The sequence below is a fragment of the Meles meles genome, chromosome 3 (assembly GCF_922984935.1).
Source record: "Meles meles chromosome 3, mMelMel3.1 paternal haplotype, whole genome shotgun sequence".
In the NCBI taxonomy this organism is placed as follows: Eukaryota; Metazoa; Chordata; class Mammalia; order Carnivora; family Mustelidae; genus Meles; species Meles meles.
In genome coordinates this window covers 140,514,498-140,585,128 of record NC_060068.1, presented here as the reverse complement: position 1 = coordinate 140,585,128, position 70,631 = coordinate 140,514,498, and the positions used below count along the sequence as shown (strand labels likewise).

At 43.4% G+C, this 70,631-nt stretch overlaps 2 protein-coding genes and 1 long non-coding RNA gene across 5 annotated transcripts; 1 reads left to right on the top strand and 2 right to left on the bottom strand.

Annotated features, from left to right (window-relative positions):
- Positions 1-13,970: 13,970 nt before the first annotated feature.
- Positions 13,971-24,868, bottom strand: ATOX1 (antioxidant 1 copper chaperone). Its single transcript, XM_045998876.1, has 4 exons — positions 24,721-24,868; positions 19,345-19,420; positions 16,675-16,843; positions 13,971-14,105 (listed from the first exon to the last, which is right to left on the bottom strand). Exons 1-3 carry the CDS (start codon positions 24,808-24,810, stop codon positions 16,719-16,721), a joined length of 291 nt encoding a protein of 96 aa, XP_045854832.1. The 5' UTR covers positions 24,811-24,868; the 3' UTR covers positions 13,971-14,105; positions 16,675-16,718.
- A 4,612-nt stretch (positions 24,869-29,480) lies between these two features.
- On the bottom strand, positions 29,481-37,582 carry LOC123938638. Of its 2 annotated transcripts, XR_006817753.1 has the most exons (4): positions 37,147-37,582; positions 31,863-31,921; positions 31,066-31,426; positions 29,481-29,689 (listed from the first exon to the last, which is right to left on the bottom strand). It is a non-coding gene; the product is annotated as an uncharacterized LOC123938638 (long non-coding RNA). The 2 variants fall into 2 exon arrangements; XR_006817752.1 differs by lacking the exon at positions 29,481-29,689 and having other exon boundaries at positions 30,873-31,426.
- Positions 37,583-38,100: 518 nt separating this feature from the next.
- On the top strand, positions 38,101-70,254 carry G3BP1 (G3BP stress granule assembly factor 1). Of its 2 annotated transcripts, none has more exons than XM_045999147.1 (12): positions 38,101-38,233; positions 50,847-50,959; positions 55,635-55,716; positions 56,196-56,369; positions 58,603-58,693; positions 60,477-60,570; positions 61,766-61,967; positions 63,411-63,512; positions 63,949-64,060; positions 64,263-64,391; positions 65,143-65,252; positions 68,770-70,254. In XM_045999147.1, the coding sequence occupies exons 2-12, from the start codon at positions 50,865-50,867 to the stop codon at positions 68,974-68,976; spliced, it is 1,398 nt and encodes a 465-aa protein (XP_045855103.1). In that variant the 5' UTR covers positions 38,101-38,233; positions 50,847-50,864; the 3' UTR covers positions 68,977-70,254. The 2 variants fall into 2 exon arrangements, with proteins under 2 accessions (XP_045855103.1, XP_045855104.1); XM_045999148.1 differs by lacking the exon at positions 38,101-38,233 and adding an exon at positions 38,288-38,957.
- The last annotated feature ends 377 nt before the right edge of the window (positions 70,255-70,631 follow it).

Genomic DNA, 70,631 nt, shown 5'->3' with positions numbered 1-70,631 from the left:
TGGTGGCGAGAGCATCAGGCAAAGTGGGCGTGGGGCCCTGCCCTGATAGAAATTGCTGGTGACCTTGGATAATCTTCTCAACCTCTCTGGATCTGTGCCTCTTCCTCTGAAAAAATGAGAGTTGAACCAAAGCTAGGTCCTTCTACTATAAGGATCTCTGAAAACCTTAAAGGGAAGTCTGAGCCACTAAGACACAGTCCCTGTTTTGAAATGCTGAGTTTTCAATGCCTCAGGAAAGGACACCTCCTCTGGGGAAGCCCCAGCCCGAGAGGGAAGGCAGCTGAATGACAGAACGCTTTTCAAGACCTTTGGCCAGGGTGTGCTGACTCAGAAGAAACAGTGAACACAATTCTCCGTCCTGAGGTTAACAAGAAGTTCCCTGCCAGTCCCCAGAGAGAAGGTGTAAGCTCATGGAAGGGGGCAGGGCTTTCGTAGAATTCTAGAATGTCAAAGCTGGAGAAGCTCTTAAGGAGTTTCTAGTTCAGGGGGGTTTAAGCTGCGTTCTGTGAGTGCTTCTGCGGGGCCATAAACTATTAATATTCATCTCATTTTGTATACCTCAAGCTGTATTTACAGCTGTGACTGAAAAATAGCAAAGACACCCACATTAGTCACCCATTAATTTCAACACACTGGAAACCATAATCCATTAATATATTGTGACAGATTCTGCTGGTTATCCCCTAAATCTAGTATTTCTTTTTTACCTTTGTTGTGGAAACTGCGGTTGGGTGGGTCCATGGCCACTCAGATTAAAGACTACATTCCCCAGCCTCCCTTGAGGCTGGGTAAGGCTTTGGGATTAAGGTTTGGTCAATGAGATGTAAGCAGAGGCTGTGAGTAATACTTCTAGGGGTTATATTGAGAGAGTATGCCCTTCTTCTCATCCCTCTTCTTGCTGGATCTAATGTGGACATGATGGTGGAGGTCAGTCATACATCTTGGACTCTGGATTGGAAGTTTTGGGTTGAAGATGGTGGACGAAAGAGAGAAGCCTTGGGTCCTCGATGACCCTCTTCACACCAAATGCCTTGAATGGCTCGCCCTAGTCTTCATCTATATGAAGGAAACATAAACTTCTATCTTGTTAAGACACTTCTATTTTTGGAGTTTTTGCCTTTTGCAGCTAAACCTAATTGACACAGTTGTGTTCTCAGTGACTGACTTTATAACATATTAGTAACATTTTTTGACTTTAATTTTTTATTTATTTCTGATTTTTTTATAAATTAGTAACATTTTTATAGTTTACTGAAAGATTCTAAAGAAACACCACTTGTAACTCCCACTCGGGTCAAGAAATTTGCAGATGCCCTCTGTGTGCCTTGACCCAATCAATGGTCAACAAACTAATTAATTGCTCCTAAAAGAACCTCTCTCCTGACTTTTATAGTCAATAGTTCCACAATATAATGATGTAATTTTACCTTAAAAACACTTTGATTGAGGGGTGCCTGTGTGGCTCAGTGGGTTGAGCCTCTGGTCGTGGTCTCAGGGTCCTGGGATCAAGCCCCGCATGGGGAGCCTGCTTCCCTCTCTCTCTCTGCCTGCCTCTCTGCTTACTTGTGATCTCTCTGTCAAATAAATAAATAAAATCTTTAAAAACAAAACAAAACAAAAAAACACTTTGATTGAGAGCAGTTTTATCCATTTTAGATGGGATGACTCTTTTTTTTTTTAAGATTTTATTTATGTATGTGAGAGAGAGAGAATAAGAGAGAGAGAGAGAGCACAAGAGGGGGGAGAGTCAGAGGGAGATGCAGACTCCCCACAGAGCAGGGAGGCCAATGCAGGACTCGATCCCGGGACTCCAGGGTCATGACCTGAGCCAAAGGCCGTTGCCCAACCGACTGAGCCACCCAGGCACCCTAGATGGGATGACGCTTAAGACTTTGTTTGACAGAAATCTTCCTCTGATCAGAAAGTTAGAAAATGACTGAAATGGCCTGACCACCTCATTTTACAGAGGAAAAATATAAAGCTCAGGGAGAGGAAAAACTTTCTAGTATCAATCAACAAATTAGTGGCAGAGTGAACTAAGACTCAAGTTCTCTCTGACTCCTTAGCATCTCATTTTCTAGTTCTTTCTGGGAGAAAAGACCCTAGACACAAGGTACCAGCCTTATCCAGTGACTCAAAGATGGAGAATTGCCAACACACCCTCTATTATGGGTTCCATCTTCCAACACCAAATCTGGCTCTTCCCACATAGATCTCAGGGCAGAGAGGCTGCTTAGGGACCTTGGCAGTGGTTCTTCCCATATGGCTTTGCCCTTTAACCTAAAAAAATGCACCCACAAAAGTCACAGAGGAGTCACAGATGGAGGCCACACAATGGAGATGATCATTGGATGAGGTGGGGCCTCTCTCCCATGGTGCTGTACTTGCTGCCCCTGACACACACGGGCCTGGGAGATCACTGCGGTCAAGTATGATGCTGAATCTCTGGGACCAGCAGAAGTGAGAGGCAGAGACGCAGGCTGGAGCAGGCCTGAGTTCTTCCATCATATCCACTCAACCGTTCTCACCAGTGTGGGGCGACTCCTAACTCAGTTCCAGAGGAATCGCCCATGCTCATGGAAGTCAGTTATTTTCTGCTGTGAAAGATGCCCATCACGCCCATCACACTTCGTTGTAGGACACAGCAGAACCTGATAGCTCACAGAACCCGATCTCACTGGCCAGATTCCATAGGTCCCTCTGTCCCAGACTTTTGAATGGTTTACAGGGGGGACCTGTTGGCTTCTGCCTTCTCCTATGGACTAGAGTTAGCAAACACCATTTAGTAAAGATGTTATTATGTGTTCCCTGAGGGGGCAAGAGATATTCCAAAGACACATGTTTAGGAAACATTGTATACTTTATCTCCTTTTTGAACGGTCAGGAAGTACAGTGTTAGCATAGTGAACCCTCTGAGAATTCACGAAGTGAGGAATTTTGCTTGATTTTGCCTGACTTGCCCTTTCCAGAACTTTTTTTGACTTTTGGATCTGGTGTTTCCCTAATAGCATCCTGCATAGAACTCTTTGGTGACCGATGCTACAGCCCCTTTGAAGGATAAAGGATGCATTGATACACATGCATCACACATACCCCATGCCTAGAAAATCACCTTTCTGGCCCAGGTAGCCCATCTCTCTGGAAAAGTACTGAATTTTCCCCTACTCTGTAAAACTCCACTCCTTATATCCCCAAGAAGCAATTGCAGAACTGACCTAACTCTGCCCAGTCTGGGGTGGGATCCCGGGGGACGGCTGGCTGGGCCTCACCGCCTGGCACCGGCCTTGTACCCAGAGCCCTGGCCAGCCGGCAGCCACCCAGTGTGTGTCTGGGCTTGTTTTTCCTTCCTCTCCCTGCTCTTTTTGGAACACAGCTGAATGGCTCCAGTCTCTCAGGCCTACTCCTGGCCAACATTGGACCCCTCGAAGTCTGGCCAACTCCTCTCCCACTGGCCTTGACAAACAGCCCCTCCACACTGGGAAGCACAGCACTGGGCTGTTTTTCTTCCTCGTGCACCCCAGGAAACCTCTCCTATGCCTGGGCTCCTTTCCCAGACCTTGGCTGCCAACGCATTTTAAACTCATCCTCAGCCTAGTCAGTCACCTGAAGAAAAGAGACTCACAGAAGAGCCCAAGATGAAAGCGTCTTTAATCTGTGGCTTTTTGAGTTTTGTTTTTAGCAGGAAAGCCTTATTTTCAAAACAAATCATCATGTGGAATTTACCAGTTTATAGAACAAATAAGCAAGGACATTTATGGCAGACTTGTTTGCTCCAGCAAAACTCTAGAAAGAAACAAAATGTCCATTAGTAGCAAGCAGGCATAATAAATCATGGTAAACTCATACCCAGGAATACTATGCAGCCGCCTAATAGCATGGGCAACCCCCAACACTGCCAAAAGTCCTAGGAAAGTCCCTATTCTAGATGGACAATATTTGGTTAATGATTTCATTTTAGGACAAAAGTAAAGAGGGGTTTCTAGGACACAGGACTTTACTTGGTAAAACTGAGCAAAATCCCAGGCAAAAAGACGAGTTGCTCGCCCTACAGTTAACAAAAATTAAGACGTTATTTTAGAAAGAAAAGGTACAAGTATATTTGTATATTCACATATGAAATCAAACCAGTATTAATTCTTCAAATACAAAGGCAAAAATGTGTGGACTGATAGGAAACACAAAACGATCTCATGATATAGTGATAAGTAAGAAAAACAAGGCAAGGTATGAAAGTCAAGTGTGCTCTCATTTCCTAATTTTTTTTTTCTCTCTCGCTCTCTTTCTCTCTCTCTTTTCCCCTTAAAGGTCAAAGCAGGGGAGCAGTAGGAGATTTATTCATGTAATAAAGTGAAGTTTGTGACTTCTTTTCTACTTGTGTACCATATCGTAAGAAAATGGATGGACTGATTTTCACCAAATTCTAAGGACATGTTTGGGATGATCTGACTTAAAATATGGGTTTTTTTGGCACATGAAAACTTCATTCTTTTTTAAAAAGATTTTATTTATTTATTTGACACAGAGAGAGAAAACAAGAGAGGGAACACATAAGCATGGGGCGTGGGAAAGGGAGAAGCAGGCTTTCTGCTGAGCAGGGAGCCCGATGGGGGGCTCGATCCCAGGACCTTGGATCATGACCTGAGCCGAAGGCACTTAAGAACTGAGCTACCCAGGCACCCCTGGAAACTTCATCCTAAGGAGTCTGAGAAGGATGCTTCAAAGAGATAAGCAGCCATTCTTTAGAGAAGCTGACCCTGGTTAAATAAGAGAGGTCCATATAATCACCAATTGGGAAAGACTACAATATGGATTCAGGTTCACGGACAGAGAAAACAAAGAGTGGTTTATAGCGAGTGTCCAAAATAAAGGTCACAAGGTAGACTTTCCAAATGGAAGGCCTCAGTGTGCAGGCCTGCTTCCCACATGAGTGAGTAGAATCAGACATCAAGATGTGTAAGGATGTAGGTATGTGTGTATGTATGCTTCCCAGTGGATCAGTGGTTCCGGATATTAAAGCTTGTGTTTGCCTACCCCTGAAACTAACAATACACTGTATGTTAACTAACTTGAATTTAAATTAAAAAAAAAAAAAAAAAAGCTTGCATTTGCAGACTGCCCCTGAAAGATGCATGTGAAATTGGTGATAATCAGTGCCTCTAAGGGGGAGCATCACAGATCTAGAATAAACATTGTCCTTATTTTCCATTTGTATGGCCTTTTGAACTGTTGGCAATACTTTCCATTTTTATAGATCAAGTGCTTTTTCTTTTAATTTATGAAACATTTCAAGCGTACAAAAAAGATATAAATAATAATAAAGTTAGTATTTTTGTACTGGGGCACTTAGGTGGTTCAGTCCAACTCTTGATCTCACCTCAGGTCTCAGGGTTGTGAGTTCAAGCCCTATGTTGGTCTCCATGGAGCCTGCTTAAAAAAAAAAACAAAAAGACAGTGGTGCCTGGGTGGCTCAGTTGGTTAAGTATCTGCCTTCAGCTCAGGTCATGATCTCTGGGTCCTGGAATTGAGCCCTGCGTTGGGCTCCCTGCTTGCTGGGGAGCCTGCTTCTCCCTCTCCCTCTGCTGCTCCCTCTACTCTATCTCACTCTGTCAAACAAATAAATAAAATCTTAAAAAATAAAAATAAATAAAAACCAAAACACAACAAACAAAAACCTTTGTATCTACCTGCAGGTTTGGCAAATTGTAATATTTTGCCATATGTGGTTGTACAAGAAAACCCTGAAGCTCCCTTCGTATGTCTTTCTTCTCTACTCTCACACAGAACACTTTGGACACTTCTTGTCATCAAATGTGTGGGGTGTTGTATTTTGGGGGGTTTTTTGCCCCCCACAGCAAGCAATTTTGTGACACCAGCTGAGTGTCCTTCAGTGTAACTCAATTCTGACATTATCTATCCAGAGATAGTGTCAGATCCCACAGATGAAAGCCTCAGTCCTGTTAAGACTCCCCCTACTCAAATGCCAGTCTCACCTACTAGATCTGTGATAGCCCCCCCCGGCTACCTACAACTTCTATCTGACTTGGCTACAAACTGAAGGTTCTCATTACTCCCTCCCCTTCAGATCTGATTATTTACTACAACAGAGAACTCAGTGAAAAACTTACGTTTAGCGGTTTATTAAGGGAAATGATAAAGGATGCATTTGAACAGCCAGATGAAGAGATACATAGGGCAAGGGCTGGGAGAGCCCCAACCGCAGGTGCTCCTGTCTCTGTGAAGTTGAGGTGCACCACCTTCCAGTACATGGATGTGTCACCAACCTGGAAGCTCTCTGAACCCCAACTCTTTTGGGTTTTCTACATGGATGATCACTCATCTGCAAATAAAGACAGTTATATTTCTTCCTTCCCAATCTGTGTGCCTTTTATTTCCTTTTCTTGCCCTATAGCCTTATGAAGAACTTCCTGTACAATGTTGAAAAGCAGTGGTGAGAAGGGATATCCTTATCGTGGACCTGATCTTAGTGGGAAAGTTTCAAGTTTCTCACTCTTAAGTAGGATGTTTGCTATAGGTTTTTGTCGATATTATTTATCAAATGGGGGTGTTCTCCTCTGTTCTAGTTTACTGACAGTTTTTATCATGAATGGGTGTTGGGTTTTGTCCAATGCTTTTCCTGCATCTACTGATAAGATCAGGTGATTTTTCTTTTTCAGCTTACCGATATGTTGAATTACATTAAGTGATTTTTCAAATGTTGAAGCAGGCTTTCATACCTAGAATAAATCCCACTTGGTTATGTTGTGTAATTCTTTTTATACATCACTGAATTTGATTTGCTAGTATTTTGTGGAGGATTTTTCCATCTGTGTTCATAAGAGATATTGGTCTATAGTTTTCTTGTAGTATCTGTCTGGTCTTGGCGTTAGGGTATTGCTGGCCTTATAGTATGAATTAGCATTTCTTCTGCTTTCATCTTCTAAGACAGATTGTAGAGAACTGGTATGATTTCTTCCTTATAAGTGTTTGGTAGAACAACTAGGTAAATTTAATAAATAAGGGGAATAGTCTTGATAGAAAGGTGCCCCACCATCTACTACTCTCTTTTTCCTGAGGTACCAGCATGGAACCTCAGGTTTCCATAGAACGTAGCTCGAAATCACTGATGTAGACCATGAATCAACAAATTTTTCTATAGAGGGCAAGACGGTAAACATTTTAGGCTTTGCAGGTCAAATGGTGTCTGTTGCAACTCTTCAACTCGGTCAGGGCAGTGCAGATGGAGCCCCAGACAACAGACATTAGAGATGAAGGTGTGGCCACACACAAATTAGTGAAAGAAGCAGGTTACACAAATACTAACAAAATGGTTAATGCTCGGTTGAATGCCTACTACACACCAGCCACTGTAGTAAATGATTTACCTGGATTATCTTGTTCGATTATCAGAACTGCCCTGTGACATAAATGCAACCATCTCTAATTTAGGGATGGGGAAACCATTTCTGTTTCCCTGGATATACTGTTGACTGTGAACAGTGTGGGGATTAGGACACTGACCCCCTGTGTGCCCTGACCCCCTACATAGTTGAAAAATCTTCATATTAACTTTTTATTTTAAGATTTATTTATTTTAGAGAGAGTGCACGGTGGGGAGGGGCAGAGAGAAATTCAAGGAGACTGTGCTAAGTGTGGAGCCTGACACAGGGCTTGATCCCATGACCCTGAGATCAGAGCCGAGCTGAAACAAAGAGTCTGACGCTCAACCGACTGTGCCACCCAGGCACCCTGAAAATCTTCGTTTAACTTTTGACTCTCCAAAAACGTTAACTATTAATAGCCGGCTGTTGACCGGAAGGCTTCACCGCTCCCTCTAGCCCTTCCTACCATCTCAGTGGCTTTTCTGGCCTTTCTAATTACCAGGAACATAGAGGGAACCATAGCTTCTGTTTAGAGCATAAAAGGAGTTAGATACCCACAAACGACTGCCTGGGTGAGGGTGATTTCCAAATTGGATCCTGGGAGGGGCAGTGACTGAGCACAGTCAGGGACAGGGCTGCTGGTGGGTGTGGCCTGAGTGAGCAGGCCGGTCCTCTTACAGAGGGCTCTGATTCAGGGACGTGTCCTCAGAAATGTGAATTTTGAGATGCCCTGATTAAACGTCTACTACACACTGGGCCCTCTGTGCCCATTACCTGTAGGTTAGGTGCCACACCGAGTCGCATCTCCCAGATGAAGAGAGATGGAGTAACTTGCCCAGGTTCCCTCTGCTTGAGAGACTCGTCCAGCTCTTTCCATGCTGAGCCAAGAACCGTGTGGGCTGGCATAGGACTGGGGTGGGGGGCAGGGGGTTGTCCAAAACTGCTTGGACTTTTCCGTGTTTCTCAGGTCCCACTGTCAGGAAGGCATCAACAAGGAGGCTAGTGATCAGGAGGTCCGTTAACTCCAGCTCTGCCCCTGAAAGGCTGAGGAAAGAATTTGGGAAACCCTCATGAGGTAGGCCAAGGAGGGGTGGTAGAGATAGGGAAAGGCAAAGCCTGTTCTTTTTTTTTTTTTTTTTAATGTTATTTATTTATTTATTTATTTGACAGAGAGTGAGAGAGAGAGATCACAGGTAGGCAGAGTGGCAGGCAGAGGGAAAGGGAGAAGGAGGCTCCTGCTGAGTAGAGAGCCCGATGTGGGGCTTGATCCCAGGATCCTGAGATTATGACCTGAGCCAAAGGCAGCCGCTTAACCAACTGAGCATCCCAGGTGCCCTGGAAGAGCGTATTCTGCCTCTGAGGAGCCACCACAGGGAAGGGCTAGACTGATGCCTCACATGCCAGGACTAACCCAGCCCAGTCATCAGAAGTGCCAGGGACATAAAGATGGCTTCAACACCAGATCCTTCCCGCACAGAGCTGTCCAAGGCAGAGCAAGCTGCGAGTGGTGGTCTCTCTTAGGGGTGGTATGCAGCTCAAAGCTTGGGGCCACCCATTGGAGGGAGGCGACGTGGACATTGGGTGGGATGACCACCTAGGTCTTCTTCCCTAGGATCCTGCGATGATAACGACAGCCAAGCGGAGCACCCTTTGTGTGTGTGCATTACTCACTTCACTCTAAGAAAAAGGTATTGTTATTATTCCTATTTCATAGATGAGAAAAGTGAGATCTTGGGCAGCTAAGCAGGTTGCCCAAGTTCACACAGCTGGTGAACAGCCAGGCTGGGACTGAACCCGGTTGTCTGCAGAGCCTGCGTTCTTATCCAAGATACAGCCTGCTTCTAGCTGTCTGGGATCAATCATTCTAAAAGGGTCAGGATGCTAGGAACCCATGATAAGCAGACCAAGAGGACACAGAACCTTATTTCCAGAGACTTCGATACTTGATTTCAAGGCAGTCATGAGATTTACAGGCCTCCCCCATCTTAGGTAGCAGATTAGGAAACTCATCTTGTCCACTTACACTGAGTAGCCACAGCGCCTAAGGACATGGAAATCTAAAATCAGCTCTGACAGACACTCCCTAGAAATTGCAGACTTGAGGTTTCTAGGTGACTGGCACTAATTAAAGGAGAACACAAGAGAGGACCGCGACCCAAACCAACTGCTCACACCCACACAGAGCAATGCTGACATTTCATTTGTACTTTTTGTAGTCTGCCCTGCCCAAAACGATGGAGATCAGATGGTTTTCCAAATATCAGTTTTTGAACTTCAAAATTTTTATTTATTTATTTATTTGACAGAGAGAAGAAGGATCACAAGTAGGCAGAGAGGCAGGCAGAGAGAGAGGGGGAAGCAGACTTCCTGCTGAGCAGAGAGCCCGATGCAGGGCTTGATCCCAGGACCGCGAGATCATGACCTAAGCTGAAGGCAGAGGCTTTAACCCACTGAGCCACCCAGGCACCCCTTGGTTTTCGAACTTCAAATTTATGATGGTGAAACTTCTTGTTCAAACAAAAAGCTTCATCTGTGGAATACCATCAACAAATATTTGGCATGTGATGATTTTTTTTATCTTTTTAAAGATTTATTTATTTATTTGAGAGTGAGCAAGAGAGAGAGAGAGAGTATGAGTGGGGAGGAGGGGCAGAGGGAGAGGGAGAAGCATGTGGTACTTGATCCCAGGACCCTGGGATCATGACCGGAACTTAACTGACTGAGCCACCCAGGCGCCCTGGCATGTGAGGATCTTAAGGCTCACAATAGCCCTATGGGGTATGTACATGTATGACCCCCAACTTCCAGAAGAAAACCGAGCTGCACTAAAGAATCAAGTTTTCCCGAGTCACCGCGGTTATTAGGTGGTGAAGGAAGAATTTGAATCCAGAGCTGCTGAAGTCTAGAGGATGTAGGACTGGGCTGAAGGAGAAAGCCAATTTGATAGAACTATCAGCTGAGCTGCCTTGGTTTGGGTCTGAGTGGGTTGGGTTGGAAGAGTCTAGCCCACTGAGACTCTCCCTTGTGCAGGGCAGAGCCCTTGGGGAACCTGGCCAGTCCCAGAGAACAGCATAAAACCCTGGAAATAACTCAAATGTCCATCAACAGGTGAATGAATAACCATTCATGGCGTGTGGTAGAGCCATACCATGGAACACTTAATACTCGATCCTAACGAGACACGAGTTGTTGCTACCCATAATAACAGATGAATTTCAAAATAATCATGTTGAGTGGGAAAAAACAGACAAAAAATGAGTATATACTGTATGATTGCACTTATATAAAAGTCTAGAACATTTAAACTAATTATGACAGCAGAATGGTAGTTGCTTGGGATGTAAGGAGGGGTGGAAAGGATTACCAAGGGACCTGAGGAAAGTTTCTGAGGTGATCTAGTCACTGTCTTGATGGTGGTGATTGTTTCATGAGTATGTTTGTTTGTCTTTAAAAATCATACATTAAAGTGAGTGCAATTTACTGAATGGAAGGAATCATACTTCAGTAAAGCTGTTTAAAAAAAAGAACTCAAAAATAAAAATATTGGATTTAACAGGTCCAGAGAGAAGGTGACTAGCTTCAGCTCACTCAGCACATGGAGGGGCTCCCTCTGGGGCCCACACGACTACGGGGCCAGGACGGGTGGTGCAGCCTCACTCGCGTCCAGCCCCCCAGGCACTACCTCCAGCCCCTTGAGGGGCAGACAGCTTCTCTCTAGCTGTGGGTTCAGTCAGCACTGAGCAAACCAAGGCTCTGGTCACAGGATGGATGGTTGACAGAGGCCAAGTGGCTGGGAGCTTTACCCCATCGGTCCCAGAAACAGTGACAATGAGAGTTATTGGGAACACCCTAGAGGTCACTCTAGGCTGTTGTACTCACCACCAGGGAACTCTGACAAAAATATAAGCCTCCAGAAAGGATTAGACCAGGCAATCTCTTCCTCTTAAAAGATTCTCACAACAAATATCTACTTTGCACCTACCATGCTCCAGGGTCTGTCCTCGTCCACTGTCATGGGGACCGGATAGGATGGAACGACAGACATCAGTGTAAGGGCATGACGGACGATAAATACCCTCTGAATGGTACCTACTAACACGCCCATCAGATATTCCCTCGGTGCCTGTTCTGTGCTTGGCCTGATGCTGGAGGACAGGAAAGACACGTGGACAAAGAGCTTTGTCCTACCCCTGAGGCTGGTGGGATCAGGGCTGTGAGGGCCAGGAGAAGAAATAAATTACTTCCAGTTGTGGAGAGGCTTCATGGAAGCTGTGGTATGCAAGGGAGGGAAAGGAATTTGTGCGTGGAGACAGGCTGGTGGTGGGGAGGCAGGCGGAGAACATTCCAGTTACAGCGGGCAGCACGGCCAAAAGCACAATACCTGGGAGACACGGGAGCAGCCTGGCTGCAGCTGCGTGAGTCAAGCGCTTAGGGAGGCCCTGAGCAGTGCGTGGACACATCGGCTCCCCACTCCCACCCCCGCAGAAGCTTGCTGGGTGAACTCACTTGCTCTGTGGGCAGCTAGTTGCGCTGCTGGTAGGCGTGGTAGCTTCCGCGGCCCCTCTGGAGCCTCAAAGAACAGAACCCAGGGCCTCAGCTGGAAACTTGGATGGGGGGCTGGGTGGGGCGGGGGACTCCTCCCGGGCCCAATCGTCCCAAGCGGCACCAGTCCCTCAATCCTGGGGCGTTCTCAGTGGGCCAACCAGCCTGAACCAGGCCTCCTGGGAGGCTCTGAAAATGGGAAAACCCTCAGGTTCATCCTCCCAGAACTCACTGAACTGGTCTTAAACGGTCTCCTCATGGCCAAACCCAAAGGACACCGCCATCTGGTGGCCAAGAAAGTCAGATGAGGGTTGGGAGCATCTCTGTGCTGAGGGCCACAAAGGCAGAAATGGTTGAGAGTTAATATTTTCATAAGGGGACTGAAATTATGCTAGCATGCAGCTTAGAGTTGGAACAAAGTCTTGTTTCTGGCTCCCAAGCTCCCAGAGGTGCAGGCCTTATCCATGTGCAGTGGAGGAAGCTGCCTCTGGGGAGATGAGGTGAGGACTCTAAGGTCACAGCTGGGTCACAGCTGCAGAGCTGGGTGGCATCCGAGCCCAGCAGCGCTGGTCCCCCATCAGTGCTCCACAAGTGGATTGATTCTCAACGTGGGGCACCCAAAATCCTTTCAGAAGGCAAAGGGGGGAAAAACTATTTTCATAAGATGCCTTTTCCTTTCACTTCCGATCATACAGTGAAATTTTCCAGAATCTAAATGATGCGCGATGACTTCATCTGGTCCCGGTGGCTAATGGAATGTGTGCTCGTATATTCTTGCATTTCGAAAATTTAATTTCTAATAAGGCATAACCTAATGATCAAAAGCTTTTTGAGATACACAATGATGAGTATGAAAGTGTCCTAAGACAATAAAAGTTTGAGTATAAAACTTTATATGAGTATGAAAGTGTCCTAAGACAATAAAAGTTTGAGAACTTCTGGTTTAAAGAAATATGTATTTTTCTTTTTTTTTTTTATATTTTATTTATTTATTTGACAGAGAGAGAGGTCACAAGCAGGCAGAGAGGCAGGCAGAGAGAGAGAAACAGGCTCCCCACTGAGCAGAGAGCCCGATGCGGGGCTCGATCCCAGGACCCTGAGATCATGACCTGAGCCGAAGGCAGAGGCTTAAACCACTGAGCCACCCAGGCGCCCCAGAAATATGTATTTTTCAATAAAATAAAGCTACACAGTAAAACATACCCTTTGTTTTGACATAATTGAATGAACTCTGTGAGACACTAATTTTTAGGCTGACTGGAATTCTAACTGCCATTTTCTGTAGTCCTATGATTAATGAAAAACACACAAATGAGTGAAAAAAGAGTGTTTACTGTCTAACTGGTAAGCACAACTTGAAGTGCTTTACACGTCACCGCGTTTACTCCACACGGCCACCATTTATAGGAGATGCTCTTATTACGTTTTATGCCTGTGCACACCGAGAAATTAAGTGGCCCACCTGGGAGGTACTGGAGCTTGGACTCTGTCTCAGGCAGTCTGTCCTCAGGGCTCCACGCACTATTCTAACTGCTGTAAGATTTACCATCCCTTCAGGGCGCCTGGGTGGCTCAGTGGTGTAAGCCGCTGCCTTCGGCTCAGGTCATGATCTCAGGGTCCTGGGATCGAGTCCCGCATCAGGCTCACTGCTTGGCAGGGAGCCTGCTTTCCCCCTCCCTCTGTCTGCCTCTCTGCCTACTTGTGACCTCTCTCTCTGTGTCAAATAAATAAATAAAATCTTAAAAAAAAAAAAAAAAGATTTAATATCCCTTCAATGCAATGCACCTGATGATAGACAGAAGTCTTTCAAAATATTGAAAACAAAGGGGATCACCCATCTGGCCCAGCATCTTCACTTAGTAGATGGGAAAGGTGATGTGAAGAGAGAGGAAAGTGACTTGCCCAAGATCCCAGAGCAAAGAATCACCACCGGTCAGGCCTGGTGCTCCCACTGAGGAGCCCTGAGAACTCCCACCCAAGTAAATGCTGTAATTAACTCCTTCATAGCATGTAAGCAAGTAACATCCAGACATTGCAAGAGACAACGCCTCCAACAAAAGTGGCTCAACTTTATTGGAGGGAAGCTAGAGAGGAGCAGGGCAAGTGAGGGTCTCTGCAAGAACTGCCATCGCTGAGGAGGACTGCCAGGCCCCGGGTCTGTCTGGAAGGCAGGAGATCAGCAGCCTGGAAGAGACGAGAAGTTAAGTGGAACGAAAGCGCCATCTGCTGTGCATGTGCAGGTATTGCAAAAGCAGCAGAGTTTCACTAAGGGGCGCTTGTGGGAGGTGACGTGGGAAACCGGATGCTGGAGCAGAACTGGCACCCAGTATTCCACCTGCACTCTACTCCCACCACAGCTGTCATACGCCTGTAGGTTGGAACCCATTAATCTCACTAAAGCTGATCTCTGCCAACACCTTCTTCTGGGGGACTTCTAGGGCACCAGGGACAGTACTCCCTGTCCCGTTTCAGTTTACACTAGGAAGTCAGTGAACAAAATCACAAGCAAACCAATCTGCCGATGAACAGATAGTCAAGGTGACTTAATGACCCAGAAACTCTCTCTGATTCCCACACCTGGCTTCAAACCCATCACTGGGGAGCGTCTTAAACCAGACAGAGACGAGATGCTGCAGGGATGTGTGGGGGAAAGCTCCACTGGTGAGTCTCACCAAGTACTGTGCCTCTGAGTCTGCGGGAGCATTTACATGCTTGCTGACATGCTTGCCCAGATACAATTAGCTGGTATCTAGAGTATGCTTCAAAATAATGGGCAGAGATGAAACAGAGCAGATTTATCAGTGGATCTGGATAATGGGTACACGGGGATTCATTTTACTACTCATATGTTTAAAACTTCCATAATAAAAAAGCAAAGATAAATAAATTAATTAAAAACTATGAGAATTATTCAGCCATAGAAAGGAATAAAGTGCTGATCCATGGTACAGCTTGGATGAATCCTGAAAACATTATGCTAAGTGAAATCGTGTGCTTCTCTTGAAATGAACCATCCAGAAGAGGCAAGTCAAGAGGCCAGATGCAGCTTAGCGGCTCCCAGGTGCTGGGAGAAAGGGCAGTGGACAGTGGCTCAGGGTATCTTTCTGGGGTGATAAAGCTTTGAAGCCAGAGTTGCACAACATTATGAATGCAGTGAATCCACTAAATAATGTTATGTGACTTTCACCTCAATAAATTGAAAAACTACTATGAGAAGGGGCGCCTGGGTGGCTCAGTCATTAAGTATCTGCCTTTGGCTCAGGTCATAATCCCGGGATCCCGGGATGGAGCCGCGCAGAGCCCCGCGCAGAGCCCCGCATCGTCTCCCTGCTCAGCGGGGAGACTGCTTCTCCCTCTGCCACTCCCCCTGCTTGTGTTCCCTCTCTCACCATCTGTCAAATAAATAAATAAGATCTTAAAAAAAAAAAAAACTACTATGAGAAGAAGACCCATCAAGTTACCCATGGTTTACAACTGGCAGGCATTACTGTTTTCGCTGAACAAGATTCACATGCTCAGGCCAGGAGTCTCCAATGCAAGGGGTCTATGTTGGGGCTCTCCCGTGTGGTTCGCCTATTCAGGAAGTTCTGGCTCTTCCTTCCCTCCATCCTGTCTCTTCAGAGCACTTTTATCAACCGCAATCTTATAACCTGACACGGAGGCCCCGTATAAAACAGGGCGGATGACCAGGGATAGGCAGAGAGGCCAGAGCGCCACCCACACTCTCCTACAGAACCCCTCGGGATGCAGGAACCATTGACCAGCCCTGATCCGCAGCATGATGGAAACATTATCTTCTCCTTGAGGGTCGGCCTTCACGTTCAGAAGGATTTCCCAGTAACCCCCACGTGACAGGAAAATAGGATAGAGGTTGTGGCCCCGTTCTACAGCTGAAGAGTCTCCAGAATGTAAGAAGAATTCAAAGTCACAGCGTGAAATGAGGACATCATTAGTCATCCTGGGCTCATCCCTGACCATGGGCTGTGTCCACGGACAGAAAGAACATGAGGAACACAGACGCATCTGACATGATCTACATGTGACGTCACCCCATACACAGGACACAGCCATAACCTATCAGTCCCTTGCAGCTGGCTTCTGCCTGGGGGGTTCTTGTGGGTCCATGCACAGGGACAAGGCCACTGGCCACGACAGAACTCTGATTCAGGACCCTCTCATCCTGCCTCTGCCACTCGACTATGTGGGGCTTGGGTCAAGTCCCCTCCCCTCTCCAGGCCTCATGTTTCTCAATGGCACTGAGCGCCGAACCACAGGAGGGACGTGGCAGTCACTGTGATTTGGGCAGTGACGGACAGGGGCGAACAGTCCGGCACAGCGCCACACTTGCATGACTCTCTGCGCTGTGGACAATTAAAGGGGACGTGTCCTCCAGCTTGGACATGGAGGATTGCTTCTGTACCATCGGGGCTGTGGCCATGCTCAGGAAGCTGACGGCGGTTCCGAGCAGGGAGAGAGGCCAAGGTGAATTAACTTACCTGGTCATTGCACAGGAGCATGAGGTCCAGGGCACAGGTGTCCTCTTGGATGGGACAGTTTATCAGAGCAATGCTTAGGCTCATATAGTCTACACTTAAACCCTGATGATCATGAGATGCACTCCCCAAGTCAGGAAAGGGACCCTGGGAGACATAACACAGTGCTTCGCATACTCAGGGGGCTGTAAGGACTCCCTGAATGTGAGATTTGCATCAGATAATGAAATATGTTGTATGAGGGCTGGGGCCTCACCCACCTGCTCCCTTTGGTCCACCTTGGGCCCAGGGATCCGGGCCCTCGCTACTTGGGGCCAAGGTAGGAAACAGCCTTTCCTGTTTTCTCCAGGGTCTCCTGCAGAATGTCCACGCTGTGGTCAGAGCTGATGCAAACCTTCTTGTTGGGCAGGTCAATGTCAAACTCAACTCCTGCAGGAAAAGGGAAGTGGGGGATGTGGGGAGGAAGCAGAGATCCTCCCAGTCAGAGCAGAGAGTTTAGGCTCCAGAGTTCGGACTCACAACCACCTTCCCCTTTTCTCCATGCCAGGGATCAGCAAACTCTTCCCATAAAGAACCAGAGTCATGTTTTAGGCATCTGGGGCCACATGGACTCAGCTGCATGGTCTTCTCTCTCTGTGTATTGCTTTTATGCCCCTTTAAAAATGTAAAAACTATTCTCAGCTGTACAAAAACAGACTGTGGGCTAGATTTGACCTACAGACTATAGTTTGCCAATCCCTGCTCAACACTGGGGCTTCTTTTAAGTTTTCTTCTCTTTTTATTTCAAAAATAATTAATACAGACTCACCATTAAAAAAAAAAAAAAAAGAAAATTTTTCTGAACAAAACCAGAAAGTAGAAGGCGTCCAGAAGTCACTAAAACAGCATGGCATCTACCCAGTTCTTCTTCCAGACAGACAAGTGAAAAGTAATTCCCCCAAACGGCATCGTACTGCAGACACAGGTCTTGCTATATTTCACTTTCCAGTGTCCAGGGGATCTTGCCATCTCCGTATATACAGACTTACATCATTCTCTCTTTAACGCTACACTACATTCCACAGTGTGGACGCCCCGAACATCCACTTGGTCCCTGCTGCAACAGTACAGTAAACATACTAGAACATATAAAACTTGTGAAAATATTTCTATACCATGAATTTACAGAATGGAAATTGGGGAGCAACGGACTGCCACCTTTTAAATGCTGATATTGTAAAACCACCCTCCTAAAGGGGTGTGCCAATTTCAAGGCACCCTCCCTTCCCCGCAGAGCACTCCATGGAAATGCCTAGAATGTGTCTTGCTGAGACAATGGAATGCAGAGGGAAAGCCCTTACAGGTTCTAGGCCTGGCTTCGCCACTGACTTGGATGACTATAGGCGGGTCCTGCCCATTCTAGGCCTCGGTTTCCCCATCTGTACATGATGGAATTGGGGGTGGCCAGCCCCTATGGTCTCTCCAGTTCACATATGTCATTAGCTGGGATTCCTCAGGCCCAGCACTGCTCATCTAAGTCTCCAACTAATCCTTCTGACCCACCTTAAGAGGCCACCCAAGTGGGGACAATTGTGAAAGATAGGGAGAAACCATCCAAGTTCAAAGGGAGATCCCCAAACATCAAAGAGCCTTCAAAAGCCCATGGCACAGATTTAGTCATAATGTCTGAATTTGTATTTGACAGAAGCTGAGGGAGAAAAAAAACGTATCGTGTCCTCGCTGCACACTGGATTTTTGTCTTTTGGTTCGAAGTATCTCCTTCCTCTTTGGGATATATATTTTGGTGGCATCATACAGCTGCAAGAAAGTCTGGGATCATCTAACCCAGTGGGTTTCAAACTGTGCTCCTTGAGCCCAGATTCCCAGTTGGGTGTCCTCAAGCCATCAAGAGGGAAAGCAGGCTGGCCGTCACCCCTCACTTCTTCCAGAACATGCCATGTCATACTGGAGGGGCTTCTGAGAAGAGTGTCACAGCAGAAGCTGACATACGCTGACATGCCTACACACAGCTAGGGAGACTCCGGCCCCAGAGAAAAGAGGCCACAGTCACATGGCAAGTCAGCAGCCAGGATTTTCCTACTGCTTCAGACGCTTTCAAATTAAGGTTCCAGTTTCCAGGACTAGAAGCCACCACTGACTCACTTTGGGAAAGTCCCTTCCCTCCCAAGCTCTGGTGTCAACACCCCCATTCCACCGATGGAAAGAACAGCTCAGAGGAATGCTCCAAGTGCTAATGGGATCACATCCACGTGGAAGCCCTCTGAAATCTGGGTATTACGTACGGCTTTAAATGTGAAAAATCCTAGAAGACTGACTGCCCAGCACTCCCAGAACTCTGATCACAGCTCAGTCATTACCTGAAAGAGCCCCAGGGCCAGACCCCAGCCCTCTCTGGGCCTCGGTTTCCCCAGCTGGGAACTGAGGGGGCTGGATGAGAATAACTGTTTTCTAAATATGTCCAGAAGAAGCACTTTAGGACTTCTGCACACGACTTGAGTCAAAGTTCATTTTATCAAACTATTACAATTTTCTAAACATTAACAGAAAATGACACTCCAATATATTGTATGCAAAATGATCACACCGAAGATCACCAACATATTAACTACTGCTGCCAGGACCGTGTGGCCAAATCCCAGCTCTGTCACTTACGGACTGTGTGATCTCAGCAAAGTCGCTCAACCTCTCTGAACTTCAGTTCCCTCTGCTTATAATGGAGACAGTCTAAGGAGCCACGTACATGGCTCTGGTGAGGAACAGATGATGTGGTGCACAGAGCCACCAAGCAGAGTACTGGGCACATGCCAAGTATGTACTTGATACTTGTTAGTTTTCCTGTTACTGTCAGCACCAACTCAAGCTTCTCCGGCTCCGTGGCTTCATGCACTGGCCTCTCCCACCTGACCCCTAACCAAGGGCCCCTCACTCACCTCCCAGCTTGTTGAGCACCCGGCTGACCGCATTGGAGCAGCCTTCACAGGTCATGTCCACGGAGAACTCGTGCTTCTGAAACAAACAAAGGGGACCATGAAGCAGTCCTGCGGCACGACCCACACACCCCAGCAGCACACAGGCCCACCCGGGGGCCAAGACAGAGCGCAGCAAGACAGGGCAAGATCTGGCTGTCATCAGACTCACCACTAGCCTGTTTCAGGCCCACTCTGTTACAACGTGGAGTTAAGTAAGGGTTTCTCCATCTCACACATTGTTGTATTGAATGAGATAATCCCTAAAAGGCCTTCGGCAGTGTCTAGCACACAATGAGTAGAGTCACCTGGGAAGCTAGTTTAAAAAAATTCTGTTTCTAGTCTTACCTTCAAAATCTTGATTCTTGAGCTACGGGTGGTCTCAAGACCACTGGTAACTCTGACATGGGTGGGCCCATGGACTCCAAGCCATGCTGATCTGGTCTTACCGGGAAAAACTACAAATTCTCATCAACAAGTGGGGGCTGGGGCATCTGTCCTGGCTAATAAGTGTCTCTGGTATTCTGATACACGGAGATCACTGCTCTCAACCATGTGTCTCATGGTCAGGGGCAGCACCTTGAGTCCTGGGAAGGAAGGGATCTGCCTAGGCTCCCAGTGGGTTGGAGGCTGGGCCCATAAAGGCACCAAACTCCTTGACTGACTTCATCTGGGCTCAACATCCTATAGTCTTCAAGGGCCTGATGGCAAGCATTGTTCAGTTCACTGCTGCAACCTGAGCCTTGAACAGCGACTGGCATACAGTAGGTGCTTACTATATTTTTTTTGCGTGAGCAGATGATTGACACAGCTGGCTGAGGAGCTCTGGGTTGTGTCTGGCAGAATATGGCTGAAGGGATGTTATGTGACTTCTGAGATCAGGTCCTGGGCTTCTTTCTTGCTCTCTCTCTCTGGAGGAGGCTGGCTAAGACATCTTAAAGACCTCAAGCAATCCCACGGAGAGAGGCTCATGGTGAGCCCCTGAGAGGGAGCCATCGTGGAAGCAGATGCTCCTTCGCAGCCGGCAGACATCTTCATGTAGCTTCATCAGAGACCCCGTGCCAGGGACACCCCACAGAGCTGCCCCCAGATTCCCGACTCTCAGAAACGAAGAATTAATAAACGTTTACCTTTCCAACCACCGAGGTTTTGGGTCATTACTCAGGAGCAATAGATAAACTCTGAGAGCTTGGAGCCTGCTAGTAGTCTCCATTAGGTTATTATTCGCCTGTTTCACAGCTCTCTTTTCTTTCACTTCAAACCACAATGGCTACATGTTTCATGGAGCATTCCAAAGTGGTTGTTTTTTTTTGTTTGTTTGTTTGTTTTTAAGATTTTACTTATTTATTTGAGAGAGACAGAGAGGGTGTGTGAGCTTGAGTGGGAGAAGGGGCAGAGGGAGGAGAAGCAGACTCCCTGCTGGGCAGGGCTTGATCCCAGGACCCTGGGATCATGACCTGAGCCAAAGGCAGGTGCTTAACTGATGAAGCCACCCAGGCTCCTAAGCATTCCAAAATATTCCAGATTTGTTACCTCAACTGGAATTCTGGACATAGCAATGTTTCTTGCTGGAAGACCTCAAGCAAAAATCCCTATGCTTTAAGAAAAAAAGAAAAAAAAAATCCCTCTGCCTTAAGGGCCCCAGTCACCTTATCTTACCAAAAAGGTATTAGCCAACTCAAGTTTTCTCAATCTCAGTGCACAGAAGTATCCCTTGGGGACTTGAGGACATGGAACTCAGCAAGCAGCTGCCTCTATCAGCTCTGAGGCTCTGGACTAGGCCCTGGGGCTCTCTCCATTTTTAACCCACTGGGGAGACACAGGGAGGCAAGGCCACACACCTGAGAAAAACTGGACTAATGGCTTCTCAAGCTCTTTCCAAGTCTCAGAACATGTTTGGGTCTGGCTTATTATTATGCCGTCCAGGGGAAACTAAGACCAAGAGCTACGAGTTTTTTCACTATTTTATTGAGTCCAAATCTGCAAAACCTGCCTTAAAGAAAATGGTTAGTTTTTCTTTTCTTCTATGTTAAATACTCTTATTCCTTTAGCTTATTCTATGACTACAACAAGGCAGAGGCTTAACCCACTGAGCCACCCAGGTGCCCCTGTGAGCTGGTTTTATAAAGTTTTATTGGAGCACTGCTAAGACCACTGGCTTACTTTGACAATGGAATGGCAGAGCCGAGTAGTTATAAAGGGACCACATGGTTCCTCAAGTCTAAAGCATTTAAAGTATTCACCTGGGAGTGGCTGGGTGGCTCAAAGCCTCTGCCTTCCTTCGGCTCAGGTCAAGATCCCAGGATCCTGGAATCCGGCCCCGCATTGGGATCTCCCTGCTCAGCGGGAAGCCTGCTTCTCCCTCTCCCACTCACCTTGCTTGTGTTCGTGCTCTCCCTGCCTCTCTTTGTCAAATAAATTAAATAAAATCTTTAAAAAAAAATTAAAAAATTCACCTGGCCCTTTAAGAAAAAGTGCGCTGACTCCTGCTCTATAATAACCAGTAGACAATCCAGATTTGTCAATGGCTTGCACCTGGATGCCCACCCAAAGACTTAAAAGGGCTTGCAAGACCTATGTGAGACCTAAATATTGAGTGCCGCTATGCGCCAAATGCTCTGTATACAGAATCTCGATTCTCCCTCGTTTTGGAAAGGGAGCTAGAGACCCTGTTTTACTCCAGAGTTAGCTGAAGTTTCCAGGAGTTCACGGAGATCCCCACAGTCACGGGGGGGATCTGTGCCGAGGCAGGGATGTGAACCCAGGCCTTCCTGGCTCCAGGGACATTTTTCGAGCTGTGGAGCAACCAAAAGCACTGCCAGGGGCCACCCTGTGACCCTGACTCCCAGAAGCTCAGACAGCGGGACACCTCGTGAACAGGCACAGTGATATGTGCCCAAGAACCTAATGTCAACACACCCGCGAAGCCTTCTCCTGGGGCCTACAGAGCGCAGGTCTCCTTTCATCCTCCACAGTAGAGGTCAGAAGCCAGCAGGCGGCTTCTGGGGGGCAAATGTTCCAATTCAGTGCCCTTCCCCTCGACTCGGGGTTGTTCAAGTCAATTTGGGGGTGGCAGAAAATCTACTTAAGGACAGAGTAATCCATTCTTTACAGAGAATCCCAAGCCAGCCCCCTGTTGCCTCAGCCCCTCAGACAGGCCTGGCACCTGTAAGGTTCTTTAAAGCAATGAAAAAGTTCAGTGAACTGTGCAATTCTTTAACAGAATCTCAGAACTGGAAGGGCAGAAATGCTGTGGGGTCACCTTGTCCGGCCCGTTCCCAGAGGAGGAAGTCTTTCTCAAATATCCAGGGTATTGAATCTTTGAATACAATGTCAATTAGGAGTTTACTAATATTTGAACACAGACTGCATACCAGGCATTGTCTAAACACTCTGCACACATTACTTTGTTTAATCATCACAAAGTTCCCATGAGATGGCCATTATTATCCTTTCTTGACAGACAAGGGAGCTGAGATTCAGAGGTTGGGTCACTCACTTGGGGGTGACACAGGTAGTGAGGGAACCAAGCCGAGACTGAAAATGTCTTCGGAGCCTAAACTTTTAACCACTTGTTAAAAATGTGGTCCTTGTTAAAATGGGGTTAGCACCTGCCCGCCTCTAGTTCCACCCCATTTGTCCTAGGTCGACACCAGAGCTACCGTTTCTTGGGGTTTCTGACGAGCTAGGTCAGTGGCAATGCTACGTATTTTATTGGAGTTTTTCCAGTTAATACTAAGAGTCCTTTGAGGTCAGATTTTACCCCCCCCCCATTTTACAGATGAGGAAACAAAGGCACAGAGAAGTAAAGCGGCTTGCCCAAGGTCACTCGGTGAGAAGCAAGGGCACAGGTTTTTCAAAGAGGCTTCCAAGATTCCAAATTTTTGTCTGAGTAACTCTCAGGTGACACTCTGACCAGTTTTGACCACAGCCCTTTGACTAATAGCCTCCTTTCTGCAGTTGCTCGTCTTGTGATACGGTGCCAAGTGTCCTCTTCACTCTTGACCATGTGCTCTGGAGGGTCATTCGTCAAAATCTCCAGAAGTGAACACAGAATAGAGTGATCCTGAAGCTGGCCTTTCCCTCACTGCCACCCTCTCCGAAAACCTTGTGACCCTAACTATCCCAGTCGCAGGCAGCTGTTCTCTTAACATTGCCACAGGTAGCTTTGCTCAAGTAGGAGGGCTGATAACGTCAGCTGCTTTATCCATACTTTGTGCTGTCTGAGGATTTGTCTCAAGGCACCTGGCAAGGCCCAAGAGAAATGACACCTGAGATGTTTGTGACTCGGCCCAGGGGGCCTCTGGGTTACCTGCCAGCTCCCGAAAGCTAGGCTGCTAAGACACAGGCATCTGTGGGACACCTCTGGGTATCCACGTGAAGCAGAGCCATAAACTAGGCACCCTGGGGGAACTGCTTAACACCACATGACCCCAACCAGGATCTACAGGATGTACTTGGCAACACAGCTTACTCTCAATCCGGTAGAACTACTTTTGTCTGGCATTTATTTCCCAAGTGGTCAGGCCTGGAGAGATGGGAGCCCGAAGATAAGGGGCTTAATTCTGACTCCACCCAACGCCTAAATGAGACCTCCAGTAAGTTACTGCGCTTTTTCTCTTTTTATCTGCCTTAGTCCTTACTTTCTTATCTACAAAACCAGACCCTGAGCAACCACGTATGTGCATTAAGACTGAGTGAGTGGCAAAGGCACCTAAGACCTGCTCATTCCTCCCCAAACTCTTCTTTGAGCAACTGGCAACTTTTGAGCAGGTCCCTTAGCGTCTCCTAGGTTCATGGATTCAGGTTCAGAAAGTGATCGGTAGGAAAAGTTCAGCGTCCCCCAGGGCTGAACGGAAATGGGCCAGAGTGGGCAGGGGGAATGAAGGAAAACCACGGACCTCTGAAAACCTGCCCCGTCCAGGAGGCAATAGCCACCTGCCCCTCCCCCATTCCCCCCTTCAAGCCATTACCGCAGACAGGGGCAAACCGGGAAGGCGCGGGGACTAGACGTCCCAGTTCCAGCTCGCCACCCGCTCACTGGGTGATCTCGGCGACTCTGCCCTTCCCCGGGTCTCAGTTTCCCCGTCTATGCAGGGAAGAATTGGGCCTGTAAATCCAGGAGGCCTTGCAGCTCCAATGTTCTGAGGCCTGACTCCTACATAAAACCCCTTTCGGATCGGATTTTCTGGAGGGTCGCAGAAGCTGGCAGTAGATGGGGAGGGAGTGAGAAAAGAGGCAGGCAAAAGCCCCGGCTCCCGCTCGAGCCCTTGAAGAGCGACGCGTGGCCGATCGGCGGCGGCCCGGGACTGCGCGGGGCGGGAGCGAGGAGGCACTCACCGGCATAGCTGTGGATGGGCTGGTGGCGGCGGCGGCGGCGGCGGCTGCGGGAGCGTCACTGCTGCCGGCTCCGAGGGCTGGCGCTGCCATGCTTCCGGGGCTGGGCTCCCGGAGGAGCCGCCCCTCCCGCCAGGCCCCGCCCCCACCGGCCGGCCGGCAGTTAGGCCCTGCCCCCTGGCCACGTGCGCCGGGAGCCGCAGGGCAGCCGTTGGCCGTCCTGGCGGGCGGGGCCGGAGACGCCCCACTCGCGCACCGCCCTCTCCGTCAGCCTCCAACACCTACTGGTCATTTTTAGACCACGTGCTCCGTGTCAGGTGTGTCCTACCGGCTGGGAATACGAGGGCCCCAGCAGGGAAGACGACAGACTCCGCCCCTCCCTAAAGGGGCGATCACGTTTACTCGGGTAAATGAGTCCCAACCGTGAGCCAGCGCAGGGCTGGGCATCCAAGGTGCGCTCGTGGAAAACACGTCGCCCAGTCGGGAGACGAGGAAGCGGGCGGTGAAAAAGCAGTGTTAGAAGGGCTGTATCCTGGGAGCACGGAAAGGGTCTCTAACTCAGACTGGAGTGTGTTGGGGGCGGGAGACAGGGTTCCGGACGAGGCGATTCCGGGCGGAGGTAATCTGAGTCTACGGTGGAGAAGAAGGAAGAGGAGCTTTTGGGGAAGGAGGGAGGCCGAGGGAACAGCAAGCGCAAAAGTGGGGAGACAAGAGTGGGCTTGAGAGGCAGGCACAAAGAGAGGTGGAGAAATGAAGAGACAAGGATATGAGATCCACAGCCATGGTTGAAGACAATGAAGGCAGAGGTGCTCTAAGACACTAACAGAGAAACAGGCCTGCCGGGACTAGGAACCTCAGTCACATACACACCCCCATCTCCGTACCCAGAAGCATCGGGGCGGTGCGCTCTCCTTGGAATGTCCAAGGAACCTGCCGTCAGAGTCCGTAGTTTCAGAGAGCTCGGATCAACAGAACTGCTTGGACAGGTTATTAATAACCCAGATTTCTAGGCTTCACCCTAGCTTCACTGCCCCTTAATCTCAAGGTATACTTTTAGTACCCCTCCTCTGCTTGGTTTGGGGAACCACTGGATGAGGAAAACTGTAGTTTTAATACATGAAACCTTAGTCAAACCATAAGAGACTCAATCTCACAAAACAAACAGGGTTGCTGGGGGGAAGGAGGGAGGGAGAAGGTGGTTGGGTTATGGACATTGGGGAGAGTGTGTGCTATGGTGAGTGCTGTGAAGTGTGTAAACCTGGCGATTCACAGACCTGTACTCCTGGGGCTAATAATACATTATATGTTAATTTAAAAAAGAAAAGAAAAAAATACATGAAACCTTTTTGAGAAAGTGTGTTCATTATTCATTGTTTCACTTCCAATTCACCCTTTACGTTTGCTCTATGAAAATGGATCTAGACTCTTTTTAATTTTTTAAAAAAGATTTTTGACAGAGAGCGTGCACAAGCAGGGGGAGAAAAGAGGGAAGAGAGAAGCAGACTCTGCTGAGCAAGGAGCCTGATGGTGGGGCTCGATCCCAGGACCCTGAAATCATGACCAGGGCCAAAGGCCAAAGCTTAACCAACTGAGCCACCCAGGTGCCCCAACTTGGACCCTTTAAATATTTTCTTTTTCCTTTGTCCGCTGGCAGGATGTTGAACCTTGTCAGTAGAGGTCCTGGAGACACACTGGAGGGGGAAAGGTTTTCCTTCCTGGTTCCAGTGTGCTCACTCACCAGGCCCTTGCCATGTGGGTGTTGCCATTGCCCCCATGCGCATCTTCTGAGGCTGGCTTCCTCAGCACCAGACTCCTACTGTTCACAGGGACTGGCAGCCCCTAACAGCCAGCAGCTTCCTCCAGCGTCTGTCCTCCCTCGCGTACTTTCATAGCAGACTGCCTTCAGTGAAGTGTCTCTGTGAATAGCTTCTTCCAGCACCCTAGAGGGAAATTTTCCAGCCCAGAGGGTGGATTTCTAGCAAGTTCCACCGGCATGGCATCACAGCCACTTCTCTGCCATTCAGTGGGCCACGAGGCCTGGAGCCCAGCCTAGTGTGGGGGTTGGGAGAGTCTTCCTGGGTTGCTCTATGTGCTAGCTTGGCTCTACCAGCAGTGGCTGCTCCTGTATCGCTACTTTCTATAGTCTTTATGGAGTTCTCTGGTTACCAGCTGATGCCTCATTATCACAGACTCATTATAACCTTTAAACTCTCCTGGTTCCAGTTGTGGTGTGGTTTCCCTCTCCTGATTAGACTTGCACTGATACAGTGACCACAAGCTGTCTACCTCAGTTTAGGGAAGAGGCTGATGGATCCACCCTTGGCCCAGGCTCAAGCAACACAAAATGGAAGGGATAAATCTAGGCCAGGACCAGTCACTGACTCACACTGGCCCTGAATGAAGAGGCCTACCTCCAGCATGGGGAGCGGAAGGAGTATGGACATGAGAGCCTATCTTAGTCTGCTCTGGCTGCTATAACAAAATATCACAGACTGGGAGAAATAAACCACATTTCTCACAGTTCTCACAGTTCTGGAGGCCAAAAAGTCCAAGGTCAAAGTGCTGGCTATTCTGTTCTTGGTGAGGTTCCCTTCCTGGCTTGCAGATGGCTGCATTCTTATTGTGTCCACATGGCAGAGAGAGCTAACTTTGGCATCTCTTCCTCCTTTTATAAGGGCACTAGCCCTATTGGATTAGGCCCCCACTCTTTTTTTTTTTTTTTTTTAAGATTTTATTTATTTATTTGACAGAGAGAAATCACAAGTAGGCAGAGAGAGAGAGAGGAGGAAGCAGGCTCCCTGCCGAGCAGAGAGCCCGATGCGGGACTCGATCCCAGGACCCTGAGATCATGACCTGAGCTGAATAGGCCCCCACTCTTAAGACCCCATTTAACCTTTGTTAACTCCTCAAAGGCCCATCTCCAAACACAGTCACGTTGAAGTTTAGGGCCTCAACAGTTCAGTCCATATATACCATATAGAACCATACAGAGCAGAGTTTGAATTTTAGTCCTCTCATTTGCCAATTACCTCTCTAAGCCTTAATATCCTCAGAGAACAGGAATAGTTGACTATATGATTTTTTTTTTATCCAAACCTCCTGAGAATGGGAGGGGATGCCAGAACAGTAGGCATACAGCATGACTGTTACAGGCCAACAAGGACATATGGGTTCCTCAAAGAAACCTACTTTGTGGTATTAGTGGGAAGAATATATATGATACTGTAGGCAAACTCCCTAGCACATTGCTCAGCACAGCATAGGCATCAAAAAATATTAGAACTCTTCTAATTGCTTGAATCACTCCTAGCTTCCCTGCCACTGACTCCTCCCCTACAGACAAAATGCTCCCCTTAACCCTTCACACCTCTTTCCCACCTGCCAGGCATTTCCTTAGGTGAAGTGGAGGCAAAGCTCAGCCTTTGGGTAGCACTGGGCACAAGTGTGTACTGGGACCGGGAAAGCAAGATCGCCGCAGGGGCGTAAGGGGTGGGGACATTAAAGGAAAGGCAGAGGAACAGAGACCAGAGAATGGGGGAGGAGGGGAGGTGAAGCAGAGACAGGCAGCATTATGGAAACTCATTAGATATGACACATGGAGAGAGGAAAATGTGCAGGGTTATAGTTCCTGTATGCAAATGTCTGTATAAATTCCTGTTATTTACATACAAATAAGCCTGAAAGGAACTACAGCAAGTGTTATCTGGAACGGATGTAGGCTTACAGGCTCCCTATGTACATATTTTTTAAAAAATGTCTAATAGCACAAAAGGATGTAGAGGGAAAAGCCAGTCTCCCTCCCACCGTGACTACCCCTTTTCAAACAAAAGGCATCTATACAGAATTTTGCACCTTGCTTTCCTTGCTTTATAAAATATTGTGGAGCTTCTTCTTTACTTGTACATATCCCCTTCATTCTTCTTAGTGGTACATAGTTCTACATTTTTCAGTTGTACCATAGTTTATTTCACCAGGCCCTATGGCAGATACCATTGGTTCGCTAATCCAACGCTCAGTCCCAGCCTTTTTACTCTTGCTAGTGTAGAGGCCAGATCCCTAAGTACCCTCAGTATTTGCTTTTCCATCTTCCCTTTAGCCAAGTGTGCCCATGTGATGTGGCTCTGGCCAAGGAGTCAGAAGCAGAAATCTGCTACAGGGTTTCTGGAAAGTTCTTGCTTTCTTCACCAGGGGAACAGATACCACTCCTTTCCCCTTCTTGCTGAGAATACTGACATGATATCTAGAGTACAACCACGAGGGAAATGCTGAGAGAATCACAGAGTTGCTGGTAGGTGTGCTCACCAGCCAATGCCAGCTGCAGACTTGTTAGGTGAGAAATATAAGTCTATGTTCATTTCAGCGACAGCTACAGACTTCCTGGTACTTGCCCCTGACGCACTCCTGATAGTCCCCCACTGGTAGACATACAAGTGGCTTCCTATCTTTTCATGCTAATGATGATGATGATGTATTGACAGTCCATATATGTTTGCTTATAAGTTTACATGGAATGAATTCCTTCTGTGGAATGGCTATTCATTTTCAATTTTGATAGTCAATTGCCTCTCAAAGATTGATGAACTATGTTTCCATATCTTCAGATCTAATTGTACTACCCTGACCCATTCCAATATTATAGGGAGGTTTTTTTTTTGTTTTGTTTTTCTACTTCTCTTTGCCATATTTTCTATATTAAATATGTATTAGGAATCACAGAGAAAAATATTTTTAAGGAGCAGGATTCAGGAATTCTGAGCTCCAGACCACCCAGCAGTCTCCTACTAGCCTTGTAAACTTGGATAAGTCAGTTTATCACTAAACCACAGGGCTGGGAAATGGGCCCTTCCTGGCAGGCAGTGTTGTTGTGAGGACAGGAGTCATGTGTAGATGGCAGGCTCACAGACGAGGGGTGGTGCTTCTCCCTGGACCTCACCTACTGGAGTGGCCCTTCTGCAGATGCTGGGGTCAAACTCTGCAAAGAAAGGACTTTGTTAGCTGTTGTCTACTCCCTCCAGAATGCTAAGGGTCTGTTTGTCATGTTATAACACAGGCACACACTAGCTGCCTCACTGCTTTATCCACCAAGGAACCGTCAGCTTGGGATCAAAGGTTCTGAGCCAAAAGGGCCCTTGGAGAAGCACATGCAAGGGAAGAGGGGGGCTGCAAAGCACAGGGGATTTGGGATGCAGGCTTGGCACAGGCGGCCTGGCATGAGGCATCACTGTGTGATGCTGACCTGAAGACATATTTTATTTAGTTCCTAAAGTACTCAACATATATTTCAGTTAGTTGACAACATTTACAAACATGGAGTTTGGTTGCACAACAACGTGAATGTACTTTTAAAGCCAGGGAACTGTACACTTAAAAATGGTTAAAATAGTAAATTTTGTGTTCTGTATATTTTACTACAATTTAAAATCTATTTGTAGACTGACATGTAAATGTAGTTGTGCCTATAAGACCAAGACAAGCATTTTAAGAAAAGCATTTTTATGAATAATTCCAAATAAAATAAAAAAAATAAATTCAACTGTAGTCCTCTTGTTTATTATTTTTTAAAGATTTTATTTATTGATTGGACAGAGTGTGTGCACAAGCAGGGGGAGCAACAGAGGGGAGAGGAAGAAGCAGGTTCTCTGCTGAGAAGGAAGCCTTAATGCTTCCTCTATCCCAGAGCCTTAATGCCAGGCTCTATCCCAGGACCCTGGGGTCATGACCTGAGCTGAAGGCAGACACCTAACTGAGCTACCCAGGTGCCCCAACTATAGTCCTCTTAGAAAGAATACTTTCATTATAAAATATTTAAAATTGAGACCCAAAGGGCATTGGGGTGGCTCAGTCGGTTGAACGACCATTGTTGGTTTTGGCTCAAGTCATGATCTCAGGGTGGTGAGATTGAGCCCCCTATCAGGCTCCAGGCTGGGCATGGAGTCTGCTCGAGATTCTCTCCCTCTGCCCCTCCCTCCACTCGTGTGCATGCTTTATCTCTCTCAGATAAATAAATAAATAAATAAATCTTAAAAAAAAAAAAAAGGGAGGACCAAACACTTTTTTTTTTTAAAGATTTTATTTATTTATTTGACAGAGAGAGATCACAGGTAGGCAGAGAGGCAGCCAGAGAGAGAGGAAGGGAAGCAGGCTCCCGGCTGAGCAGAGAGCCAGATGCAGGGCTCAATTCCAGGACCCTGGGATCATGACCTGAGCCGAAAGCAGAGGCTTTAACCCACTGAGCCACCCAGGTGCCCCGAGGACCAAACACTCTTATACCATTAATAAAAAGTTAAGAACAGTGAGTAATCCAGATTTTGAGTGTCTGCTGAAACACTGGAAGATCTGGAAACTTACCTGTAACTGGCAGGAACGGCCAGGTAAGGCTATCACAACAAACCATCGCAAAACCTCAAAGGCTTAAAACAACAGATTTCTCCTTCTTGTTTATGTCAAATGACCATTGCAGGTTGGGCAGTTTGGAGGAGTGGTTCTGTGCAAATGACTTTTCCTCAGGGACCCAGGTTGAGGGAGATGCTCGGAACAGAATGATATTGAATATGGGGACTAGTGTGGGGAGGGAAGACCTCAGCAAGTAAGCACCAAGTCCAAAGACCTTTCTCCCTGGAAGAGATATGTGTCACTTCTGCTCACGTTGTGTTGGCCAAAGTAGGGCATGTGGTGTAAGGCGGTAGGACAGAATAATCTTGCCAGGCACCTGGAAGGAGTGGAAACAAGCTATGTTAGAAAACAATACAGTGAGTCATAACAATGAAAAGAATAGGGAATTCAGTCAATAATATTGTAATATTGTATGGTGACAGATGGTGATGACATTTATCCCGGTGAGCACTGAGTAACGTATAGAATTGCTGAAGCCCTGTGTGGTGTGCCCGAAATCAATACAACATTGCCAATTGCCAATTATACCTCAATTAAAAAAATATATATGCATACAAATGACCACCCAGGCCTCTTCAGATAAGGCACGAGCTCTTGGGGCCACCACAGTCCCTAGCACCATAGGGTGCTCCGAGCACTGCACCCCAAGATCAGAGGACATGTGTCATGCTGCCCCTGACTCCTTTATTTTCTGTCAGACTTTTTAGGTGTCAGGGACTTAAAGCTCTATTTAATGAGAGATACGTACGAACCTGTGTTCAGTTCCTGGCTGTTCTGGGCAATAAACCTCTCTAAACCTCAGTTTCTTTCCCTGGAAGAGAAAGACAATAATTAGACTTATCTCAATAATTAGCATTATTGTGAGAAATAAAACAATGTTCATAAAATGTTGAGTTCAGTGCCTGGTATATAATAAGTATGCAGAAGCCACTCTCAGGGTTATGCCAAGTTACTTTTTTTTTTTTTTTTAATATTTGTTTGAGAGTGAGAGAGAAAAAGCAGGGGGATGAGCAGAGGGAGAGGGAGAGAGAGAATCTCAAGCAGACTCTGCATTGAGAGAGGAGCCTGATACAGGGTCAGTCTCAGAATCCTGAGATCATGACCTGAGCTGGGATCAAGAGTCTGATGCTTAACCGACTAAGCCACCCTCTTGGCCCCCCCACATTACTTTTTAAATTATATAATACATGGAAAGTTTCTTTTATTTTTTAAAGATTTTATTTATTTGAGAGAGAGAGAGAGTGAGGGAGAGAGAGACGGAGCACGAGCAAACACAGAGGCAGAGGGAGAAGTAGGCTCCTGCTGAGCAGGGAGCCCGATGTGAGGCTCAATCCCAGGACCCCGGGATCATGACCTCAGCTGAAGGAAGACGCTTAACCAACTGAGCCACCCAGGCACCCCTACATAGAAAGTTTTTAAATAAATTTTAAACAATTCAGATAAAGTTAAAGTTTCCTTCAAACCCTCATTATCTATGTCTTCCACAGAGAAAGCACTATCAGATTACTGTAAATTCTTTTTTAAGTTTTCATTATTTAAGATTTTATTTATTTATTAAAGAGAGAGAGAGAGCGAGAGCGAGCATGCGCACACAAGCCAGGAAGAGAGGCAGAGGGAGAGGGAGAAGCAAGTTCCCTGCTGAGCAGGGAGCTTGACTTGGGGCTCAATCCCAGGACCCTGGGATCATGACCTGAACAGAGGGCAGATGCTCAACTGACTGAGCCACCCCAGTGCCCCAACTGTTGTACATTCTTTCAAGACCTTGGTCTGTGGTTTCACAAACACTGGTAAACACATGTGCATATATTGTTTCTTTTTTAAAAAGATTTTGTTTATGTATTTGACAGGCAGAGATCACAAGTAGGCAGAGACGCAGGCAGAGAGAGAGAGGAAGGGAGGCAGGCTCCCTGCCGAGCATAGAGCCCAATGCGAGGCTCGATCCCAGGACCCTGAGATCATGACCTGAGCAGAAGGCAGAGGCTTTAACCCACTGAGCCACCCAGGCACCCCAAGTTTTTGGTATTTTTTTAAGCATGCATGACATACCGCCATAATTCTTAAGATGTTCTTTTCAATAAACTACATCCTCTGGGGATTTATGTTATATATGGGTACGACTATAATACATATTTTTAAAATTTTTAAATCCTGCTTACTAGGATTTGCCATGGATCCCAGAATTTTCAAATCACTGGGAAAGCTGTCTCTGTAGCATTACCTGATGGCATGTGTGAGGACGTGAAGGACTATTCCAGCCTTTCAGGGATTTCTGAGGAGGCCAAACCCCTTTTCTTACTCGGGGCTATATTCTTCTTCCCTGGGTAATATTGACAAGTAGGTAAATGAACACGGGCTTGAAGTCAGAGAGTCCTAGTTTCCAGCCCCAGCTGTGTGACTTTGGGCTAGTTGCCTACCCTCTCTGAGCCTGTTTCTGAGAAATGAGAACTATGGTTGTGGTCAACATTAAATGAGATCACCTTTATAGAGAACATTCACAAGGTTGCCTAGCTCATGGCCAGCATTCCATAGCGTTTCAGGAAGGTGATATGCTTGCAGACAGTCAATGCCAAAAATGAAGGACTCCAATTAGGCATGTGTTTCTAATCCAGAAAAGGGTCTCTTTAGATTTTTGTATGGTAAGGAGCAGAATGAAAAGATATTAGTAGTCTGGTAGGCAGGCTGATTAAAAACTTTGATGCATTTTCAAAATCCTTCATATACCTAAAGGGAATTCTTTTTGAAACTTACTTTATTTTTATTAAAGATTTTATTTTTTTATTTTTTATTTTTTTACTTTTTTTAAAAGATTTTATTTTTAAGTAATCTCTACACTCCGTGCAGGACTCTAACTCACAACCCTGAGATCTAGAGTCACATGCTCCATCCACCAACTGAGCCAGCCAGGGGCCCCTATTTTAATTCCAGTGTCGTTAACAAACGGTGTTATATTAGTTTCAGGGGTACAATATAGTGATTCAACAAATCTATATATTACTCAGCGCTCATCAAGGTCAGTATACTCTTAATCCCTATCCTGTCTGTTTTTTAAAGATCAAAGTTTCCATATTTGTAGTTTCTACACTTCACATCTACACTTACATTGAATTCCTTTTGAAAACCAGTACAGCACATGTTAAAGAAATTATCAGTACCTAGGCATACTTTGGATGAATGAAAACTAAGTTGTTCTACCTGGGCCCAAGTTCACTTCCCCATTAGCAATCATTAACAGTTTCTTGTGACTCCTTCCAGACATAACCTGTGCCTGCACAGCAAAACCATCCAGGAATGTGCAGAGACAACTATGGCAACGCAGTACACCTTAATAGAAATGCCCCATGGCATCGCTCGCCCCTTTTTACTCTTTCCATGATTCTGCACTTTGCAGATCGCTCTGTAGTTATGCATAGATCCACCTCATTCTCTCTATGGTTGCTTGACAGTCCACTGTGAGAGCAGTTCCATATAGCTCCATACCTGGGTCATTTCCTGTCTTTCTAGTACAAGCCGTGCTGTTATGAATATTATACTAGATCTTTGTTCATAGGTGAGAGTTTAATGGTGAAAGACACATACAGGCACATATTTTTAAGCAAACTGCATAAATGATTAGCTGCGTTTGGGAAACACTGATCAAGTTGATAGTCTTAGGATCATCCCTTACCTAATATTTCCTGCCACCCCCCCCCAAAGTGTGTTTTCTGGGGTCTTGGCCATGATTTCTTCCTACTCTGATTCTCATAGCTTTGGGAGAATTGGCAGAAAGGGAAGGGGGTAAAGTAGTATACAGGAGGGGTATGCAGACTTTGCTTGCTGGTGGGGAGGAAGACCAGCAGGAAGCTAGGGACTCTCTCCTCTGTGACTCAGAAAGCAGATCAGGGTCTCTCAGCTTTGGCACTGTTAAGCTTTTGGCGGGAAAACCTTTGTCATGGCAGGGGTGTGGGGAGGGTGGAGGGTGTCTCTTCTGTGAGTCTGTGCATCCCGGGTCTCTGCCCACTAGACGTCTATAGTCCCTCTACCCAGTTGTGACTGAAGCTGTAAGTCTCCTGGGGGAAAATCTCCCCTGACTCCCCTGATTCTCCTGCCTTAGAACCAGTGCTCAAGACAATTTGTTGGTGGTAAATGAGTCACTGAATTTACTGAGTATCCAGCACCTTGGGCCTGAGGGTTTTATGATCTGAGCGGGGAAGCTACCACAGGAGAATGCCAACTTGCTGTCTCCCATAGAAGAATGGCCACGTGAGGGTTCTTGTCCTCATTCTCCCTCTGGTAATCCCAGTTCCCCTTCCTTCCTTTCTTTCTTCCTATTTCCCATTACACAACACAGTGCATAGGAACACAGTCTCATTGCACAGCTTTCAAATAATACATTATCCTCTTCACTCCCAACCTAGGGGATTTTCTAGGGGGAATCACTATTGTTTTAAATTTAGAATTCTTCCCATGCACTCACATATTGATTTTAACATACAGAAATCAGGAGTTTTGTTTTTTGCTTTTTATCCTAAATGGGATTTCACTGTGCATTTTGTTGAACTTGATTTTTTTCAATGAACAATCCAAATAACAAAAAGGGACCCATCAATATCTGCATAATTCTACCTCATTCCTTTTTAAGCTGCGGCATGGTATTCTATATTACATGCACATGACTGGTTAGTCAGTTTGCCAACTGATGAGCAATTACATTTTCAGTTCTAAGTATTTTTTATTTTTTTTTTAAGATTTTATTTATGCATTTGAGAGAGAGAGAGACAGACAGAGCACAAGCAGGGGGAAACGCAGAGGGAGAAGCAGACTCCTGGCTGAGCTGAGAGCTGGATATGGGGCCGCACCCCAGGAGGTGGAGATCAGGACCTGAGCAGAAGGCAGACGCTTAACCATCTGAGCTACCCAGGTGCCCCAGTTTTTTAGTACTTTAACAAAGCTGACAATGCTGCAATTGCACACGCCAGTATATGCTTCTTTGTTTAAAAAAAGGTGAAAAAGTGTGGCTATAAACCAAGAAGTACTATTATTGTTTTGGATGATACACACAATTTTTAATAGTGACTGCCAAACAGCCTCACCAAAGAGCTGTTATCACTTAAAATTCGCTCCAAATGTGATTAAGAATAGCCTTGATTCTTATCACGGGCCATCTGGGTCAAATTACCAATCTGTAAATTTAAAGTTTTGAAAATCTGCTCTCCTTAGTATTTCAATTTGGAGAGTTGTCTTATAAAAAGGAAATCTGCGAGTCCACCCTTTAAGAAGCCTTCCAGGGGCTGTTCTCTGCCGTCGGAATAAACTACCAATTCCTTAGCAAAGCTGACCCGATCCTTGCGGGGCTTGGGGTGGTGGGGGTGGGGGGAGGGTTGTTTTTAGTCCCAGAAAACTTAAGCGGACTCTCTCCTCTGGGCTGAGTTCCATCCGGTGCCTCCATAGTCCCGGACGCCTGTTCGCCTCTTTGCCGGGCTCCCGGCCCAGCAAAGTGCCCTAGTCTGTTGAATTGGTGACGGGGAGCAGAGATGGCATCCAGATCATCTCCGATTCCAGCCCTTAATAGGAGTTTCATAAATGCTGAATGAGCTGGGCGATGGGGCAGTGGGACCTGGGGGGCCATAAGGACGCTCTCACTAGTCTCCTGGGGGGCGGCCGCGAGTCTCATCTGGGGCCAGACCCCGCGCAGGGAATGAGAGGGGACGCGCCCGGATCCCAAAGGGCTGCTGCCAGTGCCCCTTCTCCCCCGACAGACGCTCCAGGTGCTTCCTCCCAAATTCTCTGCAAAACTTAACGGGAGATCACATGCCTGGAATGAGAACCGACCATTTCCTTCCAAAATGCTCGTGGTGACCAACAGAGGGCCCAGTAAAACACCGAGAGACGTGGACAGGACCGGGCTGGAGCGCCACTCAACCCCTGAAGTGCTCCGGGAAACCTCTGGGGCGTCCGTGGAGGAGTTTGACAAATTAACCTTTTAAAGACGTAACGGCGCGAAAGCAGCCCCCACACCCCCAGCTACTCGAACACTGAATGGCAATGGTGGAGACGCACAGGATGTTGTATTAGGGACCAACCGGAGCGGAGACCTTACAGGCTACGGTTCCTTGGCAGCAACAGAAGGGAAAGATCCCAGCGGGCTCCCACGAGCCGGCCATCGGCCGCGAACAGCAGGGTCGAGTTCCGTGTCCCCAAACTCAACCGCACCTTCCCGGTGCGGCCTTTTTACACGATCGTAGGTACACGACGGGCGCTACTCTCCCCTCTCGCTTGCTCTTAAACTGTTGTCCAACAATAGTGCTGACTAATGGTGAGAGCCAGCAAGAGCTCTTAGGTGGCCGCATGGAAATAAAAAAGTTGCTACAGAAACAAACAAACAACGGGAACTTTCGCACTTGGTTTCCCGGGTACCGAGCTGCAGAAAAGGTGGGAGAAAGGCCTCAGGGCCTAGACCCAACAAGTGAGGGAAAGAAAGGAAACAGGACGGAAGCTCGGGCCAGAGGAGCCTCTGAACATCCCCAGAGGGCACGGCGGCCCTGGGGCTCGGTCTCCTTGGCGCAGTCCAACCCCCGTGTCAATCAGATCCTTCTCGCTTTGCCATTGGCCGGGGGCTCCCTTGGTCTCCCTGGCGCCCACCTCCTAGTTGCTTGGGGTTTACTTCCCCAAAGTACACGGGCCCCACCTTGTGGAGCAACCGCTCCTGTATGGAAAACGGATCTCCGCCCAAGGGAACACATTTTAACGAATGGGAGCCGCCTCGCACACTTATTGGCTACCATGGACATCGGTCAAAGAACTTCCCACCCTCTTTTTCGACGTCCCTTTAAGTAATTGGTCGCTCTCAGTGCCAATCCGTTACTAGGGAAACGAGATCCTCACAGTCTCATAGGCATGAGTCAAAGCCAATCAAGAGCCACGCCTTCATCCTGAGTCCTTACCCAATTGCTGCTCGAAGAGCCCAGAAGACGCAGTCGGGATTGGTCGCCAGCCTGCTCGACCTGGCTGCAACAAGTTAGGCTGAGTCGCGGTTATATAGACCGGCGACGGAGCACGCGTGTGTGCGGACGCAGTTGCGTGAGGGGATCTTTCCTTCTGCTGTGCTGTGGAGCAAAGCTTGTTCCTCTCCCGCTCAGCCGCGCAGGTATTCCGGGTTGTGGGCGGGGCGGGGCAGCCCAGGGATGAAGAGGAGCTGGGACGCGTGTGAGGGAGAGAAGTCGCAGCGGTCGTGGCGGTGGCCGCCGCGTTAGGCGTGCACCCCCCACCCCCACCAACGGCCGCAGGCGGGCGCACGGGCGCGCGGAGTTTCCCCGCCCCCTCCTCGCTGCGCTCCCACCGGCCGGCGCGCGTGGCCGTGTCCGCGTCCCCCGCGTGCGCGTGCCACACCCAACGGCCGCGCGGGGCGAGAGCGAGCCGCGGCCGCCGCCCGGGCCCCAGGCCGGTCGCGGGATTCCGGGGCCCCGCGCCGCCCGCCCGCTGGCCTTTCCCGCCGGTCTCCCTCCCCGCCGCGCGCCCGCAGATCTTTTCTGCCCCGGCGACGGGCTCCAGCTTGGTCCGGTCGGGAGGAGGCTTTATTTAGCGGCGGGGGCGACACGAAAACCCGAGGAGGTTTTGGGTTCGGGAAGCAGAGGTGCTGCTGCCGGTTTTACAGGGAGTAAACGGGGAGCAACCAAGGCACGGATGATGAGTGGAAGTAATAATTGCTGTTTGTCCTGAGCCCTCGCTGTGTGCCAGGAGCCGTGCTGAGCAACTTGCGTGGCTCTCCCGTGCCCCCGCAACGGTCCGGGGAGGTAGGTGCGGCGACTTTGCTTTTTGCAGCGGTTGCGGACGTCCAGAGGTGCGGAAACGTGGTCAGAGGCACGGCGACGGTAAGGGGCAGGTATCGGGTGAAACCCAGGCAGTGTGGCTGCTAGGCCCCCAGCCTGTTTCCGTCCTTGGGCCGGCGCCCTGCGCGGCCCCAGGGCGCCGTGGCCCCCGGAGCACGGGTCCCCGGGGGGAGCGGCATCAGCCGGAAGAGGCCAGCTACTGGGCGGAGTGCGGCGGCATTTGTGCTTGAGCCACTTGTGGGCTTCCAGGGAGACGCGGCTTGGAAGTGGGATTGTGACAAAGGACACGATGGGCTTTGGGCTTCCTTTCTACGAGTGTGCGCACGGAAAGCTGATGGATGTGCCGCCCTCAGAGCTTCCGGGAAAAGTAGAGAGAAAGACGAATAAGTGCAGATGAACCTGGACGGTGTTCCTTCTCTGATTTGATGCTCGGCGCGATGGTGGGAAATTCCCGGCCGCCGCAAGTTGGGCTTTGCTCTTACACCTTGAAACCTTTTCTCCCGTCTTTCCTTTACGGGGCAGACTTGAGAAAGACCTTTGGGAAGATAGTTTAACTTCCTCGTTTGGCAATTGGAGAAAAAGCGGGTTAGAGCGATGAGTTTTAGATGTCGCCCGCATGTGTGGGTTGAGATGTGAAGTTGGGACGGATAGGATGGTGCCCAGGTACAGTATAAATTTAAGCTTTGGAGCTTAGGCTAGGTGAATTACAGGTGATTGAGGTGTGTTGGAAGTCTTTCCCTTAGGGCAGTTGGGATCTTCTGTGAATGAAAGCCTCTCCACGTTAAGTTCAGTTATTTCGCGTCTACTGTTGGGCTCCTCTGTATATACGAGTATGGAAGATACCTTCAAAGATGAGCATATATTTGCAATTTTTAAAAGCCAGTATGTTCCCTGGCTTTAGAAAATCGTTGTAGGTCCAGGACATTACTTAGTATCACAAATGTCTTTACTTGAGATACAACTAATAAATTTTGGCACTAGCTCTTCCGAATTAGTTTGGCTTGGAATGGCTTTCAACCTTTCTTTTTCTTTTTAGAGCTTTTAGGATTAGTTTTTTAAGAAGTTTTTGTAGTCAGAGGGAACACAAAATTTCCATCCTTGCAAGTAAGTTAAAAAAAACTACAAGGAAGCTTGATATCTGTAAGTGTTTCCATTTATCCAGTAGTTTCCATGTTTCTTAACAGAAAGTAGCAATAGATAAGGGATCAAAATATTGTATGGCCCAAGTTCTTCAGTTGGTGTTGCCATAATAACAGATTGCTTTAGAATATAACATTGTTTTACATAGAACGTGGCCTTCATGTAGCAATTCTAGTTACCTTTATTTAGATGGATTACCTTATTGACTTAGCATTTTAGGCTTCAACTTTTAAAACATAATGACATAGGTTTAAACTGTTAACTTAGTGTCTGCTAATGGTGTTACTGCTGGGAGTAAAATATGTCAGAAAGTAAAATATATCAGAATGAAATTTCCTTGTGCAATAATAGAGAGAATTTAGATTCTTTTTCAGATATTTCTTAGCATGTTCTTTCCCTCAGGTGAATGGTTATCAGTTGGGTAGGAATATGAAAACTGGTACTATACAGTTGGTAGCCTGGCATATCTCTTTTGCACGCATTTATTAAGAACAAATGAAGCAGACTGTAATAAAGTAAGACTGGTGTGCCTTCCTTCTTGCCTAGCCAAGTCAGGTTACTTTTGTTATTAAATCCTTTCTAAGTTTTTGTACTTCAAACAGATAGAAAAGTGGGCAGTTCTTTGTTCTTTATTTAACTCACATTGTTTGCTGTTCTCAGCTGACTGTCTGCTAAGGGTGCATCAGAAGATTTGGTAATGTTTGTTGCTGACCTATTTCGCAGTAGTTCTTTTTCTTGTAATTTGATTTTAGTTATCTTAGTACTTTGCCTTGAAAGTAAAGGGTAGAGGTTAGTTTAAGGTGTTTTGTTTTTTTTTTAAACAATTTACTTATTTATTTGACAGATCAAAAGTAGGGAGAGGGGGGAAGCAGGCTCCATGCTGAGCAGAGAACCCTATTGGGGGGGGGATACGGGGGATGCGCTCTATCCAAGGACCTAAGATCATAGCCTGGGCAAAAGGCAGAGGCTTAACCCACTGAGCCACGCAGGTGCCCCAGTTTAAGTTTTTGTATGTCTGTGAGTTGTATATGGTTCAAAGGATCGATGGGGCTAAAAGATGAAATTTAATATAAAACCTGGATTCCTGACGAATCTTTTTTTTTTTTTTTTGCCAGTTTAGTAAAATTACTTCTTTGATCTTTCAATATCTTGTAATTGGGTTGTTGTTTTAAATATTTTAGAATTCTTCAGATAGGCATTATATGTTCATTGGAAAGGGACAGAGTTTTTGGAGTAGGTGGGGATAAAAAATGTCTCCCCCGGTCCCCCAACAGCTAGTGGGAAAAACCTTTAGTTGCAACACTGTCCTTCCAGCCATGGAGTTAAATTTAGACTCAGCAATTGTAATCTCACTTGTAATTGGTGATCACAGTGGTGGTTAGTTAGGTTTATATATTTTTAAATCTCAAAAGTCACCTTATTCCTTTTTTTAAGTATTCTTGGACCTCGTATTTGGCCTTGGTGGGGAAAGCTGAATTGCAAGCCAGGTGGTAAAGAGCTAGGAATAATCTGCACATGAAGAGGGGGCTTTATAAGACAGAAAATAATTTAAAAATTTTTACAGGTTGTGGCATTAGTAAATGTCTTTAGATGACTTTGATAGATTTCTTGTTTGTCCTCTGGCAGTTAGTCATGTTGTAATATTGTTTAGCTGTTTAGCTTGCTGTATTTCAGTTATTTTATAATAATTATTTTTAGAGATTTATTTATTTTAGAGAGTGCGAGTGAGCTGGGGGCATGGAGGGGGAGGAGAGGGGCAGAGGGAGAGAGAGGGAGAGTCAGAAGCCGACTCCACAGTGAGTGGAGCACCACTAAGGCTTGGTGTCTCACACCCTGAAATCAGGACCTGAGCCAAAACCCCAGAGTCAGCCGCTTAACTGACTGAGCCACCGAGGTGCCCCAGGTATTAATAATTATTGAAGTAAATGTTAAGAGATGGTTCAGAGAAAGGGGCTTCCTAGATGGGATAGACTTCTGCTTTGTAGGGTTGTCATCCTTGTGGCTTTTAATTTGAGTGGCTGTGTAACAGCATCATTGTGTATTTGTGTAGTTCTTTTATGTTCTAAAAGTGCTCTTACATAGCTTATGTTTTCGCTTAAAAAGAGAATTGAAGCTCTGAAACCTAAGTAGTTCTCTAAACTGTTTTGTAAAGCTTATGTATGTAGTAGGGGACTGTAGACTGTTATTTGGTAGCTATTTCCTTATTCAAAAAAGTTTGAAAGATTCAGAATCTGGAAGGTATGAGTGTGACAACTACTTAACTTTCTTTTTTTTTTTTTTTTTTTTTAAAGATTTTATTTATTTATTTGTCAGAGAGAGAGGAGCGAGAGCCAGCACAGGCAGACAGTGGCAGGCAGAGGTGAGGGAGAAGCAGGCTCCCTGCCAAGCAAGGAGCCCGATGTGGGACTTGATCCCAGGACGCTGGGATCATGACTTGAGCCGAAGGCAGCTGCTTAACCAACTGAGCCACCCAGGCATCCCAACTACTTAACTTTCTAGGCTTTCTTAGGCTGTGTCTCAAGTATGCCATGTGTGTGGACTCCCTGGGTTCACGGTACTGCCTCGTCCATATATGGAGTGAGTCATGCTTATTTTATTCTTGGGGTGGCAATCCAGGGGTATCTAACTTATTTTGCGTTTTTACTAATTCCGTTGCTCACACTGTTCCAGTTTTTGCCCTTGTGTCCCTTCATGTTCCCTGTTCTTGTTTTTTTTTTGTTGTTGTTGTTTTTAGTATTTTCTTCATCAGACAATTAAGGTTCACCTTGTATTTTTGCCTTTGCCAGTCCTAGAGTCAACCGTTTCTCCAAAGATCTTCCGTGAAGAATTTTGAAGGGAAGTGACAGGTGGTAAATGTGAAGAGTTTAGAAAACAGATTGAACAGTAGATCCAGTGACGATGATACAAGCGAGCCCACGACAAGGGGGAAGGACAGAGAACAAGCAGGCTCCCTACTGAGCAGAGCACCTAACTCCTGACGTCTTGGGGCTCTGATACCAGGACCCTGAGATTATGCTGAGCTGAGTTAGACACTTAAGCTACTGAGCTACTTAAGCTACCGAGCCACCCAGGCACCCCGTTAAATTTTAATATGATGTGATGCATGATGTGAGGTTCATTTTTTTCTGTAGATAAGGATGTGTAATGTTCCACCATTTGTTGAACAGAATATCCTTTTTCTATTGGATTATCTGCACTTAACGTTGAAAATCCTAGTTGTCCGTATATGTGTTTGTATATTTCATAACTGTTCTGTTAATGTGGTTCTATTTGTCTGTTTCTACATCTAGGCTATTTTAAAAATAATTGTACCTATGAACAGTATCTGATGTTTTTGTGTATACTAAAAACACTTCTAAACATGTTTAGAAGCATACAGTACGTATTTAGCAACTAACTTCTTAATGTAATATTTTTGAGATCTATTTCATGCTGACTTTGACTGCTATAAATAGGATGACTTTATGTCTTGGTTTCCCAGGGACAGCCCTAATTCACTCCAGTTAACCTGGCGTAATTATAAATAGTACTGCTTTTTAATCTTTTAAGTGCCCCATATGATTATGTTAGATACAGAGGTTTGAACGTTAGGCATAAACTGCACCTTAATCCATTACCTGTTTGACAGACACATAGGTTGTTTTCTTAACGTTTTAGAAATAAGGTGGCTAATTATTTGAGAAATTATTTCTCAAATTGATGTCTTGTGTACACGGGTGAGTTTCTTATGTACAAATCTAGAAGAGAATTGCTAGATTCATTGAACATTTGGATTTTATAAGATAATTGCAAAATTGTTCTTCCCTGTGGTGGGAGCAGTTGACACTCCCTTTAGTTTCACAGGTTCTCTTTTCCCGACTTCTTGCCGGTGTTCGATATTGACTGATACATGTTTTTTTAAGATTTTATTTATTTATTTGGGAGAGAGACAGAGATAGCGAGAGAGAACCCTCGCTGGGAGGAGAGAGAGAATCCAGCTCCCCACTGAGCAGGGCTCAATATCAGGACCTTGTCTTAGATAACCTGAGCTGAAGGCAGACGCTTAACCAACTGAGTCGCCCAGGAGGCCCCTGTCTTCTTGACTGATACTTTATTTTATTTTTAAAGATTTTATTTATTTATTTGACAGAGAGAGAGATCACAAGTAGGCAGAGAGGCAGGCAGAGAGAGAGGGGGAAGCAGGCTCCCTGCTGAGCAGAGAGCTCCATGAGGGGCTTGATCCCAAGACCCTGAGATCATGACCTGAGCTGAAGGCAGAGGCTTTAACCCACTGAGCCACCCACTGATACTTTAATACTTTGGGGATCTTCTGTGTGAAGTGATTTTATCTTTTTATTTTTAATTTTTAAAATTTATTTTTAAAGATTATTTATTTAGAGCATGTGCCAGTGCAGGAGAGGGGGAAAATCTCAAGCAGACTCCACACCTAGTGAGAGACCAACTCTGGGCTGGATCCCATGACCCTGAGAGCATTGATTTTTGCCAGAGTAAGCTGTACTATTAATTGAGGTGTATTATGGTTGGTCTTCATGCTTCCCTGCTCTTGGAACATAAATGCTCACAGCTTTTTAGACTCGGTTAAAGGAAGCACACTTGACATTCTTTGTGAACTTCAGCAAAATTATTGATGGAAATTTCTTTGAAGTTGTCATGCAATTTGGTAACTTGGGATTAAGTAGACATTCTGAAATTTAAGAGTAATTCAGAAATCAGGGTCAATCCACAAAAAAATAAATCAGTGATTATGTTAATCTGAGAAATCATTGACATTTCCATTAAATGTTATTTTACTGTAGCATTTATCGATGGTGTTATGTGCTTTTTGGATCAGGTAAGAAAAGGATGAAAATTGAACTTTTCATTCCATGTAGGTAACTAATAATTCTGTTACCTTAAACTTTTTTTTTCCTGTACTGTACCATAATCACGCTTTCATTGTTTGCTCTGAGGAATCCGAATGCCAACACCAAATGGTATTGTTGGAAAAATGATAGTGTTACAAACCAAAAGTGAATTCTTTCCTAAAATTGGAAAACTTCAACAGAAAGTTTTCTGATACAGTCCTTTATTTATTTATTAAGGGATTTTATTTATTTATTTGAGAGAGAGTGAGTGAGAGAGAACATGAGAGAGGAGGCCAGAGAGAGAAGCAGACTCACCATGGAAATGGGAGCCCGATGCGGGACTCGATCCCGGGACTCCAGGACCATGACCTGAGGTGAAGGCAGTCGCCCAACTGACTGAGCCACCCAGGCACCCCCTTTATTTTTTTGAATAGAATCTTTGACATGATCTTTTCTTTAAAATATTTTATTTATTTATTTGACAGAGATACAGTGAGAGAGAGAACACAAGCAGGGGCAGAGGGAGATGGAGAAGCAGGCTTCCTGGTGAGCAGGGAGCCCGAGAGGGGGGCTTGATGCCAGGACACCGGGATGATGACCTGAGCTGAAGACAGACTCTTAACGATTGAGCCACCCAGGTGCCCCTGATACAATCCCTTAAAAAAGCAAAGTAAATTGGGGCACCTGGGTGGCTCAGTGGGGTAAAGCCTCTGCCTTCGGCTCAGGTCATGATCCCAGGGTCCTGGGATCGAGCCCCACATTGGACTCTTTGCTTAGTGGGGAGCCTGCTTCCTCCTCTCTCTCTCTGCCTGCCTCTCTGCCTACTTGTGATCTGTCAAATAAACAAAATCTTCGGAAAAAAAAAAGTAATTAGGTATCTAAGACCAATTTGAATTTGAAACTAAGAACTTTTTAGGAGAATGCTTAGCTCTTAGACCTTAGCCCTGAAAGTTCTGAGAAAGTAACCAGATAAAACTTCCTACACATGAAAAAGTTGAAATTGGATCATCCATATTGCCTGCTAGTAAATAGAGGGAGATGTATGGTCCTCAGATTTGTGAAGTAGCCCACTCATACTAATTAAAAATCGCAGAGTGGAGTTAGTTTATGGAATTACTGGTCTATCTGATTTTAAAGATCTGTTCAGGAGAGCTAAAATAGGTAAGATAACTAAGATAACATGCCACTAGTTACTGGATGTTGGTACCTTTTGTCGCATTTTTCTTCTTACTTTAAAAATAATGCATGTTCTCCCCAGGACATTCTAGCAGTACAGAGGTGTATGAATTTTATTGTGTGTGTGTGTTTTTAAAGATTTTATTTATTTATTTAGCAGAGATCACAAGTAGGCAGAGAGAGAAGAGGGAAAGCAGGCTCCCTGCTGAGCGGGGATGCTGCGGGGATGTGAGGATGTCGGGCTCCATCCCAGGACCCTGGGATCATGACCTAAGCCGAAAGCAGAGGCTTTTAACCCACTGAGCCACCAGGTGCCCCAGTTTTACTGTTTTTACCATAGTGAGGATGTGGGGCTCTGGGGCTTCATCGCTTCATCCCAGGACCCTGGGATCATGACCTGAGCCAAAGGCAGAGGCTTTAACCCACACAGCTACCTAGGTGCCCCAATTTTATTGTTTTTACCATAGCACTCCATTATATACATTATATAGAATGTAACTTCCCATAACAGTACAAAGGTGAGTACTTCTTATTCCTTTCGTTTATGTATGTTTTTGTATTTGTTTGTTTTGCATATTTACACCTTGCTATGTTTATTTTTATTTTTAATTTTTAAATTAAAAATTTTTTTACACCTAGCTATTTTTTAATTTTTTAATACAGTTTATGCATGGGTAGTTCCGTAATATAAAATTAACCTTCCCCCACCCCAGAGTGGTTAGTGCTCTTATTTTTAGTTTGCTAGTGTTGGGATTAAAGTGAGATGAACATTTTGACTTACTTTCTAGTAGCTTTTCTCAAGGGAAATACTTTCCTGATGGCTTTGATGAGTAAAGATTGTTTCAGAAATCTTTTCAGTTCAACAACTTGCTTACCTAGCATTAGAATAAAATAGTGTTGTTTAAAAGAAAAATAGGGGCGCCTGGGTGGCTCAGCAGGTTAAGCCTCTGCTTTCACCTCAGGTCATGAACCCAGGGTCCTGGGATTGAGACCCAGGTTGGGCTCTCTGCCCAGCAGGGAGCCTGCTTCTTCCTCTCCCTCTGCTGCTCCCCCTGCTTGTGCATGCTCTCTCTTCTCTCAAACAAATAAAATCTTTGAAAAAAATCAAGTCAACTTAGAAATTCTCTGAAAAGTTATTGTTACATTAAGTGCTTGGGCATCTAAGGTACTCTGTACAAAAATTCTTACTCTCACAGGAATCCTGTATTTTAGTATTGCTAGCAGAATACTTAAATAGTCTTCTGGGGACAGAAAAGGGTGGAATGTGTAAAAGCTTTCCTTAATTAGAGTTAGTTAATTTTATATTAATAGTAGTAACTAACATCCAGTGCTTACTATTCAGTAGACAGTTCTTGCTGTTACAGTTTCAGTTTTACAGATGAAAGAACTGGGGGCACAGAGATTAAGTTGTAGCCCAGGAACACAGCAAGTGAATGATGTTGGAGAATTTTTCACAGTGAAAATTGGTTAAAGAAAATTTAGGGGGGTTCTTTTTATTGTATCTCAAATATTTTTTCACTGTTCTAAACTAGAGCACTCAGATTTTCCTTAGACTTGGATGGTTCAGTAAAACTGGTAAACTGAAAGTCATGTTTAGTATCTTTCCCTCTTTAAGGATTTCTTTTTCTTTTTAAAATTTTATTTAAGGATGGTGTGCACACACACCTGTAAGCAGGGGGAGGGAAAGGGCAGAGGGAGAGAGTCTCAAGCAGACCCCGCACTGAGTGGGGAGCCTGATGGCAGGCCTCAGTCTCACCACCCTGAGATCATGATGTGAGCCAAATTCAAGAGTTGCACGCTTAATTGACTGAGCCTCCCAGGCACTCCTGAAAGCACTTTCTAAATGGAATTTTGGAGATGTAATTTACAAATGATGTAATTATAAAATTTAAGGATTCAGCTTGAATAGTTTTTTTATTGTATATTTATAATCATCACCCTGAAACAGTTGAACCTTGAACAAGATGAGTTTAAACTCTGGAGTCCACTTGTACATGGATTTTTTTTTTTTTAATAATACAGAATGGTGTTAGAAATGTATTATTTCTTTATGATTTTCTTAATATCTTCATTTCTCTAGCTTTATTGTACAAACACAGTATATAATACGTATAACATACAAAATATGTATAGTTTGACTGTTTACTGGTTAAGGTTTCTCATCAGCGGTAGGCTATCGGTTAAGTTTTTGGGGTGTCAAAAGTTAAGGAATTTCAACTGTGGGTGGGGTGGGTGTCTGCCCCTAACTGGGAGGGTGGGTATTTGAGGTCAACTTTACATACATTTCTCTAATTCTCTAATGTCTCCAAATACTCAATTATGTTAAACCATTAAGATAATAAAGGAAATGTTGGAAACTTGGTAAATGATATGGATTTTAGTATTGTCTTCAGAATTAATAACTGTTAAGAAAAATCTACAAATGAGATGGAGATCAATTTAGCATATAAATTTTTAGCTTTACTTTTTTCTTGGCTTTAGGGGGATAACCAGAAATAAAATATTTGTAATGGTATAATTAAACCAATAAGCTTTCTTTATTTTAATTTGAATTATATAGGTAATCTCAAATGAGGGGAAAAGAGAAGTTTTAGAGGTGGTCTACAGATTATAATTTTTCTTATGTTTGATACATAATCTGGAGGATTTTGACTATATTGCATAGTAATACTGGGTAAGAAAGTAATATTTGGTAAAATGTCATTTAGTAATTTATAATGAGACTACTTGGCAGTATCTAAGGATGCAGTTAAGTTGATATTACTGGTCTGGTAATGACATTTGTAATATTGACTGGAAATTCAAGAGCAGATGGTGCTCAAGAGAAGTAAGTGCAACTGGAATAGAAAAATAGGGGTTTGCTTAATGTGTACTGTATTCTTTGATTTGTCTGTCTTGTGAAGGTTCCCTTTAAATTGCTTTTTATATTGTGGATGTATTACATATTTTGGATAATAGAGGGAAGCAGAACTTTCTGTTCAGCCTATTTATGTATTAGAAAATATACAAGCACAACTTAATAGAATGAAAATGATACTACCAGTTTCTAAGGAATTGGGAGAGCTGTCTTTCATTTGTGAAACAGTGGGATCTGGGAATGTGATGGAATCACATTGGATTTTTCCTTTTATTTGAGGTTGGGTCAGATGTTAGTGATTTTCAAAGAGTAGCCAGTCCCTTTTAAGAAAGGAAAATTTATATGGGAACTGTAGTATATATTTAAAAAGCGCAGTTGCTCTGGTTTATATGAAGTAATGGGAAATAATAAAACTTGAAAACCACAGGCTTAGATGACTGTTAGTATCTTCTACTGTCCATCAGAACTTTGAAGTTCTGAAAAATTGAGGATCAGTAAGGACATCTGAAATTACCTTTTTTTTTTCCCCCTTTGGGACTGTGAGCCACACAAGAAATAAAACAATTTCTCATTCTGCCTTATTCTAAGTACATTAGTTTAAGACCTAAGATCCAGATATTCTCTTAACAGTGCTTGCAGGTAAACTGCTCTCCAGTATGACCGGGAAGGTATTTTGTATTGATCTAGTGCCTGTAATCTGGAGAAAGTACAGACTGGCCTTGAACTAATTGCTTAGGTTTTGGTGAAGAATAATATAATGTACTAGATAAGGATAAACAGATCTCCACAAATTGTTCAGAATTGACCAGTCAGTCTGTTTTGCCTGTCCTTTGAGAAAACTGAAGTAAAAATTTCTTGCCTCTTTTATACTGAAATTGATCTGTACATGTCTCTCTGTTTACCTTTGTGTTTAATTTCAGGATGATTTTATCTCCTCAAATGAAAAGTTGGATTATATCTCATGCCAGATATTTTTTCCAGAAAGTTTTGTTTTGATAATAACTGACAGTAATTGAGGACTCACTGTGTGTGTGCCAGCTGCCTCTCTTAATACTCATAGATAATAAGGATACTAACTTTAAATCATCGTGATTTTGAGGTGTTGAGATTATTTTGTTGAACATTTTGTTTAACTCACCCATTTTCAGATTATTTTCGGTGTCATCATGAAGTAAGCTCAGAATTTTTAGATTTTGTGGTTCTTGATTAAAGATACTAAAAACTTCTCTGATTTAGTTAGACTAAAAACGTGATCATATGTGCCTGTATGTCAAAATTTATCACTCTTGAATCTAATATCGCCACAAATAAGAATGTGTTTGGATGGGACGCCTGGGTGGCTCAGTCGGTTAAGCAGCTGCCTTCCACTCAGGTCATGATCCCAGGATCCTGGGATCGAGTCTCACGGAGCCCTGCGAGGAGCCTGCTTCTCCCTCTGCCTGCTGCTCTCCCTACTTGTGCTCACTTGCGCTTTCTCTCTCTCTGACAAAAAAATAAATAGAACCTTAAAAAAAAAAAAAAAAAGAATGTGTTTAGAATCTTAGAACCAGAACACTCTTAATTGGGTTTAAAAATACGGAGAAGGTAACGATAGGGTGCATGCTGGAAATATGTACCTTTGATTTTCTTATATTCATTTTGAAGAAATTGACTGTTGGGAATAATGAATTCTTTATCGTGAATCGTCCCCTTCCCCTCACTATTCATCTCATTGCAATAAATTTGACTAAAAATCCTGTCTGTGGGTCTTATTTGTTCTTATGGTTTTTGTTTTTAAAACCAAGAGCTGTTGTTGTGCTTTGTTGTACTTTGAGTTGGTTTTATTTAAATGATTATATTTCCTCCCCTGCCACTTTTCCTCCTTGTACTTGATAATTTCACATTGAACATACTTAACATTTTTTGTTCCCCCAGGTTGAATTGACCAAAGCAATGGTTATGGAGAAGCCTAGTCCCCTGCTGGTCGGGCGGGAATTTGTGAGACAGTATTACACGCTGCTGAACCAGGCCCCAGACATGCTACACAGGTAAAACATTATTTTTTACCCTGTGGGTACTTAATACTACTTGAATCTCTTAATGTGTCATGCACCTTGTAGGGCTGTTGCATAATAGTGCTTGGTATATAAGAACCAGTAAATAATTTGTGTTAAAATTATTTTTAAAAAAGATTTTTAAAGATTTATTTATTTGAGAGCGTGAACCTGCGCAGGTGCTAGCAGGGGGAGGGGCAAAAGGTGAAGGAGAGAATCCCAAGCATATTCACTGCTGAGCGTGCAGCCCATTGTAGGACTGTCCCATGACCCTGAGACCATGACCTGAGCTGAAATCGAGGGTCAGATGCTTAATTGAGTGAGCTGCCCAGGTATCCCTAAAATCATAATTTTAAATAGAATATACAAGTAGAAAGAAATTAGACTAAGTTACCTAAACTTGCCCATTATCAGAAAAACAGTGTCTGAGAATGTAGAGGTGTATTTATGCTTTTGTTTCTGGTTTTTTGTGATGTTTTTGATGAATCTTGAATATTTAGTGAATGTGTTGAAGACTGTTCCTGTAATAATATTTTTGTGTTGATGTGCTTGTAAAAATTGGGGAAACTTCAGTGGAAATGGTATAGGCTTGTAAATCAAGTATATGAAATAAACATGGAAAACTTTAGTAAAAACCATGTTTGCAATTTTTTTCTCTATATGCAGTTCAACTTTTCTACTTGATAATCTGGGGTCCTCCTTACGGGTACTACATGTATTAACATTAATTTTAGCATCTCATCTTATAGACATGTAGCACACTTTAATCCCCAGTGATGAATTTTTCTTGGTTGCTTCCATTATACCCTCTTACAAACAGTCTTGCATTATACAGAACTATAAATATGTCTACTTATGTGGACTTGTTAGAATGATTTCTTGTTTGTTTCTTCTCTCTCTCTCTCTTTTTTTTTAAGATTTATTAGAACAATAGCATGCATGTACTTGCAGGGGCAGAGGGAGAGGGAGAGAGAGTCCTAAGCAGACTCCTTACTGAGTGTGGAGCTGGATGTGGGGTTCAATTTCATGACCCTGAGATCAAGACCTGAGCTGAAACCAGGAGCTGGACATTGACTGACTATGCCACTGAGGCACTCCTAGAATATTTCTTAGTTTCTAAAATGTGTATTTGCTGGACCAGACTATTTTCCTCCATACTTTGACGAGCTTGTGTATTAGATACTACATGCTTATTGGGTATAAATTTGTTTTGAGTCCTTGCTCTGAAAATGGAAAATACCTCATATTCTTTTTTTTTTTTTTTTTTTTTTTTAAAGATTTTATTTATTTGACAAAGAGAGATCACAAGTAGATAGAGAGGCAGGCAGAGAGAGAGAGAGAGGGAAGCAGGCTCCCTGCTGAGCAGGGAGCCCGATGCGGGACTTGATGCGGGACTCGATCCCAGGACCCCAAGTTCATGACCTGAGCCGAAGGCAGCAGCTTAACCCACTGAGCCACCCAGGCGCCCCTGAAAATGGAAAATACCTCATATTCTTTTAAGGCTTTACAGTTTTCCAGTTTTATGTGTTTCTTATAGGTCTTTACAAAAACCTTTAGTAAAGCATTGTTAGGATAACTTTATTTTGCAGATAAAGATGGTAAGGGTTTAAAAATTTGCTGGTGTTGACATGACTGTTAACTGATTGAACAGGTTTTAAAGCTTTTTCCTTTTTTCTTTTTATGTTTTATGTCAGAATTTGATTCTGTGCCCTCAGGTTAGATAAGTTTGGAAATTTGAAAAGGAGCAGGATTTGAAAGATAATTAAATGAATCAATATGTTTCTTGTCAATATTGATACATACTGACGCCAGCACCTCTTTGTTCACATTTTAGCTCTGAAGTACAGCTTAGGTACCCAGGCATATCTCATTTTATTGTGTTTTGCTTTATGGTGCTTTGCAGATATTTTGCAAATATTTTTCAAATGTTTTCATTACTATATTTGTTAATGGTAATCTATGATCAGTGATCTTTGTTATTATTAGAGTTATATTGGGGTTCATGCCCATCCATATAAGACTATGAACTTGATGTTCAATAAATGTTTTGTGTCTTCTGACTTCTCCACCGATGGCTGTACCCCATCTCTCTCCCTAGTCCCTGAGAGACAGTGATATTGAAATTAGGCCAGTTATTTAACCTAATTATAATTGCTTTTTACTGTTAAGTGAAAGGAAGATTCCTATGTTCCTTCCTTAAATGCTAGAAGTAAGCTTAATGAGGAGGGAATGTTGAAAGCTAGGATAGGCCAAAAGCTAGACCTCTTGGGTCAGTTAGCAAAGTTCTGAGTGCAAAGCAGAAGTTTTTGAAATTAAAAGTGCTACTGGAATGAACACACAAGTAATAAGAAAGCAGAACAGCCTTATTGTGGATGTGGAGAAAGTTTGAGTAGTTTGAAGATTGAACAAGCCACAACATTCCGTTAAGCCAAAGCCTAATCCAGAGCAAGGCCCTTACTCGGCAGTTCTGTGAAGGCTGACAGGTGACACAGCTGCAGCAATAGAGTTTGAAGCCAGCAGACATTGGTTCATGAGGTTTAAGGGAAGAAGCTGTTTCCATAAAATGAAAGTACAAGGCGAAGCAGCAAGTGCTGATGCGGAAGCCGCAGCAAATTCTTCAGAAGATCTAGCTAAGGGAATTAATGAAGTCGGCTACACCACACAACAGGTTTTCAGGGTAGATGAAACAGCCTTATATTACTGGAAGTGATTCGTGGGAGGATATCAAAATATCAAGATGAACAGGAGTGAAGAAGTTGATTCCAGCCCTCATAGATGATTTTCACGGGTTCAAAACTTTAGTGGCGGAAATAACTGCAGATGACGTGGAAATAGCAAGAGAACGAGAACGAGAAGTGGAGCCTGAAGATGGGACTGAATTGCTGCAATAACTTTAAGACTTCAACAGATGAGGAATTGCTTATGGATGAGCAAAGAAAAGTGATTTCTTGAATGGGATCTAATGGTGAAGACGCTGTGAAGATTGTTGAAATGACATGATAGGTTATTACTTAGACTGAGTTGTTAAGGCAATGTCAGGATTAACTGAAAGGATTAACTCCCAGTTTTGAAAGAAGTTCTGTGGGTAAAATGCTATCAAACAGCATCACATGCTGTAGAGAAATTGTTAGTGAAAGGAGTCAGTTGATGGGGACAACTTCATTGTTGTCTTTAAGAAATTGGCATGGCCACACTTCTGCCTTCTGCATGTTCCACCCTGATCAGTCAGCAGCCATCCACATTGAGGTAAGATCCTCCACTAGCAAAAAGATTGGGACTCACTGAAAGTGCAGGTGATGGTTAGCATTTTTAGCAATATAGTGTTTTTTTTTATGTATGTGCACTGTTTTTATAGAATTATTATTGCACACTTGATAGACGATAGTGTAGACATAACTTTTGTATGCCCTGGAAAACCAAAAAAGTTTTTTAACTCTATTTATTGCAATATTCTCTTCTTTGTGGTCCAGAACCAAACTTGAAATGTCTGTGAGATAATGCCTGTAATGAAAAGTGGATTAGCCAGGGACGCCTGGAGGGCACAGTGGGTTAGGCTGCTGCCTTCGGCTCAGGTCATCATCCCAGTGTTCTGGAATCAGGTCTCGCATTGGGCTCGTGCTCAGGAAGGGGGTCTGCCTCTCCCTCTGGCAGTCTCCCCCTGCTTGTGTGTGCCCTCTCTCTCTGATAGGAAAAAGTGGATTAGCCATCAGTGAACTGATTCACTGGCTGACTCACACACAGCCTTTTATAACTTTAAAATTTGCCGGGTGTACTTGGGGTAACTGTGGGCCCAAATCTGTCCTCTTTTTGGGAGGGCAGGCAGAATCAGGATGTCGAATGACATGTATGGGTTCATTTGTGAAAAGTCGTAGTTATCAAGAAATTCTAATAGCAGTTATCGCTGCATTGTCGCACTTTTGGTTGTGTCTGTGTCAGGTTTTCCTGATCCAGTATTAAAATGAAAACAAAACAGTTGAGGATATAGATGAATTAAAGCTGTGGGAACTTAAAGTTTGAAGCTCTTAGTGCATCAGTAGAAATTGTTAAATTACTCTTAAACCTCAAGATGAGTTACTGGGTTTTTATTTTATTTCATGGTAAGTAGGCCCTGTGCCCATCATGGAGCCCAACGTGGGGCTTGAACTCTCAGAACCTTGAGATCAGGGTCTCAGCCGAGATCAAGAGTTGCACTTAAATGACTGAGCCATGCAGCTGCCCAGTAACTGGGTTTTTCACGGAAACCCCTCACGTGCATTCTCAGATCTATAGAAGGATTGGACTCTCCAAGCCTCTGAGAGGGTATAGATGGCCTTACCTGTATCCAAACTGCCTGTTGGCTTCTAGAGTGGAAACACAGACTTCTGTTTCATTCTAAGTAGCCTTCCTGACATGAACTAAAAGATCTTTCCCAATATACTCATCCTACTCTGAAATCTGGAGCTTACGTCTTGTAAAATAAGTGTTCTGCCTCATTGACCAAATCTATTTCTGTTCAGCAAATATTGAGTGACATGAAGGAAGGGGGTAGATCTATGATTCTATACAGAGATGAAAAAGAAAACACATCTTGCTTTCAGGAGTCTGCCATTGAGGCAAGTGGGTACCAACAAAAAATAAGTATCTATTCCTGGGCTACTTGAAACTGACAAGAAAACTGTCTGTTTTTCAGGTTTTATGGAAAGAACTCTTCTTATGTCCATGGGGGATTGGATTCAAATGGAAAGCCAGCAGATGCTGTCTATGGACAGAAAGTAAGCATCCCAGGCTTTCTGCAGCTTGTTAACGCAACTAGAAAATAACCCATACAATTGAGGCAGATATATATTTGGTAGATTTACTGATACTTAAAGATCAAATATCCAAATTTCTTTTCTAGAAATTTTGGTATTCGTAATAATTTGGTAAATATAGCCATTGGAAAGCTTAGAGTGTCATATTTGTTCATTTTGAATCCTGTAGTCTGAAGAATTTTTGTTTAGGAGGTATTTTGTTTTAGCATGAGGATCATTCATTTAAACATTTTTTTAGGTATGTCAATTCAGGACAGTTTTTAAAAGTTCAGGGTGGTCACTGGGAATGAACTGTTCTAAGGCAAATTTAGAGTATGGGCTGTGTAGTTTGAATTTAAGTATGCAAATTAACTCTACTTGTGTTGTATCAGGAAGTTTTTTGTTGTTGGAAGTTGTGTAAATGTTACATTAAGTCACTAACTCTTGGTTTGGTTCCTTAGGAGATCCATAGGAAAGTGATGTCACAAAACTTTACCAATTGCCACACTAAGATTCGCCATGTTGATGCTCATGCCACTCTGAATGATGGTGTAGTGGTCCAGGTGATGGGGTTGCTCTCTAATAACAACCAGGCTCTGAGGAGGTTCATGCAGACATTTGTCCTTGCTCCTGAGGTATGAAAAAAGAAACAATGAAAGTTTGTGCATATCTTTTTAGAAACTATTCATTTTGAATTTCAAACTTAGAGAAAAGTTATAATAATAGTACAATAATTCATACTCCTTACCTAGAACCTCTGCCAGCACTTGCCTGTATGTTTGTAATTCTTTTTCTGTTTACCTGTCATTTTAATTCAAAATCATTTGAAAATAGGTTGGAGACATCAAGCCTAGTCATTCTTAGATAATTCAGTGAGCATTTCCTAAGTGTAAGGTATACTCTTTCATAACCAGAGTAGAGTTACCAGTTTAGGAAGTACTGATGTTAATACAATTAGGATTCTATAGCCCATATTTAAATTTTGGTGTTTGTTCCAGTAATAGCCAGTGTATTTTTTTTTTCCTGGTCCAAGATTCAATCCGAAATTGCACATAATATGGCTGTCATGTCTCTTTAGTCTCCTTTAACGTGCAGTAATTCCTTAATTTTTTGTTTTTTATGGCATTGACAATTTTAAAGAGAACAAAGTACTTTGTAGACAACCTCAGTTTGAATTGTCTATTTCTTTATGATTAGATTTAGGTTATACACACATTAGTCTTTTAGTGCCTCACATTAAGGAGGCACTGGATGTCATTTAGTCCTATCTATTAGTGATGTTAACAATTAATGACTAAGCTAAGGTGATGGTCACCATGTTTTACCACTGTGAAGGTAGCATTTTTATTTTTCTTACTATTAAATTGTGGTTGCTGTCTTTGAGACTATCTTGTTCTTCATCGGACTTTGTGTGCTAGTTTTAGCATCATTCTTGCTGGAGACAGCTGCTACTCTGATGGTAATAAATGGTGATTATCTATTTCTATCATTTGGTATTAATTAGTTGGCATTTTACAGTACTCTGCCTTCTAGCTGCTGTTATTTGTGGAGTCTTTCTTTATTTCATGGATTTAAACCACTAATTAATGTCTTTAAACCACTAGTAAATGTCTAAAATACCCCAGATCTATTAAGTCTGAGCTCCTTCAAGCTGGCTTCTGTTATTTGTTTTGGCAGAGGGGGACCACTTCATAACTTTTGTGAAACAAGATGTTTCAGTCTCATCTTGGACTCTCCCTGCTCCAGCCCCAGCTCCTGTTTGGCATCTGCTATTTCTTCAGGGAGTCCTGGTTCTTTTTAGTTAACCATGCTTGTCACGAAAGGGCCACACGTTTATGTTGAATAATTACATTTGTACTGTCTTTCTGACTGGTGCAGACGGAATGGAGTCAGGGCACCTATCTGCATAAGCATGTGGAAGTGGCTCAATAGCGATTAGGTGTTTTCTCTAGCATTATCCTTAAGATAATTTTCTGTCTGGAATGAATCTAAAGCCCCAGTCTTTTTATAGAATATACTTGATTATCTTTTTGAAAAATTACAGGTTTCATTTTAGTCATGAGTTTTAGAGGATGGCTTAGATTATCTGTAGAATGAAACTTGATGGACTTCTAACTATACAAAGAATCATGTGGGATATGATTACCAATTATTTCCAGTTAAAGTTCCTTCTCCTGTTAAAGAGGAAGAATCTAACATTATCTTAGTATGATGCATTGTTACATGAACTGTCTCAAAGCAAATACTAATACTCAAAGCTGTAAGATGGTATTTTTTTTTTTGAACAAATGAGACAGTGTCTCATGTCAGAATAACTAGTTAATGACATAGTTGGATTTATATTCTGATGTGTCTTCTACGTAGTTTGGGCAAACCTTTCAGCTGTACCATCATTGAGTGCTTATATCAGTATTGTTGGATACAGATTAAGGGAATTTTAAATATCTGCTGCGGTTGGTAGTATGTATTTATTTTTCAAAAAATGATTTGAGGTGTGTGGCATCTTATATACTTAGAGTTTTACCAATGTTTGGATATTCGTCTGGTGGTATTTTAAGGAAGCAATATATTTGACTGTGGTTTTTAATGGCTATAATGTAGAGCAGGGTTTTTCATGGTGTTATTAACATTTTGGGTGAATAATTTCCTTGTGGCTGGCTGTTCTGTGCATTGTGGGATGTTTAGCAGCACCCCTGCCCTCTTTTCAAGCTTCAGTTGCACTCCCCATGTGAAAACTGACATCTCTCCAAACACTGTCAAATGTCTTCTGTTGGTGCATATTTTCCTTAGCTGAGACTCACTAGTGTAAGGTGGTTTGGCTTTTTGAAAGTCTGCTGAATAAATGAAAAGTTTTTGTTGGCATTGCAGGGCTCTGTTGCAAATAAATTCTACGTTCACAATGATATCTTCAGATACCAAGATGAGGTCTTTGGTGGCTTTGTCACTGAGCCTCAGGAGGGTAAGTTACTTGTCTAAAAAAAAATTTTTTTTTTTTTTTTTTTGATGGCATGCGGTTGACTTGAAGAGTGTATGGGTTTCTTGAATGTTTTTATTACAGTCTGTATTCTTCATTAATAACTTCTAATTGTCAAGATGGAGGAAGGGTCTGAGTTTTTAAATCTACGTGGAACTAATAGGTTAGCTTTTTTCATGGAAGACCTAAAACTCCTTAGTAATAGGTAATTACTCACTGCAACAGTGTTAGGCATTTTTGCCACAATTTCCACAGGACACCATAAGACCAGATGATACCTGCATTGGAGTGGGGTTCATTATAGGAGTGGAACCTTAAGTTTAAGGAATCAAAATCTTTATAATGGGCAGTAAACATACCTGCCCTGTACTCTGGAGGGAGACACTATTTTTCTGAGGCTGTTTGCTGTATAAATGTTCTTAAAAGATAGTTTGAAACAAAGGGTAGCATTGCCCTAGTTGTAAGATGTGCAGATACATGAGAAACCGATGACGAATTGTCTCTAACCACTAATAATAGTCCGTATATTAGTGTTTTCAGTATGGCTGAAATGAGTCTAAGTGGTTTATATTTATTGTGTAATACAATAGGCTTATAAGTAAGTACTTTAAGTACTGTTCCCATTTAATGGATTAGGGCACTGAGATGCAGAGAAGTAATTTGCTTGATACTGTATAGCTAGTTAGGTGGTAGAGTCTGCATTGGATTATGGACAGTATGACCTCAGACTCCCATGTTCGTAACCCAAACACTGTAATAGCCTTAATTCTGTCCTTATAGCCTTTGCCATGATACCACCAAATTGCTGCGTTTGCTTTATTTTATTTATTTCATTACTTCTTTTTATTTTAGTTTCGTATGTAAGATAAGTGATTCCGTACTTCCATATAATCCTGTTGCTCATTACATATACCCTCTTAATCCCCAACATGTATTTAACCCATCCTTCCACTCACCTCATTACTTTTTTGATAATGATGTGAAAGTTAATATAAAGCTGACCTTTGAACAACATGGGGGTTAGGAGCACTCCACACACACACCCCCCCCCCCCATTGAAAATCCCATTGTAACTTTTCACTCTACAAAAACTGAGCTGCTAATAGCCCACTGTTGACTGGAAACTTTACTGATAACATAGTCAATAAACACATTTTGTATATGTATTATATGCTGTATTCTTTTTTTTCCCCCATTTATTTATTTTTTCAGCGTAACAGTATTCATTGTTTTTGCACAACACCCAGTGCTCCATGCAAAACGTGCCCTCCCTATTACCCACCACCTGTTCCCCCAACCTCCCACCCCTGACCCTTCAAAACCCTCAGGTTGTTTTTCAGAGTCCATAGTCTCTTATGGTTCGCCTTATATGCTGTATTCTTAAGGTAAAGAAAAGGAAATACTGTTAAAACCTTTATAAGGGGGAGCGCCTGGGTGCCTCAGTCATTAAGCGTCTGCCTTTGGCTCAGGTCATGATACCAGATTCCTGGATCGAGACCTGAGTCAGGCTCCTGTCAGCAGGGAGTCTGCTTCTCTCTTTTCTACTTCCCCTGCTTGTGTACACTCTCTAGCTGTCTCTGTCTCTCTCTGTAAAATAAATAAAATTTAAAAAAAACCTTTCTAAGAGAGAGAAAATACATTTATAGTACTGTAGTGTATATACTTGTCAAGAAAAATCTGCGTATAAGTGGACCTGCACAGCTCAAACCCTCTTGTGCAAGGGTCATCTGTATTTGAGAATTAAATAAGAATTTGTTTTCTTACATAGAATCTGAGGAAGAGGTAGAGGAACCTGAAGAGAGACAGCAGACACCTGAGGTGGTACCCGATGATTCTGGAACTTTCTATGATCAGACTGTCAGGTAAGAAAAACTTTGTTCATCTGTCAGGAGCTGCATGAGAATTTGGTTGTCTTGTCTTCCCCTTTGTTAGAGGGGAGTCATATTCTCTCAGAATTATGTCTGAATAGAACAGTAATTTCTTAGAAAAAAGATTTTGTTTTTGATTACCTCAGCTGACAAAAAAGCTGTAACTTGCTTGGTAGTAAGTGGAAAAATAGGTTTTGGGATTTCTTACCAAGTATTTAATACATGAAGGCATTGCATTAAGTGCTTTGGGGGGCATAAATTTGTTTAAGGACTTAAAGATCAGGCATAAATTGATAAAAATTCAGACATGAATTAATGTCTGAATTAAATAGCAGTTAGTTTCATTAATTAACTCAGACACTAAATGTGTGTCTGTCTTAAGCTGTGTTTTTTCCTCTGCTTCCAGAACAGAAATTTGTTTGATAGGAATAGAAATGAGTATCTACTAGATGCCATGTGATGTGAAACTGTTGGTGTTAGTATTTCGTGATTAAAGGATATTTTTATGTATTTTTCAAGGTGTGGTGATGAATTATAACCACATTACTCACCTGGGTTGCTGGTTGAAAATAATCTATTGTCCCACCACTAACATGCCAAATTAGAATTTCAGGGGGGAACACTGCAACATTAACATTCCTTGTGATTTAAGAGCTAGTATTCTGAATTGTAACTAATTTCTTTATAATGAGAGGCTTTTTTGATGGTAAAAATTGCACAATATAAAATTTACCTTCTTAACTATTTTTAAGTGCACTGTGTAGTAATGTTTAATGCACATAATTGTGCAACAGATGTCTAGAACTTTTCATTTTGCAAAACTACAACTATACCCAATGGAAAACTCTTCCCCTTTCCTGAAGCCTATTAATCTTTTGTTATGTGTGGTAGGTAAATTGTGAGAGTTTTTGTGTTGTAACAGAAACAATAATTTGGTTCATTTCAATTTATTTTGATATATTTGCTTATCAGAATTTAGCAAATCTGATTGCAGTTGAGATTTGGTCATTGAATGCTCTACTAAAAAGTTGTCTTATTTTAATATTCAGATACGGGATTCCTAGATTTTTTTTTTTTTGCAGAGAGGGAGCTATTTTTTGGTTCAGGTCTCTATAGTTAATAAATACTTGGGAATTTCTTGCTGAATCAGTAGAGGCAGAATGATATTTCTCAAATTTTCCTATGAAAGCAATGACTTAGAAGAACATTTAGAGGAACCTGTTGCTGAACCAGAGCCAGATCCTGAACCAGAACAAGAACAGGAACCTGTGTCTGAAATCCAAGAGGAAAAGTCTGAGCCAGTATTGGAAGAAACTGCTCCTGAGGATGCGCAGAAGAGTTCTTCCCCAGCACCTACAGATATAACTCAGACAGTACAGGAAGACTTGAGGGTATGCAATGTGTCTTTATTCTTACTCTGTTTCTGGTTTATTTTTAAAGATCTTTCTTTTCCTTTATTATTGTTACATTGGCTTTTGTAGGCACATGTTATGGTTCAGGGAAATTTATTACATGTTGAGCCATACCTCGGATAAGAAGTAAGTTGCATATCATTTTATATAAGTAACTGTCCTCCGCTCCCAAGGCAACTTGAATATTTTATATTAGAGCAGAAATTTCAGATGCTATTTTATCACCATATCCGTAACCTCTTATTTTTAAATATTTTGTTTCAAATCGTGACTTGTTTCTTAAAACCTGTAAGTGATAGTGTATCTTTTTGAAAAATACCATGGCACAATAGACTTATTCCTGCTTTTTTTTCTGAAATCTAATTGAGGATAACATTACAGTAGAAGTAGAAACAAATTGTGAAATGTAGCTATTCTTCTAAGAATTAGAATACTTGATTCAAAAATTTAAAACTTTTCAGTTAGTCCTGAGTCTCCTCAGGATGATGATAACTGAAATCATAGAACCTTTACATTTGAGGCTCTATGAAGGAATATGTTTTAATGCTTTATATATGGGATCAGGGTTCTTATGCCATTTATCAGTTAATCCAAGTGCTTCTGTGCTAGGCGTTATTCTAGGTATGGGAACTATTGGTAAAACATAGTATTCTTGGTCTGTTTCTGGCAGTGATTAGGGGAGTAGGAAAGAGAAGAGTGAAATGACTTCAGCTTGCAGGTAGAAAAGTAGGCTGGAATGGGAATGTGCTGTTGTAGTCCTGGAGAGAAATACTCATAACCTGGGGCTAAGGTTGTGGCAGTGAAGATACAAGATAAACAGCAAGATTTGGTGAATTTGATATGGATTGAAAAGGTGTTAAGGTAATTCTAAAGTTGATGTCATTGAATTGATGCTTGTACCATCAGTTGGGGGAATCATGGGAGGAAGAGCTGGTTTTGGAGGGGAGAATTTTCTTGGATTCACAAACCTGAAATTGAGTGAAAAGAGTTTTTTTTTCTTTTTTTTTTTTTTTTAAGATTTTATTTATTTGACACAGACACAAGCGAGAGAGGGAACACATGCAGGAGGAGTGGGAGAGGGAGAAGTAGGCTTCCCACTGAGCAGGGAGCCGGATGTAGGGTTCAATCCCAGGACCCTGGGATCATGACCCAGGCTGAAGGCAGACGCTTAACCGACTGAGCCACCCAGGTGCCCCAAAAGGAGCTTCTTAAGATGCTAAACCTTTCATTTTTTGCTGTACTTGATGACTAGTCCTGGGGAATTTTAGTACTACATTTTGTAAGTAGGAGGAGAAAAGGAATCTTGAGATGCTTACTCTATTCTACCTGTGAAAAAGTGGTTCCTATATATAAGAAATGAAGAACTAATAGCTTTTATATTCTTTTGATATGGGTAACCAGCTAATGTTTTTGTTCCATTAGACATTTTCTTGGGCATCTGTGACCAGTAAGAACCTTCCACCCAGTGGAGCTGTTCCAGTTACTGGGATACCACCTCATGTTGTTAAAGTACCAGCTTCACAGGTGAGTTTCTGAGCTTGTATATTAGGCACATTTGCCTGTATTTCATGTCATTGGGTTTCATTGTAGGTTTAGAGAATGTTGGAACTGGTACACAGAGTAGAGAAGAGGGGGTTTTTTAGTAATCTTGTGAGAGAGTTTTCATTTTTTCCTTTAGATTTATTTATTTGAGAGAGAAAGCATGAGTATGCATTTGTGCGCGAGGGGAGGGCCAGGGGCAAGCCCCCTCTGCACTGAGTGCAGAGCACCACATCGGGCTCCATCCTGGGACCCTAAGATCATGACCTGAATTAAAACCCAGAGTCGGATGCTCAGCTGACAGCTAGCCAGGCGCCCCTTCATTTTCTCTTTTAAACCTTATTGTCAGCTAAGAAACTTTATAAGGAAAAAGGTCAGCTTGCTTTGTTTTTACACAGAAGTTGACTTTTGCATTTTTCAGCCTCGTCCGGAGTCTAAGCCTGAATCTCAGATTCCACCGCAGAGGCCTCAGAGGGATCAGAGAGTGCGAGAACAACGAATAAATATTCCTCCCCAGAGGGGACCTAGACCAAGTAAGTGCTCAGAAGGGTGACTTCTCTAGGTGGGGGGAATACAAGGTGAGAGCTTGTTTCTTAGGGGTGGTTGATATTTTTTACTTTAAAAAATTCTGGAGTTAATGGAATTACCTGGGTTTAGGGGTGGAGCAAAAAATTATTGAATGAAATAGTCACTGAAAAATGTCTTTCTCTGTCTTTCATTGCTCTTTTTGTTAAGTCCGTGAAGCTGGTGAGCAAGGTGATGTTGAGCCCCGAAGAATTGTGAGACACCCTGATAGTCACCAACTTTTCATTGGCAATCTGCCACACGAAGTGGACAAATCGGAGCTTAAGGATTTTTTTCAAAGTAGGTTGAGTTTTATTTATTTATGATTTATGCATTTTTCTTTTTTTAAAGATTTTATTAATAGAGAACAAGAGACTGAGAACAAGTCGGGGAGGGGCAGAGGGAGAAGCAGACTCCTTGCAGAGCAGAGAGCCCAACCTGGGACTCCATCCCAGGACCCTGGGGATCATGACTCCAGCCGAAGGCAGACGCTTAACTGATAGAGCCACCCAGATGCCCTAAGTAGGCTGAGTTTTAAACACTTGATTCATCTAATGCAATGTCCAGTAGAAGTTCATAAGACACATACATAATATTAAATTTTCTAGTGGCCACATTTTATTTTATTTTTTTAGTGGTCATATTTTACTTTATTATTTTTAATTTTTTAAAATTTATTTGAGAGAGTCAGAGCATGAGAGGGGAGAAGGTCAGAGGGAGAAGCAGACTCCCCATGGAGCTGGGAGCCCTATGGGGGACTCAGTCCTGAAGACTCCGGGGTCATGACCTGAGCTGAAGGCAGTCGCTTAACCAACTGAGCCACCCAGGCACCCTAGTGGTCATATTTTAAAAAGTAGAAAGAACTGGAGAATTTAAATATTTTATTTAACCCAATGTATCTAAAACATTTCAACATGTGAAAATGAGAGATTTTGTTTTTCTTTATTAAGTCTTTGAAGTCCAGTGTGTATTATACTTAATGGCACTTCTTATTTTGGAATTTGGAATTGTGTTCTAATCAGTTATTTGAGAGTCTGTGTTTCTCTTGCAGGTTATGGGAATGTTGTGGAGCTACGCATTAACAGTGGCGGGAAGTTACCCAATTTTGGTTTTGTTGTGTTTGATGACTCTGAGCCTGTTCAGAAGGTCCTTAGCAACAGGGTAAGCAGTTTTTCATCTTGATTTTTTTCTTTATTTTGACAAGAGTATCTTGGATTTTTGAGTGTATTCATCCTTCAAACTGTGTCTTAGGAGTAAAGTACAATTAGTTCCCACATGTTTGGGTAATAAATTCCATGATGATTGGCCATAACTCTTAAAAGACTTGCCTGAAAGTTCAAGAAAACTTCTGTCTACAATAACTTAATTTTGGAGCCATTGAATGAAAAGATTGAAATAACTAATAGTTACCAGTGCACTGAAATTTATGCAGAATTCTTTCCTTGAGTGGGGTTCTGATTTTGGGGATGAAATGCAGTGTTAACTTTGAGTTGGGATAACTTAGGAGCCAGCTTCCTCTGGGCAATTTTGATATATGACTGTTATCTGGGCCTAACTATGAGGAGCTTCTCCTTTTATTCTCTGACTTGTCTAGGTTGGAGTCAGCCTGCCTGGAATCACTTTTATTAACAGATCTCTTCTTACCAGTCACTTTCTAATAATAAGAGGGGTTTTGTAGAATTGGAATCTTATTACTGTGTAGTTCTTAAGGAACCCTTCCTTTCCCCCAGATCTTTCATTAGCAAAAAATCACTTTTTAATAGTAGTCGTAGTAGTAGTAGAGAAGAACAAAAGTGTAAATACTTATTTACTGAGATGGGTGTGTGAGAGTTTAAAAATCTCACTTTTTAAAAATTGAGGTGTGGGACACCTGGGTGGCTCAGTGTGTTAAAGCCTCTGTCTTCATCTCAGGTCATGATCTCAGGGTCCTGGGATCAAGCCCTGTTTCCCTCCCACTCTCTGCCTGCCTCTCTGCGTACTTGAGATCTGTCAAATAAATAAATAAATCCTTAAAAAAAAAAAGAGGTGAAATTCACATAACATAAAATCAACCATTTTAAAGTGTAAAATTAGGGATTTTAATTTTACACGTTGTTGTGCAACCTGTCTTGCTAGAAAACATTTTCATCAGAAGTAAACTCTTTATTCATTAAGCAGTCCTTTCCCGTATCCTCTCTCCCTAGCCCTCGGCAACAACTAATCTTTCAGTCTCTGCCGATTAAAACTACATATTTTATTAACCATGTAGATCATTATTTCCCAGAAGTTCCACAGAATCTGATGTTCTTCACAGTGTTGATGGTTATACTGTAAAGTTTAATGTTGTTGTTCTGACATTATGTGAGCCTTAATCTGTGACTGTGTATTTTATCTTTCAAACTATTCAACCACTGTTTTTATGAAGCATCTCCTGAGTAGAGAATGGTGACTTAGCATAGCCACAGAATACTGAACTTGGAAATGTCCCATAGGCTTTGTGCATAAAGCCATTATTCAGCATGCAAAAAAGATCCAGTGGTCAGTCTTTTTGGTGCAGGCTTGAATTCATCCTTAGAGGATCTGTTATTCTCAGTGGGCCAAAAGAGGTCAGACCTGGTAACTGGCTTCTTAGTTGTCCAAGGTAAGGGGTCTGTTTCCTTTAAAGCACCCGGATAAGCCCGCGCATCTTTATGCACTGATGATGAAATAAAATTTCATCTGATGAGGGGCGCCTGGGTGGCTCAGTGGGTTAAAGGCTTTGCCTTCAGCTCAGGTCATGATCTCAGGGTCCTGGGATCGAGCCCCGCATCGGGTGCTCTGCTCAGCGGAGAGCCTGTTTCCCCCTCTCTCTCTGCCTGCCTCTCTGCCTACTTGTGATCTCTGTCAAATAAACAAAATATTTAAAATTTCATCTGATGAAATAAAATTTACTCAGAAAGGAATTGTATGTTTGGTACATTTTTCTCATTCAGATTGTTTCTGCCCTTTTGGTAACACCTCAGAGATGTCTTCAGTTACAACCTTTTGAAACATACCCCCCCCCAACCTCTCTCCCCTTATCTTTCAGACTTTAATATGGTTTTGTTTTTTCATTGTATATAGAATATTGCCTGGAACAGAGCTTCAAATTAATATGTGAAGAGGTTTATATAGTGTGAATATTAAAAAGTTATATAAATATTTTTAATATTGTAGTATTAACATATTTATAAATGTACAAGTACAAATACACATTCAATCAGAATTTTATTTTTTTAAAAAGATTTTATTTGAGAGAGAGTGTGTGAGAAAGGGCATGAGCAGGGGGAGAGCCATAGGGAGAAGCAGACTCCCCGCTGAGCAGGGAGCTGGACATGGAGCTTGATCTGGGATCACGACCTGACCTGAAGACACATGCTTAACTGACTGAGCCACCCAGGCACCCCTGATCAAAATTTTAAATGTGTTACTATTAGAGTTCTAAAAAGGCCTTTTTGGGGTGCCTGAGTGGCTCATTTGAACATCTGCCTTCATCTCAGGTCATGATTCCAGGGTCTTTGCTCAGCAGGGAGCCTCCTCTCTTTGCCTGCCACTCCCCCTGCTTGTGATCTTTCTCTGACAAATAAATAAATAAAATCTTAAAAAAAAAAAAAAGAAAAGGGCTTCCTCCTCCCTCCCATTATGCTGGTTTCTTCATGTGTACTTTCATATCACTCCTTTTTCCTTTGGGAGCTTCAGGTGAAGCTTGCCTTTCCCTCTTCTCACTGTGTTGGCACTCCTACCATACTCTCTTCAATAATTTTGTATGAGTACAGAAATAGCTTCTGTAAGACTGATGACCATGGTGCTTGACAGGCTGTAGTGTAGCGTTGTGGTGTAAAGTGTATACTTGCCTGTCAGGATGCCTTTATTTACATTTAGCTTCCATCACTCATTATGTTGTGACCCGTGGGTTAGTTCCTTAACCTTGCTGGCCCTTAGTTTTCTCTTCTTTCAAGTAGATGTAATGATAGCCCTCAGATGGTTGTGAGTGTTAAATGAGATAGTAGGTGTAAACTATACAGAACACTTCTTTGCGGAGTAAGCAGTGTTAGGTACTTTAAAGAAATACGTCACTTAGAAAACCAGTGCTTGCCAGTGAGGAGCATAAATTGAGTTCATTAGAATCTCGAGTAACCGTTTGTTTTCTACTTTAGATCTGTTTGACTAAAAGGAAGGCCCAAGATGTAGTGTGAATGTATCTTTTTTACCTTAGCTAAGCTCTGTTATCTTTATTTAAACTTCAGTATTTCCCAAAATTTTGTTAATGCAAATAGCAGTTCTGTGTAGATGAAATTAATGATGTTTCTAGATGGATATGTACTTCCCATAAATCATGTACAGCACAGTCTTCACATTAGGTGATGATGGAAGATTATTCTAAGCCCTCAAATCCATGGGGAAGCAGCAGTTCTTGTTTATATTACTCTGTTTATGTCATTCTGTGGGAAAATAAGATTTGCTCTAAAAAGTGCAATGAGACTTATTTGTGCTGCCATGTTGTAAATTGTCTTCTTTTGAACTAGCTTGCATATTACCTGTTCTGAGTTGGAAATAAAAACAGCTGAGAATGTAGCTGAATTGTAAGCTGCTGGTTCCTTGTAATAGCTTTGTTTCTTTTATATTTGATAGTTGGTAGCCCGTAAGCCCTGTGTAAGTCTGCTTACCTTGATTCCTACAGCCCATCATGTTCAGAGGTGAGGTCCGTCTGAATGTGGAGGAGAAGAAGACCCGAGCTGCCCGGGAAGGGGACCGTCGAGATAACCGCCTGCGGGGACCTGGAGGCCCTCGAGGTGGGCTGGGTGGTGGAATGAGAGGCCCTCCCCGTGGAGGCATGGTGCAGAAACCAGGATTTGGAGTGGGAAGGGGAATTGCTCCAAGGCAGTGAAATTGTTCTTCATTGATCTTCACGCAGCAGTACAAATCTTCTAGCTCCTGCAGAATGGTGAATTTCTTACACCAGCGTTTGGTATCCTGGAGTTTGACCCAAGTCTATTATAAACTGCTTAAGTTTGTACAATTTTACTTTTTGTGTTAATGATGTGTGCTCCCTCTCCCGCCCTTCCCTCTTCCTCACCTTTTAGTCCTTCACTTCCAATTTTGTGGAATGATATTTTAGGAAAAACAGATTTTTAAAGAAGAGAAAAAGACTGAATTTCCTTGCTTTACTTTGCATATACAGACTGGATTTTTTTTTAACAGCCGTTTCCCCAAAGGAATGTGTCTTGCTTATTACTGACATTTGGTATGTTTCATTCATTGGAATATTTCTTATTTTCTATGTGTTTCAAAAGCCTGTGAGAAACACAGGTTTTGATAAACATTTTGAAGGCAGGAAAAATCCAAATTGTTTCTTCTTTGAGAGTCACAACTACCTTCTGGTGTGTAGAAGTTGCCATTAGAAAAATTGACAGTTTTGATTCTTGCTGGTATGGTTAAAAACTGAATAAAAGGTGTTAGTAGAGTTTTTTTTCTTTTGATATGTGATCACAAAACAATTATAAGCCTACTGTTTTTACCATTTAAATTGTGGGATAGGTTTTAAATGTCTAGAATGCAACTGATTTAGATTTGTTTTGAAGTAAAGTGTTTCTCATGTTTAATTTGTATTTGTTAAAAAAAAAAAAACCCAAAAAACAAAAAAGAAACCCCGAAATCCAAATAACACAAAACCAGAGCAAAACTGTTGTGCCTTCTATTTATCTTCAATTCCAGCCTTGGCAGTTGTTTAAAGAAAAATAAAAAAAAAAGTCTAGATTTGTTTTATCAGGTGTAGAGTATGTTGGGGATTGAAGAATCCTTCTTTCACCTGGTATGTGTTCTGTTCATTTGTTATGCCTTATTTGTAAAATTGAGTTTGAAACTGGAATGCCTTTAAAGGACAGATACGCTTCTATAGAGGTCCTTTGGCCTAAATAGTCCACCATTTGTATTAAGTTTTATTTCGGTATCTATTCAGAATCCTAATCATAGCCCATAAAAAGGAATATGACTTTAATATTGGACGTTGTGCTTGAGTGCCCAGTTTTTTTCTTTAAATCATAGCCATATGGTAAATTTTCTATTTTGTTAATGGTTCTCTTTTATTGATGGGCATGCAGTGGGTGTTTCTTGGAAATGGCCAATTTTTATTAAAATATTTCTGGAAGAAAATTTAACCTGGCAATATAGACTAATATTCGTTTTACATAGTATGTTAATTTTTTGAGTGCTGTGTGTGAGGTGGGTGAAGGTTTTGTCTACACATTCGTGAAGCAAGCCTTTGTGTGATAACTTGTCATACTAATTGAAGGACAACGAGGTTGTCAAATTTAACTTATTTATTTTCTTAACAGTTTCTTAACAGTGTTCATCATTAGGACTGTTTGAGGATAGTGTATGAGTAGGAATAGGAATGTTTGTTTTGCTGTTACTGGGAAACTCTAGGTTTGCTGAAGGGTGTAGTCTTAAACTAAAATGAAGTTTGATATTATCAGTCCTGAGTACCTGAAATATTTGAAAATTGGCAACATCTCCTTCATAAAGAAACTTCTATAACTGAGT

What these genes read in the sequence shown, in the direction of transcription:
- G3BP1 (XM_045999147.1), top strand. Translation starts at nt 50,865, where the DNA reads ATGGTTATGGAGAAGCCTAGTCCCCTGCTGGTCGGGCGGGAATTTGTG. An exon ending in GCCCCAGACATGCTACACAG is followed by an intron (nt 50,960 to 55,634) that starts GTAAAACATTAT and finishes TCTGTTTTTCAG; the next exon opens with GTTTTATGGAAAGAACTCTT. An exon ending in TTAAAGTACCAGCTTCACAG is followed by an intron (nt 63,513 to 63,948) that starts GTGAGTTTCTGA and finishes TGCATTTTTCAG; the next exon opens with CCTCGTCCGGAGTCTAAGCC.
- ATOX1 (XM_045998876.1), bottom strand. Translation starts at nt 24,810, where the DNA reads ATGGCAGCGCCAGCCCTCGGAGCCGGCAGCAGTGACGCTCCCGCAGCC. An exon ending in GCCCATCCACAGCTATGCCG is followed by an intron (nt 19,421 to 24,720) that starts GTGAGTGCCTCC and finishes TGTTTGTTTCAG; the next exon opens with AAGCACGAGTTCTCCGTGGA. An exon ending in GGTGCTCAACAAGCTGGGAG is followed by an intron (nt 16,844 to 19,344) that starts GTGAGTGAGGGG and finishes CTTTTCCTGCAG; the next exon opens with GAGTTGAGTTTGACATTGAC.